General features: G+C 33.5%; 1 protein-coding gene and 2 pseudogenes across 1 annotated transcript; 2 read left to right on the top strand and 1 right to left on the bottom strand.

Annotated features, from left to right (window-relative positions):
- Positions 1-14,062: 14,062 nt before the first annotated feature.
- On the bottom strand, positions 14,063-55,685 carry LOC145260410 (UBX domain-containing protein 1-like). The gene is made up of 11 exons (XM_080118390.1): positions 55,458-55,685; positions 47,435-47,488; positions 42,545-42,639; positions 39,585-39,708; positions 37,920-38,051; positions 36,189-36,308; positions 31,165-31,236; positions 23,962-24,010; positions 19,135-19,275; positions 17,241-17,424; positions 14,063-14,262 (listed from the first exon to the last, which is right to left on the bottom strand). The coding sequence occupies exons 1-11, from the start codon at positions 55,505-55,507 to the stop codon at positions 14,222-14,224; spliced, it is 1,062 nt and encodes a 353-aa protein (XP_079974516.1). The 5' UTR covers positions 55,508-55,685; the 3' UTR covers positions 14,063-14,221.
- LOC145260881 (U2 spliceosomal RNA) lies at positions 28,619-28,792 on the top strand (annotated as a pseudogene).
- On the top strand, positions 29,083-29,191 carry LOC145260798 (U2 spliceosomal RNA; annotated as a pseudogene).
- Positions 55,686-72,089: the final 16,404 nt, after the last annotated feature.

Raw genomic sequence — 72,089 nt, 5'->3', positions numbered from 1 at the left:
CCACCATAGACATTTAGTGACACGTACATTCAGATAAACCCTCCGTCACAAGTACATATCACTGTATGCCATGTTGGTACCTAATTATATAACACTGTCACATCTGAGGTGGAGCCCCCAAAAGCACTCTTTCTTGTCCTGACAGGGCATAGGACCGTCTTCAAAATCTAGTATGCAATGCCTTTTTTTTTTTTTTTTTTTTTTTTTAAACAAGGAAGTTACCACTTATCAAGGCCTGGGGGCCACTCGGGGATAAGGGTTATTGCGTGTACAGTAATCGATGTAATAGAGATCTGATAAAGTGTCTTACTTAAGGGGGCGGTTTATCAGGAACTTGTTTATGTTGGACTTGAAGACATCCAAGTTGTAGTCAGGTGGGAAACAGGCAAATGGAAGAGAGTTCCACAGGCGCGCACTTCTAAGAAAGAGGCTTTGTTCATGGGATCTACGTTTTGATTTAGGCACAGATAAAGAGTGGGGAAAATTACTGACAGTGGTTTCAGCTAGACGGGTAGTTTTTCGGGAAAGATTGGCGAGGGGGGGGGCAGAGATGGGAGCTCAGACGAACACAATAAAACAATGACAGGCTCGCAACATCCCTTCTATGGGAAAGAGGTGGCAGGGGAGAGAAAAGGGCATCTCCCACTAGACTACGAAGTCTATTTTGTACTCTGTCAAGGGAGAATAGGCTGTTCACAATTTTTTAAAACTTTTTATATCACATATAAAGGGTAATATCTCATAGTTAACAACGAAACTCGCCTGTCTATTTAATTTGCTCGATTTCGGGAAGATAAATATTCAATATTTGTCACTCGCCGCGTGTGGGTTAGTCTTTTTCCTATAACATCTTGGGGGGAGGGGAAGCGTTCAGCAGTAAATAAATACTATCCCGCAGTCAAACATGACCTCATTAACTCATTAAAACGGGCACCTGCTAAATCCAAGTAATTAAATAAATTCAAACGTGTTTGTGTTAGCATCTCACGGTGGGGCAATGGTTAACGTCGGACGTTTTTTTTTTCACAACTTTGCCTCAACGGTTCAAGTTCGATCCTCATACTTACTTTTTTTTTTTTACCCCCTCCCCCCCACACACACCTCCAAACACCCGGGCAACGCCGAGTACCCCTCGCTATTATATCTATAAAAGTGAGAATGTGTTTGTGTGTGTGTGAGAATGTGTGTGTGTGTGAAAAGACAATTCTCAACCTATATACTCAACGAATTTTTGATCTACTAACTTGAAGTTTGATATATTGGGGATTCAAACATGTGGAAGACGTTTTAATCGGTTTTCATCTGGAAAAAAAGGGCTGGTAAGGGGTAAAAATTGAAAAATTGGTACGTGGGGGTTCATCAAATTTCTATGTTTGTTAACTATTTCATGAGTGTGCATGCGTGAATTGTTCACATGAGAGATTCCTTATGCTAAAAATAAATAGGTTTGAAAACACTTAGTAAAGGTTGTGTCAAGCTGGCTAATGGTTATCGCACTTGACTCACTGTCTTTAGGTTTTGGTTTCGATCTCAGCTCGAGCATTTTTTTTTTTTATTTACAAGAAGTGAACTGTTTAAGAAAAAATATAATACTCGCATGTATTTTGTATCAGTTTTCTGTATGAATTAAACCGGACAATGCCGGGCAGCCTGCTAGTATATATATATATATATATATATATATATATATATATATATATACACATAAAGTGACCTTGTGTATGTTATGTATTAATATTATATATTAAATTGAAAGCGAAACAAAATGATTTGTTTCTTAGGTATTTCATAATCAGTGCATGTAATCTTCAAAAAGTAAATAAAAGTTATCGCTGGAATCGAAATGCCTGAAAACAAATGAAAATCTGATCATATGGTGTAAACAAACATTTGCATTTCTGAATGAAAGCTATTCTTACCAGTAAAATCGTTTTGTAGTGACTGTAAACGGATTTAAAAAATTTTTAAACTGACGTTTATTATCGATATTGAATAATGACGACTGTATGAAGTTAAAAAAAAACAAAAAAAAACATAATATGTAGAGAAGTAAAAAATTTAGGTGATTAAAATAGGATTTTCCGAAATGTTAAACTGCTTACAATTATCATTAATAAAATGTGTTTAGATAATTATAATCTAATGATAATCTGATATTATCAGAAGTAGCAAAATTTCTTTATTTGTGAATGTATTCCGGAATAGTGGATCTGAAGTGCATATAAATACGAAGCGACATAAGTTAAATAAATTTATGTAAGCGAATGTGTTTACGGAATGCAGCATTGGCTTTGTTATTTGCTTAAAGTATTTGGATGCACAATATTTGATGTTCTAGCTTCTGGTGCTAATATTTGTGGACATTGTGGGGAGCCTACTCTTAAACATCCTACATAAAACTGCCCATGGCTAAAGTGAAGTGAAGCTAAGTTGAGACCAACCATCACAAAGTAATGTCCTTGGGACTTGCTTATTGTCATGGCAAAACATAATTTAATTGTAAACTGAAGCCTTTTAAATTGAATTGCAGAATCTGATGAAATAATGGATATTCTGGGAATGAACGTCAATTCATCCTTAGCCACACAAGTTAACGTGATGGCTTCTATCAGATGAGGTTGCATGCATTTAACACACAATCTTGTTCCGTTGCATAGTCGTGGAGCATCAAGATTCCGGAGTAACATAATTGGGCATTCAGTTTTCAGCTTTAATTTATGTGGTGGCATACAAGGTAATTCTAATGAAGTAAAAAAATTTGTAGGGTATTGTACAGCATGGTTATCATTGTGAGTAAAATCTAGAAAGTTTGTTCTGGATTTGGAATTTTGTTAAGCAGTTGTTGAGTGATTGCATGTACCATGTCATAGAATTGCTCTCTCCCTAGGCCATTGAGGATGCACGTAGTTTTCAGCTATATTTATCTATCTACATCTATAATATAAAGCTGAACGTCTGTGTGTGTGTCTGGTCACGAATAGGCTCCTATATGGTTGACTATTATAGAAAACTGATCACATATAATGATAGAAGATGTATCGAGACACAGGAATGGGTATGTTTGATCTGGCATAATGATGATTCATTAAAATTGTGGGGTCTGCGTAGGCGCCTTGTCCACAAAGTATGGAAATAAAAAATTAAAAAAAAACGTTTACAAGTGTTTTTGATATAGATGTACATAATAATACTTTGATAAGTATGTTTTAACTTAAATAGGGATGGTATAATAAAATTGTGGGGTCTGCATTCGCGCCTGGCCTCCATAGAATGGAAATAGGCACAAATTTTAATAAAGACTTTTCATATCTATCTGCGTAAGTATAATTTGATAATTATGTTTCAGTTTGAAGAAATATGGTATAATAAAATTATGGGGTGTTCATTCGCGCCTGACCTCCATAGAATGGAAATATGTCACAAAATTTAACAAGGTTCTTTAATATAGATCCACAGAATATTGTGATAAGTGTTTCAGTGTGAACAGGTATGGTATAATAAATTATGGGGTTTATCTATTTTATTTTTACTTTCATCATATTTTGCTTTGGTTTTGATACCCCCAAATTCGAAGCTATCTCTTTACAACCCTTCCTTTTCATAACCTATCATACTTTCATAAATCAGAGTCCATTTTCTGTAGGGTGTTTTTGAACCCAGTTAACGACGGGTACTTTTGCTAGTATATATATGTATATCTGGGTAAACTTTTCCACTAAGTTCTGTGAGTGATAAAACAATAGAGCCAACTACCTGGAGTAATAACAATCATGCAATGTTTGGTTGTTGGAATCTTGCCATCACCAATTTTTAGAAGTATAGAGGCAAACTTACCAGGTTTTATTAAGATGGACAAGCATTTTTGTAGATAACGTTAGTGTTGATCTACTTCCACAAATATGACAATTTATTGCAAGCATTGAGTCCATCAGTAGGACTTTCACGTGGAACAATAGAAAGTGTTTGTTGTGTGGCACAATGATATGGCTCCCATTTTGGGGGATCTGGGTTGGTTGGTTGGTTAGTTATTTTTGTTTTACGGCATATCAACCCTTTCCAGGTTATTTAATGCTGAATCCTGTGACTTTGAAGAAATTTTTTTTAATAGAATATATTTGTTTTTTGCAAGTTGGTTTCTATTTAAACCATAGATGGGACCCTAACAGGTACTACCACTCCGGGTCAGAGTGGACCTGGGAGCAATGGCAATTAAAGGGTGGCTCTACACTCCCCAAAGCCCGCAAGCTGGAGCCTAACCATCGGATATAGTTTAAGGTCATATCCAGGACCAGGGGGGAGCTGGGAGCTTCTTCATTAATAAGCCTTATGTCCAATTTGTTCTGTACTTATGATGAAGTGAAAATGTGTGTCATGCAGGTGCTTTGTGATTTTGAAAATGTTAGACCATATCAACCAAGTTTGATTGACAAGTGTTTATGAATATTTGGCAGGGTCAAAATCATTCAAGAAAGGTCATGCTTGCATGCGGGTAGCTGAATTTGAAAAAACAAAGCATAGTGTTGAAATGCATATTTCTCTCTCTCTCTCTCTCTCTATCCCTCTCTTTCTATATTGAAAGAGAGAATTGAAATACAATCATATTTTTTTTTACCAGTTGAGGCTTGGATCCTGCATGCAACAGACATAGATAGCAGTTTTTGGCTGCATGTGTCAGATCTCAACAGGTCTTTATTTAAATATGCTCCGCCAGTGTTAAACGTAAAATAAATTATACATTTTTATAAAAATATATTTGTTCGCTATTTTTGTACAAGCGTTCAATTTTGGCATGTGGTCCCTGCCATTTAATGCCGACTATGGAAATGCTTCCAGTAACAATGCAATGAAGACTCACAAGCGACCCATGCCAGCCAGTTACAGCGGACATCTCAACATGTTGCTGTTTCCATATGCCTATTGTTTCATATCATTTAGCCCCTCCGGGGATCTGGTTGCATTCCCAGGACATCCCCCAACCAAGTAACTCTCCCTGGAAACGATAAAACGTCATAGTTGGAAGTCATCCTATAATAAAACTGTGATGCCACCCGTAACAACATCACGTCTTTTGTGATCATGAAATGTTTTATCTAGAGTTCCAGATGCTTTTTATGTGCCATTGTACATTCGTCTCATACGATGAAGGAACAATTCTGTAAAACTCTAACCGCATCTGATTCTTGTTCTATTTAGAAAACTGGATCAGAATTTTTTGTTACGGATGATGGCAATTTAAATGTCGAGCGATCTGTTCTACCATCAGGAAGAAGAGTGGCTGCAATACCAAATGGCACCACAGCCACAGTCATTTTTTCCTTTTGACCTAACTTTTGCAAGAATCAGCTTAGTTTTTTCTCCTGTACCTCTGAGCGCATCAAGGAATATAAGGGCACCCTCTAGAGTATTAACTACAGTACGAAACACATGAAGTTGTTCATTATTTAGTTGTGCAATACCATCCTGAAGAACTGATTTCGCATGTCCAAGCAATAATGATAGAATGTGAATTCGATCAGATGAGGTAAAACCCAAATCTATCAGTGTTTTACCATTCATCTTATAAGTCATATCTTCAATATGAATCAGAGCCATATTAAAGATTTTGCCTGAAAACGTTACATCAACCTCAACATGTTGATTGCATTCTCTAAGAAGGAAATCTTCACTAAATGCTTCAATGTGTGCACGCCAAAGTCATGTTGGATAAGACACTATAAGACACTATATATGAAACAATCTTTCACTTGGTGATACAAGCACCAAAATTGAAACTTGTCAAGTTTGCTTCTGCCGCCATCTTGAAAATTGGCAGCCATCTTGAATTTTCTGATGGCTAACGTTCTTTTCTTAAAATGTATATTCTGAACGTCATCTGTGCCAATTTTGGTGCTTGTATCACTTTAAGTGAAAGATTCTTATGGAATATTGAGGTAACCTGCCCCATTACTACACATAGTCAACAGGATGGCAATCAAATGTCTCAAATTAGATGTCAATTCAGATATACAGGGTGGAACGATAAAATTGTTGCCCTAGAAAAGACGGCATGATTCCATTTCCGTTTGATGAAAACTGTTTTTCTTCTTTTGTTGCAGTTGGCCAGTTGTGTACAAATCCCAAGAGTGATAGGAGCTTTCTATCATGTCTGAAAGTGACACAATGTTCAACGAGCGAGATCGAAGATGCAACGCTGTACAACACATGCTCTCTACTGACCCAAGTTATGACAACAGGACCATTGCCAGCACCCACAATATGCAAATCCGGACTGTTCAATGCTTGAGGGCACAGCTCAACAAAGTTTCTAGCCATGGTTATGGTCTTTGGTGTGATTTCAAGTGAGGGCCACATCATGCCACCTCACATCAGTGTATCTGGAGGTGTTGAAGAATGTAGTGATCCCCTAGTGCAATTAGGTGGCCGCTGGCAGACCCTGGGTGTGGCAGTAGGACTTGGCAGCAGCCCTCAAGTCCAAAGAGACCCAGGCTTGGCTTCAGAGGGAGTGCTATGAATTTGTACTCTTCCTTCACCCTCCTCCTCGACCTGAACCTACTGGACTACTTCACTTGGTCATATATCGAGAACATCACCAACATGACTTCCCACAACACCAAAGCAAACCTGATCACTGCCATCCACTTAGTATTTGCTGAGCTCCCGTTGGCGCTTGTGAATAAGGCATGCTCCCAGTTCTGGACCCGTATCCAGCTACAGTGAATAGATGTCAGCTCTACTACATAATCAAGTTACCTAAATTGATTTTTACAGTAAAAGTTTTGAAATAAGAGACACTGTGCATACCCTGCCCAAAACTTTTTTTTTTTTTTTTTTTTAACACACAGATAACTTGGAACTGATCTACCCTTTAATCGTTGCTTGGAGATCTTATTTTGTGTGTCCCATGTATAATAACTGGGAACTTAAGCATAGAGAAAATTCTGTTTTACACAAATTGAAAAAAGCTGTCAGGTGGAGTTTCAACTCGATCCGCTGCATTAATTTCAGTTAATTACAAAACATTAAAAAAATTGACGTCTTGTCTATTCGTATATTCGCGAGCAAGATTTTTTAAAAATATATTTAATAAAACTTAGAATAATTATAATGAATAAATTTAAGCCAAACTTAATGGCAGAAACAAATATAAAAAAAGATTTGTAATATATAACATATTCTTTAAATCTCGATTGTTTATAATTGTTGCTTATACCTGTGATTTTATTATGCATAAAAATTGCCTCGGCCTAGAAGGATTTCTCTTTCACTGACTACCAACATACACCGCACTTTAAATAAATATAGAATTGTATTAAAAATGCACACAGAAAGAGAAAAAAAAAACACAAACTGTACCTAAAAATCAATCTTGGTCGCAAAAACCCACGAAACATTTGCAAAAATCTGAACAAGTCAGTTACTTTATATTTGTTTCTGCCATTAAAAAGTTTGGTTTAAATAATTTTATTTTTAAAGGTTTTTAAAATTATGTATTTTTAATAGACAAGACGTTGATTTTTAATGTTTAGTAATTAATATAGCTCATTCTTTTTATTTATTTTTATTATAATAATTACTATTTTAAGTTTTATTAAAAAGTTTTGTAAATATATTAAAAACGCACTCGGAAAGACACCCAGTTATTTAAATGTATTACTTTTGAATTTTTTAATAAAAATTAATAAATTGATTACGTGAGGGTATAGGGTATCATGAGATTAAATCAAAATTTAATATTTAAAAATATATTAATTGTCGCTAAAGTTAATGTTTTAAAGAATAATTAAATTGAATTGTATTAAAAACGCTCACAGAAAAAAAAAAAACATTGTACATAAAAATCAATTGTTTCTGCCATTAATAAGTTTGGTTTAAATTTATTTATTTTATTATAATTATTATTCTAAGTTTTATTAAAGTTTTGTAAACATATTAAAAACGCACTCAGAAAGGCACCCGTTTATTTAAATATCTTTTATATTTAAATACGCTCGTTTTGTTACTTATTTAAAAAAAAAAAAAATGTTTTGTAAATATATATTTTTCTTTTAAATCTTCAAAAGTTTTGTAAATATATTTTTAAAAAATCTTGCTTGCGAATATTCGATCATGTCTTCTATTTGACGTGTTTACAAACAACCAATGGCATGTGCTTGTGCCAATGTCAAGGTCGAATCACCAGTGTCACTTGAAATGTGCACCGGTCGTCATCTTCTGCTACAGGGTATCTATTCTTTACTTGACTCCTTTCTTTTATTTCTGTCACCCTCAAACGCACACCTAAAAACACTTGGGCAACGCCGGGTACCCTTGCCAGTTTTTTATACATATAAAAGGCAAAATGTGTGTGTGTGTGTGTGTATGTCTCGCAAAAACTTTCAACACGCGATGGTACCTCACCAAACCGGTATCGTTTTAAATCTCGATTCTTCGGACAACAAATATCGAAAAATTGGCCCAAAACACTAATTCCTTCACCCTCAACTAGGCAGTTTTCTACAGGGAGGGGTCGTTTTTTTTTTTTGTGTCACCATTTTTGCAAGTCATTATATCGGTTTGATTGACTTTACTTAATTTCAACGTTGCGAACTTCCAGTCGGATGATTGAGCATCAGTAATGCATCAGACTTTCTTTCACTTTTTTTTCTGCCTTCGCGTCATGGGTTTGAGCTTGCCTGCCGACTACCACTTTTTTTTTCTTTTGTTCAACACGCCTCCAAACACACTAGTATGCAATATATATATGATAGATAGAGAGAGAGAGAAAGAGAATTAGATAGACAGAGAGAGATATTATATCTATGTAAGAGTGTGCGTGTACAGTGATGATCATATTTATTGGCACGGTAAAATAAAAGTTAAATTTTGTCTAATAAATTCTAAAAAAGGGATTAAATTAAAGAAAATAACAAAGTATATTATGTATTTATAACTGGCCTTTCCGATGCAGCAATCGGATTTTAGAAAAAATAAATAACAAAGGAACAACAAACATAATTGCAAAAAACCCTTGTTCAAAATTATTGGCACGGCTTTGTTTTTCTTTTAGTATCAGTATGATATCAATCAATTTCCGGTTTACGTGCTTTCTGAACTTTTTTATAGCCATATTATGCTTGTTTAACGCTAATTCAGTGAATAATTTTTTTCAGATAATTTTTAGATAGCGATTTATTTAAACTATTATAAGTGACTAAATTATAATTTTCAATCGCCATGGTTAAAACTAAGGAACACAGCGAAGACGTCAGGAAGCTTGTTGTAGCATGCCATACCAATGGGGAGGGCTATGATAAGATTTCAAAGAAGCTAAACCTTCCCAAATCCACTGTTAGAGCCATAATAAACAAGTTCAAATCGCAAGGCCACGTTATGAGTTTAGAGGGTAGAGGGAGAAAAAGGATTCTTTCCCCAAGAGATGAACGGAAAATTGTTCGACAAGTAAAACAAAACCCAAGGATCTCTGTTGGGGAGATTGTTGATGAACAGAGCACCTCTGGAGTGAATGTATCTCGACATACAGTTGGTAGAGTTTTGAAGAGAGCTGGTTTAAAAGCATGTCGTCCGAGAAAGACTCCCTTATTGAAGCCTATGCACCTGAAAGCAAGGCTAGCCTTTGCAAAACGTCATATTCATAAAGATGTTGCATTCTGGAAATGTGTTCTATGGACTGACGAAACGAAAATAGAGTTATTTGGCCATAATAAAGTGTCTTATATTTACAGAAAATCTGGCGAAGCTTTCCTGCCTAAGAACACCATACCCACAGTGAAGCACGGTGGAGGCAGTTTGATGTTTTGGGGATCCTTTGCTGCCTCTGGACCAGGGCGACTTGTTAAGGTCACAGGTAGCATAAAAAAGGAAGATTATGTTAAAATATTGGATGAAAACCTTAAAGACTCTGCTAAAGAGCTCTCACTTGGTCGTCGTTGGTGGTTCATGCAAGATAATGACCCAAAGCATTCGGCTAAACTGACTAAGAAATGGCTTGAGGACAATCATATTAATGTTTTGGAGTGGCCATCACAAAGCCCAGACCTTAATCCAATTGAAAATTTATGGAGAACATTAAAATTGAGGGTAATGCAAAGGAAGCCTAAGAATCTTATTCAATTGGAGGATTATTGTCAGGAAGAGTGGGCTAAAATTACTACTGAAGAGTGCAACAACTTGGTTGTAAACTATGAAAAGCGACTGAGGAAGGTAATCAAGGCCAAAGGCTATACAATTGATTATTAAATAAATCGTGCCAATAATTTTGAACAAGGGTTTTTTGCAATTATGTTTGTTGTTCCTTTGTTATTTATTTTTTCTAAAATCCGATTGCTGCATCGGAAAGGCCAGTTAAAAATACATAATATACTTTGTTATTTTCTTTAATTTAATCCCTTTTTTAGAATTTATTAGACAAAATTTAACTTTTATTTTACCGTGCCAATAAATATGATCATCACTGTATGTGCGTTTTAAACGGCAGCTCTGAATAAAAAAAACTGAAATAAAACACACTCAAAAAAATTTGTCTTTGAATATTAATGATCTGAAACAAACATTAGTTAAAAAAATTGTTCCAAAATGATCGATCAATTTTAATGAAAAATTTTCATAACATGTACAATCCGGCAAATGGATTTCAAATTCTCTTAAAATCTTTTTACCAGTTGGTAAATAACTCGTCGAAATAAGTATAACTGAACTTTTATTTTAATGTTTTTTTTTTTTTATCTCATTCATTTCAGTATAGGACCATCACCATATTTTTTTTTTTTTTTTTTTTTTTACAAGGGAGTCACCACTTAAAAAAAGGCCTGAAAGCCACTTGAGGATAAGGGTTAATGAATGTAAGGTGATAACAGACAAAATGGAAAACTTGCTGTCTTTTTATTCTTTTTAGAACTTAAAGGAAACTGCAAAATTTCATTATGCCCTAGCAATATCTACCCGGCATCGTCCAGGATTCAAAAATGTAATTTCAGTTAATTTATTTGTAAGGATTTTTAAAGTCATGCACAAAAAAAACAATGAAAATGTTTGTCTTTATTATTTGTTGCAATAAATATTTAATACCTAAATTTAAAGAAATAAGTATTGGCGAGAAACATGCATGCGTGCACGAAATAATGTGTAACTGAAGTATTATTGCATGCGTGCATGAAGTGGTCCCATAAATATACTAATTTTAAGATAACTCTGTTTCTAAAATTCTAGTGAAAAATTATAAGTTATGTCCCTTAAATTATTCGAGTTAAAAATCATGACCCAGCTTCTTAGGTCATTATTTAGAATTGCATACAATCTTCCTAGCCGGAATCAATTTTTTTTTTTTTTTTTTTTTAACAATATAATAAGCTAAATGCTTCATTTTCTTGCAAAGAACATGGTGGACAGATGATAAAGACAAATTGGCTAGTCATAATCAAATACTGATGTAAGATATATTGCTATTTAAATCTGGAAATCTGATCTACTTAGTTTAATATATGAGATTAGAGAGAGAAAAAAAGATTGTTATAGAAATAAGAATTTCTAAAAAATGAATAAAATTTTTTTAAAAAAGTCTACAAATATTTCTCCTTTAGTGATCAAGAACGACAAAACAGATGATTGATGTGTAGTATCAGAACAAGTACTATTAATTCTTTGCACAAAATATAAAGATTTTACACTCCAAGCAAACCAGGCACAAGGCCATCAAAAGTGTGAGGAGAGTGAGGGTTGTTGGTCATCCTTGGTCAAAAATGATAAAAATGTCTAAATTAGTCTCGATTAGAATAATCTGTCACCACATTAAGTAGGATACCCCCCCCCCCCCCGATATCCTTCAAATTTAGCTGAAAATTTATTTTCCATAATTATATTTATAGATACAAAAATCCACTGGAGTAAAATGAATACTACACTTTGATCTTAGCCAAATAAGGCTTTTGAAGATACATAGAAAGGAAAAAAATTGGACCCATTTTTAAAGAATTGGCTCCCAAATTAGCGGGACATAACATAGCCGATAGCAAGTCTTGTGTTGTGTATAAAAATATTCCTTATTCAAATGCATAATGCTCGGTACTATTTTACTTTTTGATGAAGTTCTGAAAAGAAAAAAAATTAATCAAACTAAAGTTTTCCATTTTCTCTCATTTTTATCACTATTTTGTCATATTATATATATAACAGATGACAAAACATCTATATTCCAAATTCCAAGGTTTTATTCATCTTACCATTCATTTCTTTCAACATGTCAAAACGTCCACTTTTTTGACAGCATCTGTTTCATAGCATAGAAACAACCATATAATAATTATGCCAATTTTGTATATTTTCTGCACTTACTCATAATAGGAACTTTTTAACTTAAAAAAAAAAAAAAAAACTTAGTACAATCACATTAATCCGAAAAAAATCCATTTGCATCATGTGTTATATTCGAGCCATGTTTTATTTAATAGGGAAGCTATATATATATATATATATATATATATATATATATATATATAAAATTCTAATAATTGATTAAGTTCAAGTATATTGTTAATATGAACTAAAAAACCAACACTTCTCCAAAAGTGCTTAATACGTGTGTAATAAAATTATATAAACAGCGTAAAGAGTCTAAATGGATCGATCAACATTTCAACATTTCCATGCTGTTGTCAGGACTCAAAATGAATCTCGCAGTCAAAAAAACATTTTTTTTTTAAATATCAAGATTTTTTTCCCCAGGTTTGTAAGATTCATTTGATGTCCTGACTACTTGATTTAAGTAGACTTTTTACAATGTTCATAAAGTAACCCTAAAGAATGTCACCCATGGAATTGTTTAATAAAATTCACAATCCTCTTTGAAATCTAACGACAATTGGTAGAAATAAACTTCAGTCTTGGCTTGACTTGTCCACCAAGTTTCTATTATCAACATCTAGCACACTTCATTTTATTGCTGTTCAATAAGTGAGAATGCTTTGGTAATCATACTGTAAGTAGGCGTGTTTCTGAACAGGCTTCAAACTTACCGCCTCATACCACCCTCTTTATTTTTATCTACGTGTTTATCTCAAAGATTATGTCTATTCAAACAACATGCACACTATTACGAAACAGAAGAGGTTCATTTGCAGCCGCAGTCTCAAGAGACAGGTGTGCCCATTTTTGACAACTTTGCAATGCAGAGGTGCATACTGAACAGTGATCAAACAAAGACTGTTGAATATTCGGGACTGAAACTTGGTGAACAAGTCAGAGACTGAAATTTATTTCTACCAAATATGGCCGGATTGCACAAAAAATTGTGAATTCTATTAATGACTCCTTAGGTTACATTATTTGGGGTGGAGATCATATATATATATATATATATATATATATATATATATATATGTGTGTGTGTGTATATATATATATATATATATATATGTGTATACACGTGTATGTGTGTGTATATATCTGTATGTGTGTGTGTGTGTGCATATATATATATATATATATATATATATATATATATATATCTGCGTGTATGTATATATGTGTGCGTGTATGCATATATATCTCATGTATCCACATAAAATATTAAAAGGAGATATTTTATGTACAGATTTTTAGTATTTACCATAACAGTGCTCAATATACTTGTAGAGCTAGGTAGTAAGTTATATGGCAATCAAGCTATACAGAGTCTTCCAGGTTTCATCTTCGTAGAGAATCACTAAGCATGGAATGCTTTTGGATGTTATATAAACACATAGTGTTTAGTTCAACTAGATAACCAATCTGATTCATTGTTATTTGTGTCCGCGAAACTGTAGCTTAATTGCCATATATATTTTCATAACTTTATATATATATAGTCTGTAGGTAAAACACTTTTCTATACGAATAAAAGCAAGCAAGTAGCGTTTTAATGTCTTTAATCCATTTATATCTTCAGTTACCCCCTTCCCACCGTTATTTTTTTCAGGGTATTTTTTCCTTATTTTTAACTTTTCCTCCCTGCCTCCCCCAGGAAGGGAGTAAAGACTGTAGAATTTGTCTTAGGAACCGTTATCAGAGGCAAAGAACACTGATGCCTTCATCCCAATTTATTGCAATTTATTTATATATTTATTTTTTTAATATATATGGCTACCCACTCCCTTCATCAGCTGAAGGTCAGAGGGTCAACCAGGTTGTATTCGTTCAAATGACCAATAATAATGTATGGCTTGAGACAGACACAGATAAAAAGAGCGATTCATCCGACTGTCACATTAAGGACGGCACTCGGCACAAGACCTGGAAGAAAGAAAAAAAAAAACATTTGTAAAATGTAATATTGGGATAATTAATCAAAATCAGAAAAAATCGGAACTTTTTCGTGTATCGGAATCAAAAATTGTACCTATTTTCTGATGAAAAAAAAAAAAACGATAATGCTATCTTTTTTTTTTTTTAAATTGTTTTTGTTTTACACAAAATCTCTTTCACTGCTTGTCGTAATAACAAAATAATAAAAATTTACTGATCCTGAACTACCAGAAAAACTAGAATCTATAGATCACCTCCACAAGTGTGTTTTTATACGCGAGAAAACATATGCACAATTTAACATGAGTTTTTACAGTAATCAGGGAAAAAGTAACAATTTTGCAGTCAAATATTTTGAGATTTATAAAGAATCAGAATCTGTAATTGCATTTGAATTGAGTACGGAATCAGGAAAGTATTGGAATTGTCTCATCATGAGTAAAATGTGCAGTCAAAGGTCATTTTATTTTTAAATAGTCATTAAATAAAGCTAGGTGTACAAACATGATGTAAGTAGGTTTTGCTTCTGTGTGAACATTCGTCTGTGGATTCACTTGCACAGGCTGTGATTGTCTACTTGCTGTTTTTGTATGAAGTTAGTATTCAATTCTGACATTTGATTGAAAGTGTCCCCCTAAACGAAACTACAATAAAAATTTAATCTTTTTAGCATTCCAGCACATAATTTTTTGTGTCAACACGAAAAGAATCTTATGCTCTTTGCTTACAAAATTTTAAAGTCCACAACCTGCACAGAACAGCTGCCCACTGAAAATTCTTCATGTCCAGGATTTGTATAGAAAAACTACCCATCGGAAACTCTTTGGAAATTAAACATGGACTCCAATTAAAGAAAAATAAATAAAGTTTTGTTTCAAGATATTAGGTTGGTGCAAAAATAATGTCGTTTTTTGACGTTCAACTTCAAAAGATCATAACTCCTTTTATAATAAACTTTTATTTATCGAAATAAGAACCATTAGAATCGACACATTTTTGTCAACGAGAAACAAGTTTATTTATCCAAGCATAGAAATCTGGAGTTCTGGAAGCGATGAAGTCATTGAAGGCTGATTCGGCATCATCTTTGCTTTTGAACCATTTTTTACGCAGGAAGTTGTCGAGATGCTTGAAAAAGTGATAATCGGTGGGTGAGAGGTCCTGTGAATATGGCGGATGAGGCAGAGTCTTGTAGCCCAATTCGTTCAGCTTCTGCAGGGTCAGTTGAGCAACATGCGGGCGAGCATTGTCATGGAGGAGAATTGGTCGCTTCATATTGACCAATCTCAATCACTGGGCAAATACATTGGAGCTTTTGGTGCATTTCGCCAATTTGTTAGCAGTACGTCTCCATCATAATCGTTTCGCCCAGATTCAAGAAGCCATGATGGATGAGACCGGCCGCAGACCATCAAACAGTCACCATAACCTTTTTATGGTGCAATTTCAGCTTCGGGAAGTGTTGTGGAGCTTCTTCAGCATCCAACCATTGTGCTGAATGTCGCCAGTTGTCACAAAGGATCCACTTCTCATCACACGTCAAAATCTGCTCAAGAAATGGGTCGTTTTTGTTGCACGAAAGGAATGTAGAAGACACTTCAAAACGATTTTTTTGATTATCATTCAATTCATGTGACAGCCATTTATCCAACTTTTATGACTTCTTTATTTGCTTTAAATGGCGAATGACTGTTGAGTGGTTGACCTCAAGTTCAACAGCAACTTCGTATGGTTTTGTGAGGATCGGCTTCAATTAAGGCTTTCAAATGCACGTTATCAACTACTGTCGGCTGGCTGTGACTGTCTTCATCTTTGACGCTCTCATCACCATTGCGAAATTTCTTGAACCACCGTTGTGCCACACGTTTGTTAGTGATTCCTAAGCCAAACACATGATTGATATCACAAGCTGTCTTGGCAGCTTTTCAGCCTAGTTTGAACTGGAACATAAAAATTGTGTGGATTTGAATTTTGTCCATGCTGTCGAAAAGCCTGCAAAAAAAAAATGAATGAAAAGATTGAGAATGGTAACAAATAACACGATTCGGTAGAGCGAAAAACACGCTTCAAAATGATATATAACATGGCTCTATATATATATCAATGAATTCATTCAGAAATCTATAATATAAAAGCGAAAATGTGTGTGTGTGTGTGTGTGTGTTTGTGCATTTTTTTTGTATGTTCGCCAAACGCCTTTGGAGGTGGGGGGCTCACTGTTTCTTAGAACTTTTTATATACTTCCTAGATTATAATATTTCCGATTTATGAAACGAGGTCATCTGTATGCTTTATTTCAGCGACTTATGTTACAAAATTTGCGCTGTGATTTCATTTCTCTACTATTACGGCGTGATGTTTGACCTAGAAAACCACAAGTTGACATTCGCTTAACCACTTGCTTCTTTAAACATTTAATTTCAACCATTATCACGTCTCTCTCCTTGTAGCAGGTTTGAAGCTACCTCCCTACCGAAAATTTTTTTTTTCTTTTACACCGACAAACACCCGGGCAACGCTGGCCACCCCCGCTAGTCATATATAAAACTAACATATGTGAGAAAACTATATTGTTTTTGCACCAACCTAATATATTTCCACCTAATGACAGAGTTGCAATCAGAACTTTGAATGCTTGCTGAAAAGATTAATTAAGCCAATCATCTTCGGGATCAAAGGACATTTTGTCTCTAAGAAGCACAGATTGGCCGGATATTTTCAGAAAAAAACTTCTAGAATAAAGTGATATTTCCGTAACTAATCACTGTGTCTCGACCGGATACTATAATACTTTGTTAACTGCACTATCACAGCAGAGGTTCATAAAAAATTTCAGCCAGATAGTCTCAGTAGTTTCCAAGGAAAAGTGAAATGAGCAGACAGACAAATCAAGAGAAATACAATTTTTTTTTTTTTTTTTCATAAATTCGAACATAGAATAGCAGTTCATGTAATGACTAACTTACCAAGTTCACTAAGAGGTAGTTGCATATCTTCTTCAGTGTATTTCTTCTTTGGGTAAGCAGTTGCAAAGCTAAGAGGAGCATCTCCAACCTGTTCGCAGTTGACCATCACATACACCCTAACAGCAGCTAACGTTTCTTTACTGTTAAAAGAAGCTTTCAAGTTGGTACCATTGGAAAGCCGAAGCTACAAAAAATCCAAAGTAAAAAGGTCATCGTCAACAAATATCACAAACAAGATATTTATGTTAGATATACATTAAACAGCGGAGAAATCAAAAAAGTCAATAAAGAATGCAATTTGGGAATTATTGTGATTTACCATAAACTGCTTGAGGTGATACTAAAATCAGAATATGTACGGTTCAGAAGTTCATGTTGTCATATGACAAATCAAGCATTGTTGTGTGATTTTATCCATGTTTTGTGTATGATTGATTTGAAGAGATTTTTACTTTTTCGTTAATGTGTTTTCTGCAGCTAGCGGAGAAAATGTTTACTAATAAATTTGAAAAATAGTAAATTTATACAAGTCAGCATGGTACAACTTGTGTTTGTTGAATGCTGTCATACATTTTTTTTTCTTTTTTTTTTTTTTTTTTTTTTTACACATTATCTGAGTATCTTCTCAATCGTCCCTAAAAGAAGAGAAGAAAAAAGGAAAAAAGGGCAAAGAAAAAATGGAAAATAAAAAAGAAAAAAAAAAAACACAGAAAAAAAAAAGCAGGAAAAGAAAACAGGGAAAGGAAAGAAAAACAGGGAAAGGAAAGAAAAACAGGGAAAGGAAAAGGAAAAACAAGAAAAGGGAAAAAAATAATCTCACAATCTAGAAGAAGGCCTGGTGGTTCTTTATAATTCCCCCTAGATCAAATGATTTAAGAAAAAAAAAAGAAAAAAAAAAAAGAAAAAAAAAAGAGCAACAAACCTGTGTGACGGATTTACTTTTGAGAGAAAATAAATACTGGTCAGAAAAAATTACGGAACTTCAAAGAGTTTTGCTTTAAGAAAATAAATACTGCCACTAAATATCGCCACCATAATTAGCAGAATTATTTAAGTCAAAGGAGATAGGATCGAACACAGAAAAAAAAGGAATTATCTCCCTTAAATATTAAGATCATTGCTGTGTTATAAAAACAAAACTAATAAATGAATGTCAATCTTTTGTGATAAGAATTTTTTTCACCTCAAAAGTAAGTACATCATACAGATTTATTGCTTTTTTTTTTTTTTTTTTTTGAAAAAAACATCAATATTCAATCTATCAATCAATGTTCTTATTCAATGGCGACATGTGGTTCAATGTCGATTTTTTTTTTTTTTAAAGCAGAGTAAAATTACATAGTCCCATCATTGAAAACAGAGCTTCAGAAAACACAAACAACACCTGTCGATTCACCAGCCAAAGAGAAAGATCTTTATCTCTTGTTCACCACATCTGATTTCGGACTTCCTGTCCGTGATTTAATATCACGACACGTAGCCCTAACTTTAACTTCTCATGAAATTTTCCATTTTTCTACTTAATTTAACCTCATGTGGAAAATACTGTTTAAAACACTATTTTTATATACATTGTTGGTTTGATCACATTGAAATAATGGAGGAAAGTGCTCAGGTTAGTAAATGTAGAATAGTTGATGAAGCAGGGTCAGTTGAGAATTGATAAGTATGGATTTGAGATAAATAGGGATAAATAAAGATTTATTCAGAGACAGGTTAGTTTGAAAATTAATTTCTAAAAACCCTCCAACATAATCCAGCATAATATTAAAATCGAATAACTCTAGACTATTGGTACACCATGAAAAATATCAAAATGGAAATACACTTTCCAATCAATAATTAAAGGAAAAAGGGGAGAAGAGGCAAATAGTAGGGGTAGAAAACTGTTTACCATTAATTTGCATTCATCAAGATCTTTTGGAGGTGCAGCCGGTGTTTTTACTGGAGCCGAAGGTTGTACGGGAGTGGCATTGGAAGAATTAATGTTCGCAGGTTCATCCAAAGGCGGAAGTCCCTTCGCTCGTCGATTGGCCTAAAATAAGAGAAATCAATATGTATTAGGTACTTGTATGAATTATATAATAATTAAAGTTATCCATGACCCATTAGATCACAATCATTACCACCATTTAAAAAAATTCATGAACTGTCATTATCAGGCAGTGTTAATCAAATCAAAAGTACTTGTAAAAAAAAAAAATTTTTTTTTAAATGGAACAAGAAATCCACAGAACGTATGTTAGGTATCCTAAACTGAATTTATATATATATATGTATTTTTATTATTTTTAAAACGGTAATCTACATACACGCATGTTTCAAGGTAACTACCTCTCATCAACATAGCTTAACTGTTTCTAGGAATCGAACTCTGGACCATGTGTATCACAGTCCGGTGCGTTAACTGTTTCGCTACGAACTCCTAGTTGACTTTTACTGTTTATTTTTATCGCTTATAAATTAAGATTTGTTGTTGTTTTTTTAACGATAAAACAGTCAAGCTACGCTGATGAGAGGTAGTTACCTTGAAAAACACATGTACATAGATTACTGTTTTAAAATAAAAACAAAAAACTTTGTAATTATTATTAAATTTTATATATTAAACAGTTGATTATTTTATTCAAATATCTATGGGCCCTGTCGGTGGGGCATTAGAATATGCCGACTGCTCCTCTGCAGAGGGTAAAAGTCCCTCAATGGAGGTCCTGGATATGACCTTAAACTATATTCAGTGGTGAGGCCACAGCTTGTGGGCTTTGGGGAGTGTGGAGCCACCCTTTAATTACCATTGCTCCCAGGTCCACTCTGACCCAGAGTGGTAGTACCTGTTAGGGTCCCAACTATGGGTTAAATAGAAACCGACGTGAAAACAACAAATATACTCTATTAAAAAATTTTTCTTCAAAATCTTTGGATTCGGCATTAAATAACCCGAAAAGGGTTGATATGCCGTAAAACAAAAACAACCAACCAATCAAATATCTATGAAATATTTTTATGTGCACAAAAATTATCCATGGACGTGTGTTTCTGGGTATCACCCGTCATCAGCATAACAAGGTTCAAACTCATACCAACTCGATAAGTAGCGCTGTTAATTTTTTTAATTTTTATTTTTATTTCGGACTATTACCACCTGACGAAGGCCAGAGGAAGTTGGCCGAAACGTTGTGAACCAATAAAAAGATCCAAAAACAACAACTAATAAAGATGAGACTAATAGTCCGAAATAAAAATAAAAATTAACATATAATGCTCATCTCAAAAAATTAATTCCAATTAAGGAATAATATATATATAAGTAGTGCTGTGTTTTACTATCAGACCACGGTACCTCGTAAAATTTTATGCACAATTTTTATCACTTTTAAATGTAAGATCTATTGTTAATTTTTTATTAGTAATTCTGTATTATTTAATTGTTACGTTCACCTGAATGTTTTCAGAGTTACCTGCCCTTTGTTTATATTCACGTCGTTCTTCTTTTTTGTTATTAATTTTATTTATTAAACATTTGAATATTTTATTCGGTACTTGTACAGTTTAATCAAGACATTAAAAAATGAAAATATCGAAGAAAATTTAAATCGTACGTATCCGTTATGGAATGAAGTTCTCCGAAAAAATTTTCACTTAATTTCATCAAGTAGTTTTTATTTTACAGCGAAAAAACAATTTGTTACGATATCGAGCAAATGGTTCGGTTTTTAGGGAGAAAAGCTAGTATTAAAGATGGGGAGGGGGTGTCGGCGCTTTAACTGGAGTTATCTCCCCGCAACGTTTCTAAACTCCAAACAAAAATGAAGAAAAAATCCAAGATGTCTGCCTTCGACGTGCTCTCATAAAAACGTGTTTTTCCGCTGTAAAAAAAAAAAAAAAAAAAAAAAATACTTGATCAAATTAAGTGAAATTTTTTTCCGGAGATCTTCAGTTCAAAACTGATATGTACAATATAACTTTATTTTTGATATTTTCTTGATTAAACTGTACAAGTGCCTTTTATTCAAATATCTATGAAATATTTTTACGTGCATAAAAGTTTTCTGGGTTTACCCGTCATCAGCATGGTTAAGCTAAAAAATATTTAATAGATATTTGAATAAAATGTTTAAGAAATAAAATTAATAATAAAAACAAAACATACATCCCTATTAAGGGTGACGTGAATATAAACAAAGGACAGGTAACTCCTTCAAAAGTTTCGGATAAACGTAAGAATTAAACAGAATCGCGAAACAATCAACAACAGATCTTACAAAAAACATTGTAGGTGTACATACATAATGCTGCAAGACGAAAAAAAAAAAAAAAAAAAAAAATGGTTTCTATCTAATAGTGGAAGCTTTTGTGGCATGACCCAACTCTTGACATATAAAAAAAGGATTGACATCAACACCTTGAAATTTGCTTAAGAAAAGAAATCAAGTTTTAAACAAAATCTTATTATAAAGTGTTATTTTAATTTTTAATATTTTTTTATTAATGCTAAATTTCAAATGTGTAAAGATAAAATATTTTTTTAATCTAATGGAAGATCATATTGGCAATTTTACTCAGCTTATATACAAGCTCATAGCTTTAATTTGGTTATACACTTCTGTTATAGTTCCTATTTACTTTGCTTCCCCATGGAACAGAGTTAGACACCAGAACAGATACTACAATTTGAGATATTAAATTCTTTATTCAAGCTAAAATTACAAAGTAAGTTTCAACTGAACAAAAAACTTATACACAAGTTAAATTCAAAAGGGGGGAAAAGGGGGGTCGTTGGTCATCCTTTTCATTTCAGAACTAAAACAAAAGTTTCTCTTAGCTAGTATCTTTCACCATAATACCGTATTCACCCTTTCGCACTGGGGGATGTCCTACTTAGAACCCAATTGTTTAAAACTTTTTATTTCATGTAAAAACAAAAAAGATGATGATACAATAATTCATTTGTGTCAAGGGCGCCGGGGGGGGGGGATCAAAGTGGTTAGTAGGACCCTCCCAACCCCATCTAGTTGATGGACCGCCTGCTCCACTTCGGTTTGTAAAAGAACCTGAGCTCCTGCAGGCCGGTCTCTAAGTGAGGATGCTCTATAGATGGGACGAAATGGAGACACTTTGATCTTGGCCCGAAGGCCAAGAATAACTATATAAAAGATATGCCATATTCTTCCATCATTTGGAAGAGAATACTGGAAAGATCCTTTATGACATCATAATGGATGACGTTGTCCCTTTAAATAAATCATAGACGACCCATGATCCGAAGAATTACAGAAAGAGAGAGGGGCTATATAAAACAAAAAAATTCTAAATGGTTTTATTAGGCTGATGAGAAAGTTCTTCTGGAATTTTTAATTTTGATTTCAAATTATATATTTTCAAATAAGTTTTCATTATAATACCTTTATTTTACATATCATTTTAAAGAGCGTTTTTCACTATCAAAATTACAATCGTTTTAAAGCAATTATGTCTTCTTTTCAGAACACTGAATACAAGATGGAAAAAAATCAAATTTGCATAATTTCAATTCAAGCTAGGCTGAAAAGCTGCTGAAACAGCTTACGATATCAATGAAGCATTTGGCCCAGGAACCAATACTGAATGCACAGGACAATGGTGGCGTAAGAAATTTTGTGGCGGCGACAAGAGTCTTAAAGATGATGAACATACTGGTCAGCCATTGAATGTTGACAAGAATCAATTAAGAGCCTTAATCGGAGCCAAGCCACGCACAACCGTTTGAGAGCTTGCTTCTGAATTCGACATAACATATACAATGAATTCTAAGAACTTGGGACAGATTGGAAAGAAAAAAAAACCTTGATAAATGAGTGCCTCATAAATTGAATGCCAACCAAAAGAAACACTGTTACGAAGTGTCACCTTCCTTTCTTTTACGCAACAAGAAAGACCAGTTTCTCGATTGGGTTATATGACTTGCAACAGATAAAAAGTGGGTTCTTTATGACAACCGGCGACGCTCAGCTCGATGGTTAGACGCCGGCAAAACTCCACAACACTTCCTGAAGCCAGAGTTGCACTAAACTGCTTGGTGGTCTGCGATTGGTCTCAGTCATTAGATTTTTGGAATGCAGGCAAAACTATTACAATAGAGAAGTACTGTCAACAAATGCATCAGAAACATCGACAACAACACCCAGCATTAGTTAACAGAAAAGACTCAATTCTCCTCCACAATCGCACGTTGCTAAACTGCCCATGCAGAAGTTGAACAAATTGGACTATGAGACTGTCTCATCTGCCATACTCTCCAGACCTCTCACCTACTGACTACCCCTTTTTTAAGCATATCAACAACTTCTTGCATGAGAAATGCTAAAAAATCTAAGCATTATCAAAAACGGCTTCAGCGACTTCATTGCCACCAGAATGCAAGATTTTTACATTACTGACATAAATCCACTTGCTTTGCATTGGAAAAAGCGTGAGGATTCGGATGCTGCTTATTTCAATCAATAAATTTTTGTTTGAGCCGAGATATGTTCATGTGAATTTAAGTTAAAAACCGCAAGAACTTTCTTGTCAATCTGATATTAAGATCACATTTTTTTCTTATAAGAGAGTTGATTTTTTTTTTTTTTTTACCAACTCCTTATCTACCTAATATACATCACTAATTTATAACAATCTATAATTAATACAACATATTTGTACATTTAGAGAATGAAATGAAAAGGGAAAAAAATTAGTGTTATACCTCTTCCTTTTCTAATCGGTCCCGTTTAATATTGTCTAAAACTCGTTGCCTGAAAGAAAAAACAAAATTCTTAGATAATTAAAAATAAAAATGCAACTTGAACGATAAGGAAAAATATTTTTTGTTATCAAGCAAGTTCTTAACATACAGCATCGCCTGATTCCTTGATAATTTGAAATCTAAATAAATAATTACAATAAAAAAACAAAGATTTCAGAACTTTTTAGATGTGGATTGATATTTTCAATTATTTGGACTACTCTTCTCGTCTTAATTGTTATTCTAATATTTTTTCCAGCCAATGTAACCTCTGACCTTCAGGTGCCTCTTCTGAAACTCTGGGATCATTGTGTTAATCTAGAGCTTAACACACATAATCTGTCCAAAGTGACATTCTTCTGGAGTTGAAGGTTCAATCCTTAGACAATACTAAAATAATAAACAATCACTTGAGATTTCTACCCAATCATGGCTGATAGAATGAAAACAACCTACCTTCATGGATTGAATAAAGACTTCAATTCATAATTTGACAACAAGACACACTTGAAGAAGGATGACGATTACATCGCCAAAAACGTGAGAATAACAGATGAGAATAGTAGTTTGAATAAAAAAAAAAGAAAAAAAAAAGGGGGTGGGGGTCATATATTTATTTTGGTATTTGTCCAAAATTTCCCCTCTATTAAAAAAAATAATACAAAAAAAAAAAAAAAAATTATGATGTACGTACTTGTGACTGAACAAAAAGATCATATTCAAAAAATCATGTAAATTAATCCAGTAGTTTTTTTTTTTTTTTATATAGAAAATCATTTTTAAAAAAAAATAATTTTAAATGACTAATGGTAAATCATAAGCTGATTTTAATCTCCAGTTTGGATTGAGTTATCTCCCTTTGTTTCTTTGAGCTGTCTGCACACGGCACTGTCCTCGCTTCCTCATAAAATTTGATTTTCGTAGTTAAAAATAAAACTACTTCATCAATTTACGTGATTTTTGGGACATAATTTTTTTGTTCTGTCATCAAAAATTTTCTGCATTTTTGCTTTTTTTTTTATATGAGAGAATTCTGGACAATGCTAAAAACGTTCTCTAATTTTGAATTTTTAATAATTTTCATTTAAACAAATTATGTATGAAGCGGTGGTTATCGTGAGATATGGGACGAATATAAAGAATAAAATCTCTTCTTATATAGATAAGCAATCAATAATTATTCTCTACTCACAATTGAAGAAGAATTACTTAGTATATATCTATATACAATGAAAAATGCTGCGTGACACTTCCAAGCCAGAATATTAGCTATCTGAAAATGTAAGGGACATAACTCTACTCAAAATCTCAAAAAGAAGAGATAAAACAAAGAGTTAGTTCCCGTTTAAGGTGTTCATTATTTTTAGATGAAAATAACTCCATAATATGCCACGACCTTTTGCAAAATGAAAAACACAACAAAAAGCAAAACGTCCTTATTTGCATTTAATTACCTTCTGATTATCAACCTCGTCATAATTATGAACAGTCATTTCTCTGGGTGCACTCTTTATATCATCCATATTAAAATTCCAACATACTTATAATTATTATTATAGTAACCTTTTGAATAGAAATTTGCTTGTTAAGGAAAATAGGGGAGGAGAGAACGGATCATTTTTTTTTTTTTTACAGAAAAATAAAACAAAACAAACAAACAAAAAAAACAAGTGGCGTTTATCCTTTGATTGGTTGTTTTTTTTTACGGCATATCAACCTTTTTCAGGTTATTTAATGCCGAATCTAGTTATTTTGAGGAACGATTTTTAATGGAGTATATATATATATATATATATATATATATATATATATATTTATTTTTTTAAGTCAGATTCTATTTAACCCATAGTTGGGACCCTAACAGGTACTACCACTCCAGGTCAAAGTGGACCTGGGAGCAATGCCACTTAAAGGGTGGCTCCACACTCCCTAAGGCCCGCAAGGTGGGGGCCTCACCATCGGATATAGTTTTAGGTCATATCCAGGACCTTTATTCTTTGATATACTTACATATCAGGCAAAAATAAGTATCCTCATCAAAAATTAGGAAAAAAAATCTCAAGTAGAACATTAACTAAAAATAAAAATCAGTTTGTCAATCTGCCATTTATTATGACTCGGTTAAATGACAAACGGACTTATCTCCCCCTGCTTTACGGGTATTTTCGCTCTTACCAATGATTCTATGAATGGCATTTTATCATTTTGAGAGACGGAGAGGGGAACCATCCTGTACTTGGATGACCATTTGAGAATACAAGGTACTTGGCACTGTTTTACAATTTGTCATTGCTCTGAGGGAGATAACTCACTCTCAAGAGATTCGTTCATTTTTTGGTAACCCAACAAAAGGAGGGTTGACTGTAAATTCCCCCTTGTCTGTTCTTCCGTCTGCACTTTTCTCAATAACTACGCCTTGGAATTTTTTAAAATTTTGCACAAACATTAAACATGATATGAGTAAGAAAGTAACAGAACGGATTTTTCGGGAAAACACCAGTTGCCCCCTCTAGAGGTGCTTTTCGGGTTAAAATGGCTAAAATTAACACTTTTGTGCTTATTAAAAAAAATTGATGCCTTGGATTTTTATAAAACCTTCTGAAAAGTTGTAACTAACTGATTTCTATATAATTTTGTTTGTCTATACTTTGCGATAACTCTTGGGTGTGCCTCAGGGGCTCTTTTAGAGCTAATAAAACACTCAATTTTTGGGACTATTTTACCATATTTGTCCAAAATGTTCTGTGTATGTCTATTTAGCAGTTTTACAGTGTTGAACTCAAATTTAAATATGTTAAGGCCTTGGGGACTTTTTGGGCTAAATGGAAGGGGGGAGGGGACAAATGATGGCCTTGGTCATTTTTTTTTTGCATGGTGCAGAACTCAAATTTACATATGCTAAGGCCTAAAACTGCACCGTTTGTTCATTTTCACAAGGATTTGACGTCCCCTGGGGACTTTTGGGGCTAAATGGGGGAGGGGGGGGGGTGGCAAATCCTGAACTTAGTCATTTTTTTTTATGTCTTGTTCACTGAGCACTCTCAGGGGACCACGCATGCTTCCCTTGTTCATCTCATAATTTAGGACACTAATAATGCTGTCAGTAAGTTTTCACAAGCAGTTTACAAAAGCAGTTTTGTTTTAACTGTTTTTCCGCAAGTAAGCTGCCGACCGGGCCAAGATGTGTAGTATCTGTTCTTCAGATGCTACCCTTTAATTTCTTGTTATCTGTCAGTGGAGGAGAAATCCTTCACGACTGAGGCAATTTTTATTTTTGTTCCTTTTCTCCACGTTAAAAAACGACCCTGGTGTCTAACTGTCCTGTGGGGAGGCATTTTAAATAGGAATGTACGGACATTATGTGAGCAGAAGAACTGCTTAATATTTCATAAAAATTGTGTTTACATGGGGGGGGGCAGAGGATGTTGTGGTGGCCGCTAGGTATATAACACCTGACTTGTGTGTGTGTATATATATATATATATATATATATATATATATATATACCAATTTTATTAGGCATTTAACTAGAAATGAACTAATAGATAAAACAAGCCAAGCATGCGAGATCCCCCTCTATGAGTGAAAAATTTACTTTTGCAATGAGCCTTGTTGATTTACACAACTGGCATTTTCCCATCCCACAGAAGGCGTAAGACTATCAAACAAGTTTTTGATTAACGTTAGTCATTGAGCCCAAACAGGGAATCAAAAAGAAAAAGTACCAACACAGAGTTGATTAATTGATGTATGAAATACCAATACAACTTGTAAAAAAATAAAACTTTTCCAAAAACACTGTCAGCACAATGAAAGTTTCTATCAGGTGTTTAGTCAAAGTTGCCGCTGAAATGCTACAAGTTGTATAGTAATTGGTTCAGATTGAAAATTCTAAGCTCTTTAGTCAGAGTTTCAGTTTTTTGTATGACAAGCTCAGCATAGATTTCAAGTCAAAGGTTCTTATAAAAATAACAAGGGATATTAACTGATGTAAATATTTTTGACTTACATCGAAATCAGATGCAAATAAGCACAATGAGATCAAGGCCACCATTCGCCTATGCATGGAGTATATCTGGGCTGGTGCATGTGCCACTAGTCTCTCCCTCTTAGATAAGGTCCCCCCCCCAAAAAAAAAAGAGTTGTCAATCTAATCGGTCCCACTTTATCAACTAAGCTTCAGCCCCTGTCTCATCGTCGCAATGTTGCATCATTGTGCCGTTTTTTTTTTGTTTTTTTTTTTACTTTTGAAATCACAACTCAATAATATATACAAAATTTGGACAAATGAAAATATCATATTTAAGCGTATTTTATGATCGCTAGTTCATACTATCTAGAGCTTTACACAGCTCTTGTCAAAGATCGATAGAAATCAACTCTCCCTATTTGATTCTCGTTGGTTAACCGATTCTCCACCTTTTCCACTCTACCTCAGACGCTGTTAACTCAATAATTTTAATTCTTTTAAACTGTGTGGTTGACATCTTCATATTTTTAGTCGTGTGCAAGCGACTCTATAAGTCGCTCCGTCGGTCTGTCCGTAATACTTTTGCGCTTGGCCTTTTTGGTTAAGATACAAGGTCTGTTGTTCATAGATGCTGTTCTTAGCTTTTTAAGCTTTTCTTGGCCTTTTGGCCAAGATTAAAGTGTAGTATCTGTTCCGGCAGATACTGCAAGCTATGACTAGCTAGAACTAGCTATGACTAGCAAAGACCAGATGTGGGGGCAACCCCACATGCCTGACCTTTAACCAGCTCCCATTTCCCACCTCTCGGGAGCTGGTCCCCTTTTTCCCTTCCCCCTCCCTTCACTCCTCACATTAAAAATCGGCCTTGTGCCTAATTTGCTCGGTGGGGGAGCAAATAAACACCATCTGTTCCGGCAGACACTGCAAGCAAAGACCATATGTGGGGGCAGTCTCACATATAAGACATTGGTCAATGTAGGGGCAACCCTTCATACCAATTGTCACTATTCAGCTCCCCTACTCCCCGGGGAGTTGGTCCCCATTTCCCTTTCACTCCTCACATTAAAAATCGGCCTTGTGCCTAATTTGCTCGGTGGGGGAGCAAATAAAAGCCCTTTTCTTGGCCTTTTGGCCAAGATCAAAGTGTAGTATCTGTTCTTACTACATATAAAGTGGAGGATCACTTTTCTGTATTAATTTAATGTAAAATGATCACCCACTTTACAACCAGTCAATCACAAAGCCATTCAAGTTGTTTTTGAAGGATTCTAGTTATTTTTTAAGCATTCAAGTCATTCTTAACGTCATTCAATTCATCCTTAAGTTTATTAAAGTCATTCTAAGTCATTTACTTTTTATTTATTTAAGTCATTTCAGCCCATTTTTCGGACATTTTAGTTTATCTTTAAGAATTTCATGTCAATCCTACATTCACGCATTCATTCATTACACAAGAGCACGCGACTAATGGCTATCGGCCTTGTTATTATCAAACCCATTATTATCCTTTCAAATTATGGTTAACAAATAATTTGAGAATCAATTATTTTTTTTTGTATTATTACAGTTTTAATATATATATATATATATATATATATATATATATATATATATATATATATATATAAGAAGTAGTTAATAAAACATGTTAAAAACACTTTGAAAAAGAGTTAAAAAACATATTTAATTTTAAAAAGGAGGCATTAAATAAGTGGATAGTCCTTAATTCGCAGAGTTTCGAAGAAATACATTCCTTCTCATCAGAGGATAGGATTTAGCAAAATGCGGGATCAGATCTATTTCCTATTTGGTTTTATCAAGCTTTTACATCTGGTTGAGATTACTTTTCAATATTTATAATATACTTTAGTTTTGCCATCTTTGATTATTTTGGTAAACTTAACTGTAATTCTTATATATCATTTTACTCTTTTTCACTCAAAACAAGGCATTTTACCACTTGGAGCGTGAGGGGCTACTATTTGGGATCATTTCTAACAGAAGATTGTGGGGGATTTGAGCAGCAAGATGTCTGTTCACTTTACATGTAAACTGTTGCAAGTTAATAAAGTCAGGGAAGAAGGAAACAGGGAGGGAATTCCAAAGTCTAGCAGTCTGTTAGAAGAAACTACTAGAGAAGAAGGCTTTCTAGCAGACAGGGACCTCAACAGTGAAAGAACCAACTTTTGCTGCTTGCCAGGTGAGCCAGGAGTATTTACATAGAGAGGGAACACAAGTGCTATAACTTTGTCAGTATACATTCCATTAAAATATTTGCAAAACAAGGACATACAATATTGAGGCTGGAGCTTGGTTGATTATTATTAGATTTGAGACTCGTTTTTGGTCCCTCAGAGATTAGTAGTAAATGCACCAGTTAAGACATGGTAACAATACTCCATGCATGGGCGAATTGTGGCTAGATAAATAAATTCCTAAAAACCATTTTTTTTTTTCCCAATATTCTTATTATTTTGCTCCACCTGGTGATGCAGCATCCAACTAGATGTTCACCCGTTATCATTTCAACCGAGAGATTGTTTTAAAATTCTAATCGTCCCTTTAAGTGCAATTGTTTGTATCTCTCTTGCACTTGGTTTACTGGGTATATTTGCCAGATACTTTTTGAAATTCTTTTTCATGAGTCCAATTGCTCCTCTAATTACTGGAATGATGAAAATCTTCCCGTGATTCCAGTTTCTTTTCATGTTGTACATAAGACCTTAGTATTTCATTATCTTTTCCCTTTCAGCTCTATTTTAAGCCGGCATCATTGGACTATGAATTTGTATAACGTATTTACCCATGATGCAACGGAAACATCACATCCCAAAAAGCATATTAATTGGTCCAGTAGTTCTATATCTAAAAAAAAATCAAACTTTATGAGTAAGCAAAAATGAGGACTATCTCATGTTGGCATCTTGAAGAAACAAGATAACTTCACAATAATTCCAAATTGTGAAATCAGCCTTGTAATGTCTACGATTTCCCATTAATCACTTAAAATGATTTTCTTTATAAAAATAAAACTACTTAGTCAATTCACGTGATTTTTGGAATATGATCCTGTTTTTTTTTAATATAGATAGGAGAAATTCTGGACAACCATTCCAAAATTAAGTGCAAGCAAAAAAAAAAAAAAAAAAAAAAAAAAAAAAAAAGAAAGAAATAAAAAGAAAAAAACAAACAACCTGGCTAATTTGTCTTCTAATTTATCTTTCCTTCGCTGTTCAGCAAGTTTTATCATTTCTTTCTCTTGAATGCTGGAAAAAAAAAAAAATAAATAAAATAAAATAAATAATTAAATAAAAAATAAATAAATACTAGGTTATTTTCTGTTTGAGGGTCATTTGACAATCATTAAAATAATTGGATTTGTTCAATTCATATGTTAAAATTTAGATGTTTGTTAAGATAGAATTGAAAGATCGATTTTATTTTTAAATATGTTGTTTTTAAGAAAAAACAATATTATGTACTTAATTGTCATGTCAAAAAAGTAGTAATATATCTTAAAATTACGAAAAATCATTGAGTGGAAAGTTATTTTATAGTTAAAAGTAATTTTTACGGAAGACTGGGTAAAATTGCATTTTTCTTAGACATAAAGTAGACAGTGACGAGTTCACACACGGAGGACATAGCTCAGAATGAATATTTTAGATTACTTGTTCATGATATGCAGTATTTGTTGTCTATAGCAAGACACTTTTCTTTTTATTAAAAACACAATAGCAGTTCTACTCACTGAATTTTCGTAATTTTTGGATATATTACTATTTTCGACATGAGAATTAAGTACGTAATGTTGTTTTTGTTTAAAACGACATTTAAAAAAAAAAAAAAAAAAAAAATGATCTGTCTTTTTTGCAAACTGTTATCCTTATCTTCATAGTTGTTTCACCAACTCAACTTCTGGCCTGGTGGTTAACTATGACGGGATAGGAATGCTGAGTCTTGTAACTGTATCCCCAGTAATTACTGCCTTCCATAGTTGTCGTCTCAACATTTTGACCAACTAATCCTTTGGTCTGTTTGGGTAAGATTGGAACTGCTATCTTCAGACAATGCTCGCCTGGAACCTTAGAGACTTAACACCTCTATCCACTGTGCCACGGGCCTTGTCTGAAGAAAGTCAGAGGATGAGTTGGCCGAAACGTGGTGAAACAACAACAATCATGATGAAGATAACAGACTGATAAAAAAAACAAAAAAAACGAATACACAAATTATGAAGCCTCATCTCAAAGAATTCGGAAAAATAGAAATAAAAAAATAATATATAACATTTAGTTAAAGTTAAATTGTTTGAATTAAGAAAAACCGAGTATTATCTGTTTTGATCGAACTATTGTTCTCATCTTGAGTGTTACTTGTGTAATGTTTCGGTTGGTGTAGCCTTCAACCATCGTCAGACATGTTGGTCGCCATCTTGGAAAAGAAAGGAGAAAAGTTACTGGCTGATAACTGAAACGTTGCACAAATAACACTCGATGAGAACAATAGTCTGATTAAAACAATACAATCGGTTCACATCTCAAAAATTCAGAACTGTAATAAGAAAAAGTGAGTTTGCAAAACCAGTTAAGTATCAGAAAATTAAAAGGATAAGATTCAAAATTTTGTCTTTTCTGTTCACTCTCTCTAACTACAGATTAAATACAGGGTGGAACAATAAAATTGTCGTCCTAGAAAAGATGACACGATTCCATTTCCGTTTGATGACAACTTTTTCTTTTGTTGCAGACCATCTATTAGTTGGCCAGTTGTGTACAGATCTCAAGAGCGATAGGAGCCTTCTATCATATCTGAAAGTGACACAATGTTCAACGAGCAAGACCCGAGATGCGCTGCTGTACAACTTGTGCTCTAGCAATCCAAGTTATGACAACAGGGCCATTGCCAGCACACTCAAAATGCATCGCTGGATTGCCACAAATAACAGGGACGTACCTAGGATGATGAAAACAACGTTTCCAGCCACGGTTATGGTCTTTGGTGTGGTTTCAAATGAGAACCACATCATGCCACTTCACATCCTCGAAGTCAGCTTGAAAGCCAACATTAATGTGTATCTAGATGTGCTGAAGAGTGTGCTGATCTCTTAGTGCAATCAGGTGACCGCTGGCAGACCCTGGGTGTGGCAGCAGGACTTTGTGCCGGCTCACAAGTCTAAAAAGACCCAAGCTTAGCTTCAAAAGAAGTGTTATGACTTTATACCTTCCTCTCACTGACTACCCCTCTCGACATGAACCCACTGGACTACTTCGTTTGGTTATATGTTGAGAACATCACCTACATGACCTCCCACAATACCAAAGCCAATCTGATCACTGCCATTTGCAGAGTATTTGCCAAGCTCCCAATGGCAAATGTGGAAAATACATGCTCCCAGTTCCAGACCCGTACCAAGGTGGTGATTGAGGCTGAAGACACCAACCTAGAATAGATGTCAGCTCAACTATATAAAGTTATCTGAATTGATTTTTTCAATAAAAGTCTAAAAATAAAAAAACGACCATCCCTGTACAAAAATGCTCAGTTGAGGGCGAAGGAATTAATGTTTTTGGCCAATTTTTCGATATTTGTCATCCGAAGGGTCGAGCTTCAAAATGATACTGATCTTGTGAAAATTTGCTGCCTCCGTCAAAAGTTTTTGTGAGACATACATACATACATTTAAACAGGCAGGTGAGATTTATATTATAGACTAGTGGAGGGGTACCCAGCGTTGCCCGGGTGTTTAGAGGTGTAAAAGAAAAATAAAAGTTTTAGTAGAAAGGTAGGCTTGAACCCCGAACCTTTGATACGGAGGTAGAAAGAAAATGGAAAAAAAAACCCCTGCAACCTAACCATCTCGACCACAGGAATAGATGAATAGATAAGTGTGTTAAGTTGACGTTTATAAACCAAAATTAGCAGGTGTGAGAACTTGAAGTTGTGTGATTTTTGACCTAGTTTTGCACTGGAAGCCAGTTTCTGTTTTCCCCGTTACGCGGCGATCAAAAATATCTCAAAAATAGCTTGTAAAAGTCGGGTAAATTAAAGATAGCTGCGACCCGAGTTCCTTAGTCGTAGATATTATTATTTAGACAGCATATAAAAAGTTTTAAGAAGAAGCGAGCCAACAGAAAATCACGGCGAAAAAAGCCTTTTGTAGACATACACAAAAAGCGAACATACATACATACATTTTCGCTTTTATATATATAGATGGACTATTATAATCGTTTTATACTTTTTTTATTATCTTTGTTAATAAACAGAGATACTAAAGAAACCTTTTTTTTTCCTTCCATTTCCTATTTAGTGGAAGTCTTAAAAGGCGTATACAGAGAAAAAGTCTTGTTTAATTAATACTTACATAATTCCAGTTTAATTTTAAAACTTTACATAAAAAAAAACTAGTATTTAATTTGAGATGCTTCCCTTTTGGTTGGTTCGTTGGTTGTTTTTGTTTTACGGCATATTAACCCTTGTCGGGTTATTTAATGCCGAATCCAAAGATTTTGAAGAAAAAATTTTTAATAGAATATATTTGTTGTTTTCAGTCGGTTTCTATTTAATCCATAGTTGGAACCCTAACAGGTACGACCACTCCGGGTCAGAGTGGACCTGGGAGCAATGGTAATTAAAGGGTGGCTCCACACTCCCCAAAGCCCACAAGCTGGGGCCTCACCACTGGATATAGTTTAAGGTCATATCCAGGATCCCCATTGAGGGACTTTTACTCTCTGCAGGGGGGCAGTCGGTGTATTCTAATGCCCCACCGACAGGGCCGCTTCCCTTTTGGAATGGTTTTATTTCTTTAATAAAATAGGTTATAATCAAAAAAAATATTTTTTAGTCTTGAAATTTTTTTTTTTTTTAAGAACGGTTTTATAATAAAAACATATTTTAATAATTTATATAAAAAGATAATCTTCACTTTTAAATGTACTTTTTTTTTTTTTAAATATCTTGTAATAAAAACATTTTCTTTGAGATGTTTTTAAATTTACATGAAAAATATTTTTTAAAAATCAAGATTAAAAAATGTATTTTTATTACAAGATAATAAAATAAATAAAATAAATGTATTTATAAAATAAATAAAATAAATGTATTTTTATTACAAGATAATAAAAAAATAGCTTTTCCTTTTGAATGTTTTTAAAACATTCAAAAGGAAAAGCTATTTTTTTTTAAACTTTCAAATATATTTTCAATAATAGTTTTTTTTTTTATGTAGAGTTTTAAAATTTAACTAGAATTATCTAAGTATTAATAAAAAAGGGAACTTTCCTCTATAAACACCTGCAAGACTTCCCCTAAACAGAAAGTGGAAGTCAAAAAGAAACAGGTCTATTTAACATAATCAGAGAGTGACAAAAGCTTGAGTAATAGATACTGTATAGAATAGCAGTGTGAAGGGGTAGGAAGGTAAAAATGCATTGAGAGAGAGTGAAAGTGATAGATAAAAGCTTAGTGAGAGAGGATCAATTTTTTTGTTTGTTGTATGGCATTCACCCTAGGCAGGTTGAACCGGCTTCCTACAGAGGTGGAAGTGTCAAGGGAATATTAAATTCACACACGGTCCTCAGGTACCTGGTAATGTTTGGTGCATTTTTTGGTCGGGAAGCCAGTATCTTAAAACTGGCCTGATCTGGTAGTAATAGATGTCTTAACAGGTATTACCATTTTGGGTCAAAGTGGACCTGGGAGCAATGTTAACTAAGGGGCAACTCCATATTCCCCACATCCCCCAAATTAAATCTCACCACTGGATGCCTTTTAAAGTCACATGCAGGATTGATGGGTTAATTACCATACATTAAGGAACTAACAAGTTTCCACAGCATATCTAAATTAAAAATGAAAAAAAAATTTTTGCGTTAGGGTACAAAAGGTTGCCTGCCTCCCTGGCATGAATTATTAGATAATTTGACCCTACAAATGTTTATTTATTTATTTTTTTTTTTTTTACAAGTGAGTTGCCACTTATCAAGCTCTCAAGGCCATTTGAGGAGAAGAGTTAATGAGTAAACACCATGATAATTGGTAATGGGGGAAATTGGGTCAAAATTGATTATTTATGAGGACGGCTCAACATAAATTTGTTTAGGTTGGACTTGAAAATGACTATGTTATAGCCAGCTGAGAAGTAACCCAGCAGTAGTGTTCCATATATACGTGTTAGCTAAAGTAATTAAAAATGAAAATAAGAAATGCACACCTTTGTTTCATGAGAGCAATATCTTTGCCTTCTGCACGCCGTTTCTTCTCTTTCAGGATTTGTTCTTTCCTTTCCTTCTCTTCTCTCTCAAGTCTTCTTTGTTTCAGCAGAGACTGGACCCTAAAAAAACAAAAAAATTGTTTCAACAAATGTAGGCAAAAGTAATACAGAATTCATAAGTAATTATATACAACAACACAAGAGCAGCTTTTGCTGTTATTAACGGACAGTTGCATTTGCGAGTGATTTTTCCAAGTGGCGATTAGAAATAATCTTTTGCCGATTGTGTTTGTTTCACCGAAAATCTTCCAAGGTTTATTTACTGGATGAAAAATGCCTTTTCAATCTTCACTTTTTAAAAAAGATAAAAAAAATAAATAAATAAAATGAACAAAGTCAAATTATTTAAACAATGAAACTATTTTTTTTAACGAAGACGGTTTAAAAAAAAAAAAACATCTAAGGAAATTCAAATATTTATACCTTCAAGCCTCAGCATAAAATTCAGTGCATATTTAGAATTACATTTATTTAAAAAACAAAAAATACAAAAACATCTTTATGATTTATGTACTCGTCATGGAACAAAGATGTCATGTTCCAATAATCATGTGGGTTTGGCTAGTAACTTTTCTATGAAAATATTTAGTTATCAAAGATCAACTGAAGATTCATTTGTCTGGTTCCTCGGTTTGATTCTCAATAACGAAGCATAAACTTCGATCACTCCATTCTGCCTGCCCACTGAACTCATGCCATTAAAAGACAACCCCCCCTCCCCCCAAAAAACCCCATGAACTTACGGTTGATATCACCAAACCAAAATTGCCCCGAACTTGAAATTCGAGTCAGTCCAAAAACAGTAAAAAATGCATTTAAAAATTTTGTTGTTTTTTATGTACAATCATAACTTTTACTCAGAATAATTATTTTTATACAAAAAAAACAAAACAATTGTTATTTATTTTTTGTGCTTGAAGGTGACCTTTACTCTTCAACAGTACAACTCTAATGACCAATACTGGATGATTGTCCGCTTGATCTTTACAACATGGAGGAAGCAATAATTTGACGGACCTGGACCTCTCTACATCTGTAACCATATCAGAGTGGCAACCTTTTTGTGAGGAGGTACAAAGTGACCAAACGAAACTCAATTTTTGCAATGTGACCAAACCAATTAAGACTCCTATTCTGCACACATCTCGCGATAGTATCTAGATGTAATCTTCCTCAGAGCTTGTCTGTCATTAAGACATATTACATATCCATTGCATCGTATCATTCCTTCCCATGTAGCATATATCCTCAAACATTGCAAATGAAACAATATGAGATTAGAATTTAAAATAAAACATTATATTTACTTAAAATTATAACTAAGCATTCAATTTGTTTTGGTGAATAAATGTTTACAAAAATTTTTTTTTTTCTCTCATATTCACTCTAAGGCAATTGTTACCGAGATATCAGGGATGCCTCCAAGTGCATCTTGTGGAGAGTTGCGCAGCAAAGATGTTTGTTCAGATTACATTTAAACTCCTGCATGATGGTACGGTCAGGGAGATAATTCCAAAAATCATCAGTTTGAGGAAAGAAGCTAATATAATAGAAAACTCTCCAGCATCAGGATACCTCTACAGTGAAGGGGTTGGATTTTGCTTATGACTGAATATTTCATAAGTAAAAAAGAAAATTTGTTTTTTTAATTATTAGCAAATTCTGACACACCTTTCTGCTTGTTCCTTTTTTTCTTCAGGCGTCATTTCCTTTGGAGCATCCAATGTTTTCTCATAATTGACATGATTCGTTCGACTAGCATGGATTGTTAAGTCTTCGTCCGTTTGTAAAAGTTTGCCACAGCTACAAAGAAAATAAAAAAGCGGAAAATTCCTTAAATCACACTTAATACTGTTCTGAGATGGACAGAGTTTCTTCTCTTTCTAAAGTGAAACAGTCTCTCTATGGATAGATATACATACATATATACATATTTATTGGGTGCCGTGAGCTAGAATTGAAACCGAAACCAAAATTTATAGCACTTCAGCGTGAGACGTTATTGAATTAGCTATTGTTAGTTGGATAAGAAATAGCTAAAAATAAACTAAGATTAATGTAAAAATGCATATGTATTTGTGCACGCACAGAAGAGCAGTTCAAGTCAACTTACGTTTGCGAAGTCTTCATTTTTATTTCAATTTTAATCTCTTAGAAACTATTTTAACTGAGTAAACGCCCATAAAAAAAACAATTCACAAAAAATACAATCATTTGACCTTCCTCTTGTCGCTCTGTGACCTTCCATTTTGGAGGAAATACAGTTTGAAAAAAAAAAAAAAAAAAAAAAAAAATGGAAACAGACATAGTAAGTTTTATAAATGAGATTTGATAGAAACTTTTTTCTCGCTTATTTTCACGTTTTTGAGCAGGTAAAGTAAAGTGTACACCATTTAAATGATAAAGTTTAGAAAAAAAAAAAAAAAAAATGTACGCCACTTGTACAGTTTAATCAAGACATTAAAAAATGAAAATATCGAAAAAAAAAGGTTATATTGTACGTATCCATTTTGGACTGAAGATCTCAAAAAAAAAAAAAAAAAAAAAATTTCAATTAATTCGATCAAGTAGTTTTTTTTTTTACAGCAGAAAAACACGTTTTTATGACAGTGCGTTGAAGGCAGACATTTTGGAATTTTTTTTAACACGCCATGGGGAGATAACTCAATTTAAAGCGCCGACCCCCCCCCCCTCTCTCCCCCATCTTTAATACTAGCTTTTCTTCCTAAACATTGAACCTTTTGCTCAGTATCATAATTTTTTTTTTTTTTTGCTGTAAAATAAAACTACTTGATGAAATTAAGTGAAATTTTTTTCCGGAGAACTTCATTCCATAACGGATATGTACAATTTAAACTATTTTTTCGATATTTTCATTTTTTAATGTCTTGATTAAACTGTACAAGTACTAAATGTACGCATGTTATCCATGTTCCTTAGAATATGTATCCTATAATTCATGATAAATTCATTAGTTTAAGAATTTATCTCACACACATATATTATTGATGCTTATGTATGTGTGTGCAATAGTAAAAATTAAATTTTATTATATAACTTTAATCTGATGTAGAGCAATTCGTTTCTCTCTTAATTTTTTGTATCTGGCCCAAATTTTTTTCAGGGGTGTGGTGGGGGTAGGCAACAAGGGGGGGGGGACACAAAAATTTACAAAAACAATAACATGCCCGCATTACTCGCTATGTTGTGGAGAATATATATTCTATAATTCATAATAATCACTTCATTAATTTACGAGTGAACGCTATACATAGAAATGCACACATAAACATACTAAACTTTATATATAGGTAATCCTGAAATTATAGCACTTACTCTAGACATCTGGTAAACTCGACTGTTTGTTGCGAATTTTCTATGTTTGCAGCATTTTCTGGTATAACATCTGGTTCATTTCCAACCGATTGGGCTAAATGATTTTCAGAATCTTGCTCCGTTTCTGCAGAACAAGAAGAAAGATGTGAATTTAATACTTTTGGATTATACATGAAATATTTATATATTTTTTTCAAATCATCAATATATCTAAGATTATTTTGCCCACACCATAATACATCTATGAAACTGGTCTAAATCTCATTTGCATAAATGCGGCGATGGTATAGTATGAAGTGACTCTTCAAAAAATGCTACGGATGGAATCGTTAACAACATTCACAATCCTTTCTGCAATCCAGCCATATTTGATACAAATCCTAAACTCAACTTGTCCACCAAATTTCAGTCATGAATGACCAATTTTTTGTGTTATCACCATTTAGTGAGACCATAAGCAAAATGACTCATGCCATGGCAAACCAAACCAAGCCCGAAGGTCTTTGGGATGACCAGTACTTTACTCTGGTCTCACTATCAAAAATCCACAAATTTCTGTCATTTTTTTTTTTTTTTTTGCTTAGCCATCAGGAGTCTTCAGACCTCAACAAATATGGCCCATTTTGTAGCAGAAACATTGGTCTCAGTGGTCAAGTAAGAGACTACACAAAGGTGTATCTTCCTTTGTAGTTAACTTAAGCTGTAATAGTTGTTGTAGTAGTAGCATTTTTTTTTTTTATTATTATTATTTTTTTTTTAATTACATTTTCACCCCAAACAAGGCACATTGCCACTTTGGAGTAGGGGGCTACTATCAGGGGCAACAACTACTGGGGTACTATGTAGGGATGTGGGCAGCAAGATGTCGGTTCACGTTGCACTTGAACTTCTGCACATCAGTAGAGTTGGGGAAGCAGGGACCTGGAATGGAATTCCAAAGTCTAGCGGTTCTGGGGAAGAAACTATTGGAGTAGAAAGATCTTTTACATCTAGGGATCTCTACAGTGTGGGGGTGGGATTTTGCAGCCTGTCAGGTCTGTCGAGGGTGTTCACGTCGTGGGGGCACAAGTGCTTGCAGTTCATTAGAGCATCCACCATTAAAATACTTGTAGAACAGGCAGAGGGATGCAACGTTTCGTCGATGGGACAGAGGCTGAAGCTTAGATGCCAATTCAGGGCCTATCAGATTTGCGACTCTCTTTTGAACCTTGTCAAGGAGCGAGAGACTAGTAGCCGATGCACCAGCCCAAATATGACAGCAATACTCCATACATGGGCGAATGGTTGCCTTATAGAGGTACAGGATACGTTCGGGTGTTAGTAGTTTTCTAGCACGGTAGAGAGAGCCCACCTTCCTTGCAGCGGCCCTGGTAATGCCTTCAATGTAATTGTTCCAACTTGTGTTTCCTGTGAATTAGAATTGGTTTGTTTCTTTCTCTACTTTTTTCATAGCAATTATATTAGTTGCTGTGCTAACGATATATGCCTGACTTGTCCATCTATTTTTAATCACGCATGTCCAACAGTCTTTGTTTTATTGCTGTTCAATGATAAACAATACGATGCACAAGATTGTTAATAAATCTGACACTCTTTTCTCGACTCTTTCCAGCTATAATGGTCTACTTCAATTCAGGAATAGTCTGAGCATTATTTTGTTTGTTGAGATAATCCATTGGAAGTAGAGGTGAGTACGATTCGGTAAGTTCGAAGCCATTCAGAATCGCACTTTTTACTGATGAGATGATCATTAAAGAGACCCCTCCCCCATATCATTGAATAGCAATAAAAAAACTGTTGGACATTCATAAGTGAAACTTGATGGATAAGTCAGGCACAAACTGGAGTTTATTTCTAAACTAGCATTTCAGCCCGGCGTTGCCCGGGTGTTTGGAGGTGTATGTTGAACAAAAAAAAAAAAAAAAGCGGTCAATTTTTTTTTTAACTTTGAACCCTATTATAACTCCTTAACATTTATTGTTTTGGGCTCAAATCAAGTTATTAAGTTAGATCCATGTCCAAGGAATCTATATCTAAAATTTCAAGTGTTTGGACCCAAAATTGTCAGGAGTTTGGTAGAGTTCTCAAAGGTCAAATCGTTGAACTTTGACCCCTTGACAGCCAAATTTCTGGCCGAAAACAGATGACAAAGATTTTCCCAAATCTCAGTACATCAAATTTCGAGTCTGTAGACTTACAATTGACAGAGTTATTGCGTAGAGAAATGTACACAGACACACACAAGTTCACTTTTATAGATATGGTTAGATTTCAAAAGGGACGGCGAATTTTATTCAGAATTTAATAAGTGGCGCATTTTATGGTCATCTCATAGCTATGGATGTGGACTACCGGCTCAGCGTGCCAGGTTCGAATTCTGTTGAAACTATCACATTATTTTACCTAATAATCTTGGAAAAACATGACAAAATCTTACCGAAAACGCTGTTTTATGATGTTAACATTGTTATCACTTTATTTGTTTAAAATTATTAAAATATATAATGTGTTTATTAATTCATTTGAAAGTATATTCATTTTCGAACAAAATGGTGGTATTTAGTTTTTAAAATATGACGATTTTAACAGACCCCCCCCCCGAAATCCGTAATCATCCAAAGCGTTTTATCATCCGCATGTATTGCTATTATAGGTCTTAAAAATGCTAAGATGTACAGCATTTGTACATGATACCAAAAGCCTAAACCTTATATATCACATACATATATATATGTATATAAAACCAAAATGGGTTTATTGTCTGTCAGTTGAGGTTAATTTGTTCCCAATCCATAACAAGATCCCTGTGCGAATCGGTTAACTAAAATACTCCAGCAAAGAAGTTCCACAGAGCATCTGCACAAGCTAGACTCTTCACATTAAAAAAAAAAACGATTGTATCTTTAACAGTACTCTCAGAAGGGTAGTTAGCATAAAAAAGGATAAAAAGTAATCAATACCCTTAGGTTTATCGGTCGATCCTCCACCAAGGACATGTCCTGCCTCTTCTGTTAACGGCTCATCAATATCCGGATCTTCTGAATGAGCTAAAATCCTGGATTGTTAAAAGAAAAAAAAATTAATTAAAAAATTCTTTGAAATTTGCATGCAGAAGCGGTTTATTTCCACAATTTTCCCAAAACTATTAAGTATATAATCAATGTAGGAATATTAATCTATATAATAAAGTAAAGTTAGTCAACAGCTTTGATTTTAACTGTTATAAGAGATCGTATAGTCTTTCCCTCTGACTACTATGAGAAGAGGAAGGCATATGCAAACGAACAGAGACCATGGCGCGCTTCTTCCTTTCCTCTACTCTTCTTTTTTCTCCCTCCTCCCTTGAGAGAAGAGACAGCAAATTACCAAATGTAGACTTTACAATCATTTCCTTACTTGAATTAAAAGACGTAGCCCAAGAAAGGGATATCCTAAAACAATAGAGAAGGACAAGTGTTATATGGTAGAGCATGTTAATATCTAGAGCAAACTATGTGCAATAATACTTTCAAAGGATTTTTAAAAATAAGCCAGTTGAAAAAAAGGGTTCATGAGTGTTCACCTTGGGTGATTGACCTTTCTTATGAAAATTTGGACTGGCTTGCTAACCAAACTTTTAGACAAAATCATCCTTTTTTATCTACTAATGTGAAGCTAATACAAAGATCACTGGGATATTGAACATATCCTTAAGTTAAATCACCTCCATTATTTCTCTCTATACATATTGAACAAATGACTATTTCCCCAGTCCATGTCAACATAAAGAGAGTGTTTATTTTCGTCAGCCGCGTAACTCACTTCTCTTATTTTGTCCTTTAATGTTCACATTCCATGAGTGAAATTTCTGACAAAGAGGGAAGAATTGCTGTTTTCTGAGTTGGCATCTATCCATCTAATACTTATCGTTGGTTAGTTTTTGCCACCCACTCCCCACCCTTTATTTTTAAGCTCCTTACATCAAGTAGCTCCATGCATTGTCTGGAACGATTTCCATAAAAAAAAAAAAAAAAAAAAACTATATAGCATCACATCTCGTTCAAATAATAACATGCCTATTATTCACTTCTTTGAGGAACGGTTTCTGAAATCTTTCTTTGATTTTATGCATCTTTGTTCGTGTTTCCTTCATTGTTTTTCATGTTATTTTGTTTATCAACTCAAAAATTTATAATGAGGAGGGAAGGATGTTTTGTTAACTATTCTGTACTTTCACCTAACAATTAAATAAAAAAAAGAAAAAAAAAGAAAAAAAAAAGAAAGATATTGTGAAACTTTAAAAATACTATTTGAAAAAAATAGCATGGTAACATAAGTGCATAAGCACTCAAATAAATATCACCAAAGACAAAATAAGTTACTCTTCTACCTAGATGGATAAGTTTTTAGTGTATTTATTTAATGTAAAATGTTTGTTTATTTCGACAATTAGTGTTGAGTGTTGCACAAGAAAAATAGCCACGTGATATCTCATGTCTTTGAAATCTCGACAATGATTTACAAGTATACAAAATACTATTAGAAACCCAACCAATAAATGTCCTTGTGACATTTATTGGGTGGGTTTCTAATAGTATTTTGTATAATTTTTTTATTTTTAACTCATTGTCAAGACCATTTTTTCAAATCTGTAAAACAAACCCGTTTTTTTAACTGAGGATATCTAAATAATAATAATAATAATAATAATAATAATTAGGCAGTTCGATAAAGAATTTCATTGTGACGCATTTTGAAAATTTTTACCTTGTTTCCACCATAACATTTTTCTTTAAAATGACTACCTTTTCAGGTTTTTGGCTATGCTGAAAACGAACATTACATTTAAATTTTCTGCAAATAAGTAGCTTTTCGGATATTAAGCAATATCATTTCTTATGTTATTGCTGGTGGCTATCTTTGTATGTGTGTTTGCACAGTTTCTAGGGGGTGCGTTTGCGCACTCCAAGATGGCCACACGCGATAACATAAGAAATGACATTACTTAATATCCGGTAAACTACTTATTTGCAGAAAATTTAAATGCGATATTCATTTTCAGCAGAGATAGAAGCAATCATTTTAAAGGTTAAGGTGGAAATAAGGTAAAAAATTACCGTTTTATTTCTTTGTTTACATAATTGAATTTTCAGTAATGTAACAGAATAGAAATGACAAAAATTACCATCAACTGGTGAATATATAGTTGTTGCTTATCAGGATTCCTGGTATTTTGGTACTGTGAAAGATTCATCAAGGATTCATGTAGAGTACGATTTATGGTTGCATCTCAGAAAATAGGGGTATATTTTGGGCCAGATAGAGAGGATTTACAAAATTGAAAATTGGACTGGTCCCAAAATGTATAAGTTCTGGTCAACTATGGGAATTTCTATCTTTTACAGAAATCCAAAATCTATGTGAAAAATTTTCTTTGATTTATTTCTGAGATGAATTCATATCTACTCAATTTTTTCTTTTCTTTGTAGTAAATACTGGCCATGAATGCTCTGTTGCGTGACCGCCTCAGGGAATGGTGGAGCGTCCCATTGGGGAAGATTGGGACCCCGAAACACTGAGTAAGAATGGGTAACTATGCTGGTATTGTCTGTTAAGCATTATTGGGTGCCTGGGCAGTGGCGGGTAACCGAGTTGAAAGGATGAATTTATTGGGTTTTTGTAAAACAGACATATTTTTATTGTTTGAAAAAAAATGACAAGAGATGTCTTTTTGAAGCTAGAACGAAATATAATTTTGTTCATGACCTGGCGAAACCCAACTCAAGGATGTCTGGCTTTTTGAGTGTGAGGTTAGCCGGGGTCAAACTGTCAACCCCTGTGAGCGTGTGAATGGAACAGAGTTGTGACTACATGTTCTCAGACCGTGCAAGGCACAGGGATGTCCCTGGAAAGACGTGGATCGATGATTGGTTTAGCAGCGTACCCCAACCAACCCTTCTCTCAAAATATAAGCAAATGCCTGTGCCAAAATTAGCAGATTGGAGCCAAATCTCGAGAGAAGAAACACTAACCCAAGAGAGATGCCACCCCAACCATAAAGAACGAAGAATAAGATTCTGGAGTGTTTTTTTTTGTGTAAGGAGATCGAACTGAACAATTGTACATATGTAACCCACTTGTAAATTTTGTGAATTAACTTTAGTAGACTAGAAACCTCTGTGTTTGTGTTCTTTAGGCTCACATGAGCAGCTAATTATTTTCAGTGAACGCCGGCATATCAACCCTATAACAAGGCCTGCGATGTGGAAAAAACTTGTAAAGAACTCTTGAAAGAAAAACGATCACGACTATTGCAACTTCAACGGGGTCAGAGGTCACACTCTTTAAGCATTCAATGGCTACACCCCAGATTAAGCTCTTCTTTGGTGGGGAGGCAAGTAAATACCAATAAAGTTATCTTTAAATACCACTAAATACTTAATTTTGTTCATAAATAGACACCCACTATATGACACCATACACCAGTTTAAAAAAAAAAAATTGAAATTTGTACATCTGAATTTATAATTCATGGCTTAAGATAAAGAGATACATCAGATTTGACTTCATAATCAGAAAGAGCACACAATTTTACATAAGAGTGTTAAGTTTCATGAGAATAGCTTGAAAAATAAATAGTGGCAAAATTACCGAATTTTTTGAAATGTTGAGGTCCATAATTTAGCCCACTTTTTCTAAAGAAACATGTCCATGGAAATGCCTAAATTTTAGCACTTAAAATTCTCATAACTTTTGAACTACTGATGGCATTTGCATAATTCAAACGATTTTAAGCATCTTTTACATAGCTCTTTTCATGCAAGTTGATAAAATAATTATCTAAAACGAAAAAAAAAAAAAAAAATCAACTTGTAATGCTAGTTGGAGTATGCATACAACATTGTTTGGTGTCCATTTATTATCCAGTTGGGACTTGACAGTTTTTTTTGTCTCTTCCTCATCAAGTAACAGTTTAGACTGACAGTTATAAAATTGGCCAAAAATATAAAATATCTTCAGCTGTGAACCCAGGTGGTGACACTGACAAACATTTGATACTGACTAGCCAAACAGTTATTTTTAGATTATTGCAGCTTGTGGTTAAGAACAATAAAATGCCATTCACATTCTTTCAGAAAATAATCTAACCAGGTTGGAATTATTCTCATGTAACGGCCATTTTTACAAAGGAGAGGTAACGCTGTAAGACTTACTTTTGTTTATTTGGAACAGACAAATATTTTGAAAAATAAACAAATGAATAAAATATAAAAATAACTTTGTTTAACAAACTTACTGGGCATTAAAAAATAAACCCATGCTTAACTTTTTTCTCATCGGGAGGCAAATAAATATAGATACCTTCCAAAGTTTACCAAACAAATTTTGTAAGCCATCTCTGCACGACAGTCTTTTCATATTTTAGCTTTTGAGTTAAAAAATGAGGCTTTACTTTTGGAATGACCCTTATATTAACTTGAAAATTTACAACATAATTTTAAATTATACTTGTATACGCAAAGAGATATTTTTAGAGGTTCTTCCTTTAGATAAAAAAAAGAAAGAAAGAATGGAAGTGATATTACAATGTAGGTTGAGAAACTGGTGCAGTCCATCCTTCTCTTGAGGGCAGATGGAACTTTCTTAAGCCATGGTAGACACCCCATCCAGTGATGGCATCACGATAAAAAATACTCTTGATAGCCCTGGCGAAGCATCAAGTATTCAGCTACCAACAATATTTGAATTACACGGCAAACTCGTGTAGTGAGTTCAATCTCGGCTGCAGCCGCTCTGGATGGTTGGATTACAATGTAAATTAGTAAGTTATAAAATATGTTAAAAGTCAACAACAACAAAAATATACTTACCAATCCATTGCCGATTGAATTCCTCTATAGCCTGTTTTTGCCAAACCTTTTTTTCTGAAAAGATTTAATAAATTTAAAAAATATATTAAAAAGAAGAAAAAAAGAAACAACCCCCCCCCCCCCAGAAAAATTGTTTAACAAGAAAACTATACATAATAATTTCTTTGTGACTGCATGGAACTCTCATGGTGAATCAAAACATGTAATATTTGTAGATGGAAGCTGATTCAGTTTAGAAATGTAAATATTTATTGTTGCATTTTTTTTGCTCTAACTTCATTTTATTCAATTGAAGTGGGTTGCCCGGCTATGGCAAGTTAGGACTTTTCATTCATGTCACAGTTAATCTATTTTCTATTTTAATGGATGACAAAATCCTTGTTACTTTATCATTCATGACATAGTTAAGACTTCACTATTTATGATGTCATTCTTATTACATCATTCTCACGTCATAAAGATGTTCCCAATATTTTCCACATACTTTACTACATGGAGACAAACAAACATACAAAAAATTCACAGTTTTAGTAGGATACCTTTTGTGACATCATCCGATGTGCACAGTGTCAAACAAGAAAAGATCCACAGTTATAATAGTACATGGATATAAGACTTAATTCATTCTTTGACTGCATTGTTGAACCATAATGTTCGTGAGTCAAAACAATTCTTATTCTTGCAAAGTAAATTCAATTAATCCATTTGCCTAATTCCTGGAATTACTTTTTTATTGATCTATCAATCATTATCATATCGTATGAACTCGAAGATACCTTTGTTGCCATTGGCTACTCAGATATTTTTCTGGTCAGAATTCTTTCTAGAAAGTCATCAGGTACTTACGAGAGAGACGACAAGAAGGTTGTCAACATTCTAAATGAAAGTGACCAAACTGAATTCGAACGTGGAATATCCAGGTCGTCAGTCTGTGTCATTAACCACCTGACCACTGTCACCTCCCAATCCATCATTTACGTTCCTTCAAAAAAGGCTAACAGAACAAGAAAAGAACCTATTAGAGAAGAAAGCTCTTTGGCATCTACAGCTGTCAATAGTGAAGGGGTGGGATTTAGCTGATTGTCAGGTTGTTCTGACAACTTAAAGGGGACACCAGAGAAGTTAGTTCATCAGAGAACCTTTCACTGAAGTACTTGTTAAACAAGCACATGGAAGATGCCAATATTGGAGTCAGTTCTGCATTGCAACTGCTTATACCTAGCATTATAAGCGTATGCTGTATTTTCGTGGACATCGGCAATATTACATACCTAATGTGCTTCAACAAGTCATATCTTTTTTATTTGTTGGTCAATTTTTAAAAGAATTACATTGTTGAAAAGAGAATAGAATAAGTATTCCAATGATGTTAATTTATTTTTCTTTTATGCGTTCAATATTTTTATGCTCCAAGTTAAAAATAAAAAAAAAAAATGGTAAAAAATTACAACAGCAAAAAGAAAAAAAATACATTACGTTTGGATACATATACATGGGGTTAAATTTGATTGGATATGGCTGAAATTTTACAGGCTATATAAACATAGAAGTCCATCTCTACTGGACTTTGATTTATACTTTTACGACCACAGGAAGCAAAATTACGACCGAGCAAAGTTGACAAAGAATATTTAAAAACTGATAATTGGCATATATCATTCATTTTCACATAGATAATAGTTTTAGAATTATTTTCATGTATAATATGTAAATATTTGATAATTATTAATTGTGCAGAATTTTATTTAAAATGTTATCTATATATATAAAAGCGAAAATGTGTGTGTGTGTGTGTGTGTGTGTGTGTGTGTGTGTGTGTGTGTGTGCATTTTCGTGTATGTCCAAGAAAGGCTTTTTTCCGAGAAGCTATCGGTCGCCTCACAACTTTTAAAAAATTTTTATACCGCGGCTAAATGATAATATCTACGAGTTAACAACCGGGGTCGCCTGTCTATTTAATTTACCCGACTTTCAAAAGATAAATATTCAACAATTTTCGATCGCCGCATGTGCATTAAGCTTTTTCGTATAAAAAAAAGAAGCGAACAGACTCGCGGTAAATAAAACACTGTTCCGCACTCAAAGTTGATGTCATTAACTCGTCAAAAACGGGCACCTGCCGTTTTTTTTTTTTCACACTTTATTATTTCCCAACCACGCATCAAGGCTTCGTTTTTTTTTTAAAACAAACACCCGGGACACCTGGCCAACGATTTTTCTTTCCATTTACCCAAAAACACACACACCTACAAACACCCGGGCAAGTCTTTTATAGAAATCAAATCCGCTTACAGAAAAACGATCGCTAAGCGCGTCATGCACTGAACTTACTAGAGTTTCTCTTAAAAATAGAAAACTGTCTTACTAGATTAGTCATTTTTTATTCTGAGTTCGTCAATTTAAAAAAATTATTTTCAAGTTTGATTTCCAAACAATACTATTTTGTTGTTTTTAACGCTTTTAGTACACATGCACTAAAAGCGTTAAAAAATAACAAAATGTACTAAGTACATGCGTTTAACTTCTTATTTGTACTTAAGGTAGAATTGTTTTTTGGTGGTCAAAAACAAAGAAACAAAAAAAAAAAAAACACAAAAGAAAGCAAACAAATATATAACAAATAAAAGGTACTTGTGTACTTATGCTACCATGCTGAAATAACATTATTTAGAAACCCATTCTTAACATGGGGAAGGAAGGGTGTTTTTTGTTAACTATTCTGTAATTTCACCTAACAATTAAATAAAAAACATATCATGAAACTTGAATTTATTTTTAACTCCTTGTCAAGACCATTTTTTCAAATCTGTAAAACAAACCAGTTTTTTTTTTAAAACTGAAGCTATCTAAATAATAATAATAATTAGGCGGTTCGATAAAGAATTTAATTGCGATGCATTGTGATAAAAACGAATATTGCATTTAAATTTTCTGCAAATAAGTAGCTTTCCGGATATTAAGCAATGTTTGTTTGTGCATAGTTTCTCGGGGTTGCGCTTGTGCATACACAGATGGCCACACGCGATAACAAGAAATGACATTACTTAATATCCGGTAAACTACTTATTTGCAGAAAATTTAAATGCGATATTTGTTTTCAGCATAGCCTAAAACCTATAAAAGTAATCATTTTAAAGGTTAAGGTGGAAACAAGGTAAAAAATTACCGTTTTATTTCTTTGTTTACATAGTTGAATTTTCAGTAAAACAACAGAATAGAAATGACAAAAATTACCATCAACTGGTGAATATATAGTTGTTGCTTATCAGGATTCCTGGTATCCTGGTACTATGAAAGTTACATCGAGAATTCATGTAGAGCATGATTTATGGTTGCATCTCAGAAAATAGGGGTATATTTTGGGCCAGATAGTGAGGATTTACAAAATTGAAAATTGGACTGGTCCCAAAATGCATAAGTTCTCGTCGACTATGGGAATTCCATCTTTTACAGAAATCCAAAATCTATTTGAAAAATTTTCTTAGATTTATTTCTGAGATTAATTCATATCTACTCAATTTTTTCTTTTCTTTGAGGGGAGTAGTAAATACCGGCCATGAATGCTCTTTAGGCTTTCAATGGCTACAGGAGAGCTTAATCTTCTTTGGTGAAGAGGCAGGAAAATGCCTATTCTCAATAAAGCTACATTTAAATCCCAGTATAATACTTAGTTTTGTTCATAAATAGACACCTACTGTATGATAGCATGTGGCAGTTTTAAAAAAAATTGAGATTTGTACATCTTAATTTATAATTCATGGCTCATGGTAAAGAGATACATCAAATTTGATTGCATAATCAGAAAGAGCACACAATTTTACATAAGAGCGCCAAATTTTATGAGAATAGCTTGAAAAATAAATAAATGGTGGAAAAATTACTGAATCTCTTGAAATGTTGAGGTCTGTAATTTAGCCCACTTTTTCTAAAATGTCCACGGAAAAGCCTAAATTTTGGCAATTAAAACCAACTTTTTAACTACTGATGGTATTTGCATAATTCAAACGGTTTGAAGCATCTTTTACATAGCTCTTTTCATGCAAATTGATAAAATAATTATCTAAAAAGAAAAAACTAACTTGTTATGCTATTATACCAGATTGACAAGAAAGTTCTTGCAGTTTTTAACTTAAATTTACATCAACATATCTCGGCTCAAACAAAATTTATTCATCGAAATAAGCACCATCAAAATCAACACACTTTTGCCAACGCAAAACAAATGTATTTATGCCATTAATATAAAAATCTTGCATTCAAATGGCGATGAAGTCGATAAGTGTGTTTTTGTGAAGCATTAAGGTTTTATGAAGCATTTCTCACGCAGAAAGTTGACAAGATGCTTGAAAAAGTGGTAGTTGGTAGGTGAAAGGTCTGGAGAGAATGGCAGATGAGGCTGAGTTTAATAGGCTAATTTGTTCAACTTCTGCAGAATCAATTTAGCAATGTGTGCTTGAGTATTGTCATTGAGGAGAATTGGGCCTTTTCTGTTGACTGATGCTGAGTGTTGTTGCATTTTCTGATGCATTTCATCCATTTGTTGACAGTACTTTTCCACTGTAATGATTTCATCTGCATTCAAAAACTAATGGATGAGACTGGTCGCAGACCACCAAAATATCAGCATGACCTTTTGGTGCAACTCTGGCTTCAGGAAGTGTCGTGGAGCTTCCTCGGCATCTAACCACTGAGCTGAACGTCACCGGTTGTTGTAAAGAACCCACTTTTCATCACAAGTCATAACCCAGTTAAAAAAACGAGTCATTCTTGTTGCGTCAAAGGATAGATGACACTTCATAACAGCATTTCTTTTGGTTGTTGTTTAATTTGTGAGGTACCATTTATAAAGTTTTTTTGTCTTTCCAATCTTTCAAATGGTTGGAAATCGCTGTATACATTATGTCTAATTCAGAAGCAAGTTCTTGAACAGATGTGCATGAATTAGATTCAACTAAGGCTCTTAATTGATTGTTCCTATTTACAATGCCTCCCCACGGGACAGAGTTAGACACTAGGGTCATTTTTTAACGTGGAGAAAAGGAACAAAAATAAAAATTGTCTCCGTCGTAAAGGATTTCTCCTCCACTGACAGAACAAGAAATCGAAGTATAGTATCTGAAGAACAGATGGTATTTATTTGCTCCCCCACTGAGCAAATTAGGCACAAGGCCGTTTTTAATGTGAGGTAAAAACCAGCTCCCCTAAAAGGGGTCACTCTGGTTACCAAAAATAATAATTGTCCCAGTATAGAGGGTTTCCCCTCCATTGACTGGTACAAATTATCTTAAGTGCAGCATCTGCCGGAACAGATACTACACTTTGATCTTGTCCTGAAGGCCTTAATTGATTGTTGTCAACATCTAATAGCCAAACCCTGTGGTCATCATCTTCAAGACTCTCGTCGCCACAACAAAATTTCTTAAACCATCATTGTGCTGCGCATTCAGTAGTGATTCCTGGGCCAAATGTTTTGCTGATATTGTGAGCCATTTCAGCAGCTTATATATATATATATATATATATATATATATATGGCACACTGGTTCTCACTGGATCACTGAAGTTAAGCAACACTGAACCTGGTCAGTACTAGATGGGTGACCATTTAGAACTTTCAAGTGCTGAATGTACTCTCCACTTATCTCGGTATTGTTTCCAGTTTTCCTGGACTTCTCCTTGCCACTAAACTCAAGCAGTGCCGATTCAGAAGAGGTGTGGTTGGAGATTGCCTTGCCTCACAATTACATGCGCAGCTGCCCCTATAGGGGGGTATCCATTGTCTTTCAAAACTGAACAGAGGCATCAATATATAACAATTTTGCTAGATTATACGTCTAAGATTTTACCAATCATTTTTTCCAAAACAAAAACTTTGGTACATTTTACAGATCTATTTTGCTTATAGAAAAACAGCCGATATCTGTATGCCAATATTAGATATTTTTTCTATGAACGAATCAAAGAAAAAAAAGAAGTTCTCCAAAAGAAAAATGCATCACGATGTAATAGGTAAAATTCACAAATAACCAAAACAATCACATTGGGTTCATTTCCGGTTGAGAGTGTTTTCTTTTTAATGCTCTGTTATTATATTTTAAACATCGAGCTTCCTGATTTAAAAAGGATTTGTATATATAAAAAATAGGAAATAATCGCAAAAGGATTCAGTTTTACAATCATGGCTACGTGATGCCACAATGCTATATACACTTCAAATGCTTAAGGTTTTTTTTTTTGTTCTGAAACAGAACAAAGACATCCTTTACACATTACAACCACAAGAAGCACATTTTCAAATATTGTACTGGTATTTAATTTTCTTTAATTATGCCAGGAAAATCTTAAAATAAAAAGGAAACATTGATGAACATATAATTTGGCTTGTTCTTTTTCCATCTCTCCACATATATATTAGAAAAAAACAAAATGTTTCCCCATTCATTGTTTGAAAAAGCTGAGTGTGCAACTGCAAAGCTAGATAAAAATATGAAAAATAAAAAGACAACATCTAAAACTAACATCTTTTTTCTCATTATATCTACCTCACATCCTCTAATTGTAGGTTAAATAGTATTAATACTTGTGATTATATTCTCTTTTGCTTATAATGAACTATTCCAACCTTTTTTATTTATTCTTTTATTACTTCCGACGTAACGGGACTCTTTGATATCAGCAATCTTCAGAACAATAACTTTTTTCTTTTAAATTTATTTTGGCGAGCAAGTACCAAATGACCACTTAGAATCCAGGAACGGTCAAAGAAAAGGGGTACATTTTATCCTCTTTTGTGGGAGGGGATAATAATGCAGTATTTGTTCTGGTGTTCGATTACCGCGACTTTGTTTGGATTCAAAATAAATTAACATTTTCTAATCGCTAAAAATCGTAACTTTTGATTTTCTTAGTTAAAAAAAAATACTTGATCAATTTAAGTGATGTTTGGAATATGATATCCTTGATTCTGTGAGAAATACGTACATTATGAATATTTTTTTTTTTTTTTTTTTTTTTAGTAGGCGTAATTCAAAATAAACTCTCCAAGAAACTTTTCCAGAACTTATCTTCGGCAACATTCGTTATATATTTATTTGGTACTTATGCACTTTTGTTACCGTGCTGAAATAACATTATTTAGAAAGTTATGGGAACATGGGAAGGGGAGGGTGTTTTCTAAATATTTTTTTTTTTTTTTTACTTTCACTTAATCGTAAAAACTTGAAGCAATATATATATATATATATATATATATATATATATATATATATAAAGAAAGCGCGGTAACAAAAGTGCATAAGTACCATTTATTTTTCACTCATTTGATTTTTTTTTTTTTTTTTTGTCTCTCGTTAAAAATACCAGATTACTTCAAAACAAATTGTTGAAACGGCATAGATTAATTGCCCAGGAATTTCTCTAATGCCGTCCATTAAAAAGAATTTCTTCGGGAATATTCTGCCGCCTACTGGATTACGATGATATTTAGTGAATTTGGAATATGTCTATTTAAATTTTGTTAAATTTACATTTTAAAAACTATCGTTTAACAAAATTTTAAACCCCTAAAATACATTTCTATTAGACCTAAACGGGTAAAATACGGATCGTGTTATTTTTGGGATTTTAAAGTTGAATTCAATATTCACAGTATTTTTTATTATTATTATTAAATTGTTAGATGAAAGTACGCAATAGTTAAAAACGCCCCCCCTCCTCATGTTAAGATTGGCTTTCTAAATAATAACGTTATTATTTCAGTACAATCCGTATTATTTTGCATAAGTATCAAAAAAATTTAATTTGTTAAATATTATCAGTCATTTTTGAAGTTATATAAACAAATTCTTCTGGGGAAAAAATGTAACGAGTTGAAAAGGAAAGTAATTTAAATAGGTCCCATTAATTATTCTAAATAAACAATTTCTGGAAATTTCTATTTAAAGATAAAAAATGTTTAAAAGAAATTGATTTTTTTTTTTTTAAAAGATTGGTCACCAGGAAAATGAAAGAGAAAATTTCTTACGCTCTGGTTTCCGAGAATCCCATTTCCATGAGTAGTCCGACATCGTCCATGATGTTCCGTTTTTCTTTGGAAACTTTTGTAGTGTTGTTGGATTCTGTTGCCAAAAAATAAATAAATAAATAAATGCCAGAGAAGACGACAAATATTTTGTCTCCTTTAAAAATTCTTGGATTCACGGAAAAAAAAATATCAACCAGCGCCACCTGGAAAAACCGGTGAATTTAGAGTGATCTCCCTTGGTAAGTTACTAAAATGCTTTATGTTGCAAAGGGGCATAACTGAAAAAAAAAAAGAAAAAAAAAGAAAAAAAAGACACGTGTTATATCTGATTTCGGTACTTGTACAGTTTAATCAAGACATTAAAAAAAATGAAAACATCGAAAAAAAGTTTAAATTGTACGTATCCGTTATGGAATGAAGTTCTCTGAAAAAAAATGTACTTAATTTCGTCAAGTAGTTTTTGTTTTACAGCGAAAAAACAATTTGTTATGATACCAAGCAAAATGTTCGATTTTTAGCAAGAAAAGCTAGTAATAAAGATGGCGAAGGACTAGGGAGTGTCGGCGCCTTAACTGGAGTTATCTCCCGTTGCTCTTCTAAACTCAAAACAAAAATTAAGAAAAAATCCAAGATGACTGCCTTTAACACGCTCTCATAAAAACGCGTTTTTCCGCTGTAAATAAATAAATAAAATAACTACTCAATCAAATTAAGAGAATTTTTTTTTTTTGAGATCATCATCAGTTCAAAACGGATACGTACAATATAACGTTTTTTCGATATTTCATTTTTTAATGTCTTGATTAAACTGTACAAGTGCCCTGATTTCATATCGATTTTGGTTCCCATGTTTATACTAAAAGAGGTTCGCCTTGGCATCATTTTAGTAATCTAGAATCTGGTACATCAAACCCTTCTTTGACGTAATGAGGCTTTATCTGGCTCAAGGTATTATTGTACCCTTAATTAAATTCTGTCCCCACCCTAATAAAATTCTACTTTTTGGGCGATTACGTGAATATGCTGAATAATTTAGGAAAAGAAAAAAAATTAGAATTTAGAGTGAGGGATCAGTTTTACATATACATTTAAAAACTACTTTCTGACCAAGTAGCGTTTGAAGATGTAACAAATTTAGTTAAACCTTGTAGGGAAGATGGTGTTGCCATCCGGACTTAGCATAAAAGAAGTTTTTTTTTTTTTTGCTTGTTTTTTTCGCCAGGAAAAACATTTTTTTTTTTATGTATACATGCTCTTAAAACGCTATCCAGTCAAGTAATGGTATGGAAATGGGTGATCATTTTATGTCGAATTTATATGCGAAACTAATCCCTCCACTTTAAATTCGACAATAATTTTATTTTCCGCAAGTTTTATAAGATGTTCAGATGTAATCGCCTAAAAATAGTAGAATTTTATTTTGGAGAGGAGGGTCCTCATTTATAAATTCACCCGGTTCTATACTAGGAGTACACCCATCCAGCCAGGCATAAGCTTCTACATTGAAAAGGAGAATTCATTGACAGTTACCTGAGATGCCCCTATCGGCAAATGCAGACTAGTCTTTTCGTAGCTATTTTTGCATCCAAAGTGCTACCACTTTTGTAAGGAGAGTTGGTTTTCCTAACCTTCCAGCCTTTTGTTACATCTGACTGCAGTTGGAAGTAATTAAATAAATCGCTGGTGAGTGTCTGGTGGGCATAGACCACAACAAGTAACTCAGGATTGTCTGATATGTCAGTCATATTTGCAGATTGGTACTTGCAAGATCAGATCATATGAATCCAAAGATTCTGTTGTTGGCATTGGTTTCCCTGATATTTTTTTGAGTTAAAAATTATTTCTAGAAAGATATTGAGTACTTACGGGAGGGACCACGTGAAAGTTGCCAACATCCTAAATGAAAGCGATTTTTTGTGAAATGAACTGGATTCGAACTTGGAGCACCCAGGTTGTCAGTTTGTGTTGTTAACCACTAGACCACTGTTACCTTCCTGCAAGATGAGTGAGGCCAGGTTTTACAGAATGGTTGGACGAAGGAGCATAAATTTCAGTTTCTGAATTTTAGGCCTAATAATATCAAGTAGACAAGAAAGTTTCTGCGGTTTTTAACTTTTAAATTTAGATCACCATATCTCGACTCAAACAAAAATTTATTGATCGAAATAAGCACCGTCAGAATCAACACACTTTTGCCAATGCAAAAACATGTGTATTTATGCGAGTAACGTAAATATCTTACATTCTGGTGGCGTTTTTGATACCGCTTAGTTTTTTAAAGTATTTCTCATGCAGAAAGTTGATGAGATGCTTGAAAAAGTGGTAGTCAGTAGGTGAGAGGTCTGGAGAGTATGGCGGATGAGGCAGAGTTTCATAGCCGAATTCTTTCAACTTCTGCAGGGTCATTTTAGCTATGTGCAGTGCGGCATTGTTAAGAAGAATTGGTCCTTTTCTGTTGACTAACGTTGGGTGTTGTCGAAAAATAAGTCGTTCTTGTGTAAAAGAAGGGAAGATGACACTTCATTACAGCATTTCTTTTGGTTGTTGTTCAATTCGTGAGGCACCTATTTATAAAGTTTTTTTTTTATCTTTCTAATCTCTTAAGTGGTTAGAAATTATTGTATACATGACGCCTAATCCAGAAGCAAGTTCTTGAACAGTTGTGCATAGATTGGTTTCAACTAAGGCTCTTAATTCATTGTTGTCAACATCAGATGGCCGATCACTACACTCATCATCTTCAAGACTCTCATCGCTGTAACGAAATTTCTTAAACCACCATTGTGCTGTGTATTCAATAGTGGTTCCTGGGCCAAACACTTCGTTAATATCTCACAAGCTGTTTCAGCAGATTTTTGGCCTAGATTGAATTGAAATAACAAAATTATGCAAATTTGCTTTTTTTTTTCATCTTGTATTGAACATTCTGAAAAGAAGACATAATCGTTTTAAAACGATTGTTATTTAAACGATTAGATAGAAAAACGCCCTTTAAAATGATATATAAAGTAAAGGTATTATAACGAAAACTTATTTGAAAATACATCATTTGAAATCAAAATAAAAAATTGAACTTTCTTGTCAACCTAATAACATTTAAAAACAACTTTATTGATCTTCTTGTTAACATGTTAATAAAAGAGTAATGAGAAAAAAAGAGTGTTTGTAATAGAATAAGTCCGTATAAATATTGACGAGGCTGGGGATTTTTATCCTGGGCTCGCAAAATCAACAGAGATTAAAGCATTTCTGTAATTATCTAATCCCTGTTGATTTTGTAGTGGGAGCTTAGTTCCGTGTAATTGTAGAAGGTCCACCCTTCCAAGCTTTGCCTTCTCTCTTTGAGAAGGACTTAGTTTATTGCTAATAGCCAGATGCATCCTTACCGGGGGGAATGCTGACGAGGCTGTCTGGGCACTTTTTACAGGTCAGTATGTCCCTTCTCAGAGGCGCTGACTTATTAATCCCACTTTCTGACCCTGGTGTCTAAGTTCTTGCAGTGGGAAAGAACGAAACAAGAATATTGATGAAGACAAAACGATTTTAAGTCCTTTTTGAGGAGAAAAGAGTTAATATATGTATACCGTACGCAGAAGTCAGGGTCTAGTGGTAGCCATGATGGATTATGTATTTTCTTGTCAAAATTGAACGCAGAGCCAAATACCTAGGGTTTCTGTGGCATCTCAAATGAGAAGTTTGGGGAGTTGGTTTGAGCTACCTGGAGTTGTTGTTGGTACCGTGCCCTGACTAAGAAAAGAGGAAGTAACTCGCCTGTGATAGCTTCTGGTTGGGCAAGCCAGAAAGGAAGTTGAATGCTTGTACCAATTAGTGCTGAGCTTATAAACCAAACACAAATTCAAAATTGTAAACCGTGAACAGTCACAACTGCTGCTGTGTGTGTGTGAAGAGGGGGGAGTATCTGGGTCTCAAAAAAAAAACAAAAAAAAACAAAAACAAAAAAAAAACCCAAAGAAACACGGTCAACGGCAATCACCACCACTACTACTACTACAAGTTAGACCTTTCATATTAAAATGATCTGTTTCATATTTTGACTTTGGTAGGATATCAGATCAGTGTTGGCATTTTCTACATCCTTTGGAGCCATTAAGGATTTTTTTTTTTTATTTCTTTTCTTTTATTATTATGGAAAACACTCCAGACAAAGCATGAAGCCACTTGATGTAAGGGACTAAAAAAAAAAAAAATGATTGTAAGATTTATTATCTATTCATTTGTTACTGTCGCTTTTACTTAGCCAAGAACGAGTATTTTCCCTAATGGCCGTCGTTGTTTCTGGGAGTTGGAAATTTCAAGCTTTAAAAGAAGAAGAAGAAGAAGAAGAAGAAGAAGAAGAAGAATTCCCGACTCTGATTGGCAAGTATCCTAGGATTTAGGATTACGGTTTTTACTATCCCCCTTAAGTTGAAATCACGCATGCTTGGAAAAGTTATGTTGTCTATTTGACTTTTGTATTTTTTTTTGTTTTGCTTGTTTATTTTGTTTTTCCTCACAAATTTTTTTTCACTGTTACCTATGACGTATTTTTGCGAAATATTTCTTCGGATTTATCAGTCATGGAAGAACACGGTTTAAAGTGTTTCTAATAAAGGGAAATAACTCAATTGTAAAAATGGGAAGTAACTCTCACTTGTAACAAAGGGAAATAAGTCGCACCTATAACAGTAAAATAACAGAAAAACGCTATCAAACGGAGAGAGAGAGAGAGAGAGAGAGAGAGAGAGAGAGAGAGAGAGAGAGAGAGAGAGAGAGAGAGAGAGAGAATGGATTTTTTCTGCTTATTTTCACTGTCTTAACGTTAGTTTTACGTGCCAGTATACGTTGGTCGGCTTTAAGGTATAGTATAGTCACGTTGAAATAATGGACGAGTTCTTGCAGTAGTAGTCAAAGTTGTATGGGAGAAGAAATTTAAGAGAATTTAAATTTCTTTTTCCCAAACAAAATAATAATAAAAAAGAAATAAAACACAATGACACCTCCTTCTCATTTAAAATGCGCCGCATTTATTTTTCAACAAAATAACAAGATGAACAAGCAAAGTCCAATCGGTAAGGGTTCTTGTGAAATCATTGAGGTTAGAATATTCAAATTAGGTGAAAATCCTTCGTGGAATTACTAATATTAAAAGGCCATGTTAGATGAAATTCCTTCGTTAAAATAATAAGATTGGAAGGTGAAAGTCTTTTGTGAAAATAATGTCCTTATTTCAAGGTTTTTGTTTTAACTGGTGAAGTTCACCTTATTTGAAAATCCCATGAGGAAAGTAGTCCGTTGTTAGTAATTCTTATAGAAAATATACGGAATGGGTGCGTCTGTGCATCAGTGTGTTTTTTTTTTTTATGCCCACGTAGCGTGTGTAATTATGGTTTCAACAGATTTGGAAACAACGATGAGATGAAAACAAGAGACATGTTCTAGTGTCAAGTTGGAGGGAAGAGAGAGAGAGAGAAAGAGAGAGAGAGAATGTTCGTTACGTTTAAATACTTTTTGAATCGGATTCCAGCACAAGATTGCCGCTGCTGATATTTGGTTTGGGAAAGCGTTAAAAAACAATCTTCTAAAATTTCTCATTGGTTGATATTGTCACGTGGTATTCTCTCCACCTATGTCCGCCAGAAATATATCCATTTTGCTTTTGTTGTTGTGAGAAAAGTGCGTGGGCGTATTTGAAATTATGCCGTTGCTAGAAGAACTTATTTTTGTGCAAATGCGCGGGGAAATTAAAATCAATGAACGTTCGTTTATTTGCGCGCGAGCGTGTGTATGTGTGGATGTGTGTGTGTGTGTGTGTGAGTGACAGCACAAAGTAACTGCTTCAGTTCATCGAGGATTGCCAAGAAAAACATAGGAAAAAGTAATAAGGATGGCTTTCAGAGAAAAAGGAATAAATACAGATCTGACCAGAGATAGGTTAGTTTGCAAGTCAATTTCTCACAGCTGTTGCAGAGGGTCGATAGACATGAAGAGGCCAATCGACCGTACAACTCATAAAGTAGACACAAGGCAAAGAACATTGATGGGCACTGGAGCAGATAACTGGACGTCAACGGACACTAGTATGGGTAGCTGGACGTCAGTGGGCACTGGAACGGGTAGTTAGACGTCAGTGGGAGCTGGTATAGTAGCTGGATGCCAGTTGGCACTGGTATGGGTAGCTGGACATCACTGGGCACTGGTACAGATAGCTGGACGTCAGTGGGCACTAGTATTGGTAGCTGGACATCAGTGGGCACTAGTACGGATAGCTTGATGTCAGTGGGCACTGGTACGAATAACTGGACATCAGTGAGCACAGTTAAGGGTGGCTGGACGTCAGTGGGTGCTGAAGTAGGTCGCTGAACATCAATGGACACTGGAACTAGTGACAGGACGTCAGTGTGCACTGGAAACTGGTAATTAGTGGCTTGAGCAGGCTAGGGGCTGCAGGGAGTGAGCTGTAGACTGCAGGAGTAAGCTGGGGAGCTGCTGAAGTGAGCTTGAAGCGCCGGTCACTGCAGGAATGAGCTGGAGTTGCTAAAAGCCACAAAAGTAAGCTGGAGAGCAGCTGGAGTAGCTGGAAGATTTTAATCAAGGGTTGAAATAATAGTCTTTTGATTTTTTTTTTAGTTTGTAAAAATTGAAGTTTTTTTTTTTTTTGAAGAAAAGTTTTTTGCTATTTTTAGTATGTGTGATCGTGGCATGTTTCAACTGATGGAGTGTTTTTGTTTACAAACTTGGGAGTGGCGATCTGGCAAACCACAACACAGTCATACAACACATGCCAGCATGTAAAATGGTGATGATGATGATGACAATGACGACAATGATGACCAAATTAAAATATGAATAGAAATGTGAACTTATTTGACAGAAACCTCAAAGATTAACTGTGAAGATCTTTTTTTTTTGTTTCTGTCTATCATGTTTTCTTGTACTTTTTTATTATTTCTGATATTCATAAACATCCTCTGTGATAAAATTGTGCCCGAGATGGATATATTTACTCATGACGCCACACTCTATCATAAAGATGAGGGAAACACGAATGTGCAATTATCCAAGACAATGGCAGAATCCGTAGAAAAACAACCTTCAGTCTGTCATGGAATGGGGCCGCAAATGGTTGGTAACCATTAATGCTACTAAGACTAAGCTTCTTTCCTTTAACAATTTAAGAAAACATTCTCAACCACCGACTAGCATGACAAGTAACATCCTACCTGAGAGGTCATCCTTCAGCTTAGCATTCACAGGTAACATGAATTGGAACAGATACATTGAGGACGTTGCTAAGGCTGCTGCTAAAAAGGTGAGTTCTCTCCACCGTGCCAGAAGATTACTCACATCTGAGAGCATCCAATATCTCTACAAAGCCATCATTCGTCCATGCATGGAGTATTGTGGCCACATCTGGGCTGGTGCATCTACCACTAGTTTCTCACTCTTATACAGAGTCCCAAAAAAACAGAGTATCAGATCTAATATATCCCCACTATCGGCCAAGCTCTAATTTCTGTATCATTGCCAAAATGTTGCCTCCCTGTGGCTGTTTTACAAGTACTTTAATGGAATGAGCTCTGAAAAACTCGTAATACTCCTGATTAACCCAACAAGCAGCAAAATCCCACTCCTTCACTGTTGATATACCTAGATATTGGAAAGCCTTTTACTATAATAGTTTCTTCCCTTAGAGTGCTAGACTTTGGAATTCCTTGCTTGTTTCCTGCTTCTCTGACTGTACTAATCTGCAGAAGTTTAAATGTAATGTGAACAAACATCTCGCTGCTCAACGCTACCCCACAGTTCCCTGTTACACACGATTTCAAATAGTGGCCTAAATAGTCGGCTAAATACCAATATGCCTTGTTTGGGGTGAAAAGGAGTAAAAAAAAAAAAAAAATTTTTTTTTTTAATGGGAATAGGAAATAATTTTTAATGGAAATAGGAAATAATTCCCCTAAACAAAATAAAATTTAAATACATCATTTCATGTAAAGCCTCTGACATTTGAAGACAAAACAAGAAACAAAATAAATAATAAAAATAAAAAATAATATAGAAAGAAAACGGTTATGTAAGTGTAGATTTTCATGAAAAAAAAAACGAATGAAACAAAAAAGCTCTGTAAAGGTATTTAATGTGCAGTTCTTTACAAAAGTCGTCTATTTACTTATTTATTTTTTATCAGAAAAAAAAAACAAAACATTTTTTAATAAAGTACAGAGGACTGTCCGAAATATGAAAATTATAATATTAGCTAAATTTTACAGGCTTTTCTTTTGTCCAAATGGGTATATTAAAAAATTATAAAAGTGTGAAGATATTCATCATTTTCAGAAAAAAAAAAACAAAAAAAAAAAAACAAAACAAAAAACTTCCATATTATATATATGTATACAAGTTAGAAAAGCATTCATCCAAGGCATGAAAATTGTTAAACAAAATGTTTTTACTATAGGCTTTAAAAATAAAGGTACAAGATTCAATTCGAAATTTATTTATCTTCAAAGTGCACTTTTATAAATTTTACAAAGTAAGGTATAAAAATTTAATTTAAATTGAATTAAAAAATGACCTTAGATTTATTTCATGTAATGTACATTCTGTTGCACTTTTTAAAAAAAATCATTGAAAATTTTATATCTATATCATTAATTGCTAGTATAAAAAGCAATGCTCTTTGTGTAAAAAAAACTGGAGCTTAGGTCGTTTGGACAGTGTTTAAATATTGTAAGTGCAGCTAACTACAATCTGATTGTCTTCAAGTCCAACATAAACAAGTTCTTGATTAACCGTCCCCTTAAGTAATCCAATTTACAAAATTCCCACTACTTGTGTTTACTACGCTATAATGAAATTGACTAATGTATACCCATTAACCCTTATCCTCGAATGGTCCCCAGGCCTTAATAAGTGGTGATTCCTGTTTAAAAAAAAAAAAAAAAGTTTGCATACCTATCTCAGCAAATAAAACAGCCAAATAGCGTAATGGTGAGAAGCACTGACTGTCGCCTGGGCAGTCGAGCTGGCTTGAAGTAGTTGCTGGTTTAGCTGCACTAATGAGCTGTAATACAGCGAAACAGTTCTGCATATGGATGACTAATATATATATATATATATATATATATATATATATATAATCTTTTTATCCTTTTTTCCTCATAATAATAATTATTTCTGTAAAGTCTGACAAAATTGTCAGATCGTTAATAAGATTCGGTAATCAAAACATGTGTAACTAAGCAGATATAGCGTAATAAAAATATATCTTTGCTCTACTGATCATTATTTCAGGTTTTTACTAATTACCATTTATTGCTAAATATACATATATATATATATATATATATATATATACATACACACACACATATATTCAGGTTTGAAAGATTCTTACAATGGAGACATTTTTCAATAATGAGCTCATCAAAAGTGTAAGCTTACATATAAAGATTTTATTGAACGGCTGAACTACCTGCCCAACATAATAATAGGTGTCAGGATTTTGTTATCAAAAATGTGGAAAAGCTCTCTAGAGTATGCACATAAATGTTATTGGATGCAAGTTATTTTATCTTTAGCTGATGAAGTGTGTGTGTAAAAATTGTTAATGTGTATTCATGTGTAAATTATTGCAATATATTTTTCTGATAACCGATTACATAGTCTGAAAATGTATCCGTTAACTCCATCATCTCCTCCCCTATAACCAATCTATGTTTATTAAATGGGTTCATTTAGTGCAAAGACAGTGAAATTAAAATGCAAAATTTATATTAAAAATAGAACATCTTTCTAATAAACTTACCATGCATATTCCAACAACGTCCTAAGAATAACTAATTTGCATATTACTTTGCTAAACATCTCATTAATACACAATTCATTCTTATTGTTTTCTAAGTAAATATAATTTTAATTTTAATATATCATTTCTATTTACAAATATTTTTTTCTATTGTGGATGAAGGTTTAGCATTTGGGGTCAAGAAGGTCTTTCTGATACGTTTTCTTTTCTTTTACAAAATACCTGGGTTGCTGGTGAAGTGAACTTGATTTAAAATCCGAAACCTGTAATGAAATCAGTTCAACAATTACGACCATCCTATCTACAAGATGTATTTTATGAGTGAGATTGAATACAATAGATCCAAACGATTTAAATCTACGTAGCGATTTTCAGAGTTTTCGCTGTCATCCATTGCACCTGATCCTGGTGTGGCATTCACCCTGGGCGAGTTCAGCTGGAGAAGTTTCTAGGGGAATATAAAATGCACAAGCACTCTCCAGTTGCATGCATATCCTAATGAAAAGGATATGATTTTGACAACATTAGTTTTGGGATAGGGAAGTGCTGCACCTTCCGAATACAGCACCTGGTATTCCAAAATGGTCACCCATTTTAGTACTGCCCAGATTCAACATTGCTCAACTATGATTTAATGAGATATATGTACATAAAATAAAAATATTTCTTTGATTTGAATATTTTTTACTAAAAAAATGTACATACTTATTAGCAACTAATTATAAATAATATAGATCCCTTATCTAAATAATAATGAAGATGCTATGAAACCTGAATGAAACCTGTAGTCAGTCAGTTTTACTAAATAGTAATCTGTTTTCTTAAAATAAAAAAAAAACAAAAATCATTTAGAATCGATTTGATATTTAATCCAATCGACAGTTTTTTTTTTTTTTTGTTACTAATATCATAGAAGAAATCGGAGGAGCTAACCTTCTCACAGTTCAAATCCTTTTTCTGCCACCGATACTATTTGACCAACTAACACAATAACATTTCCATAGCAAACTTTATAATCCGTGTATTAATAATACTAACAGTGACCGTATTAATAAAACACCAACCTGTTAAGATGAAATTTACAGTTCAATTCCTGTCCAAGGATGCCAACTCTTTTGAGGTTCATTTTTATTCTTCAACTGCAATTTAATTTATTACTTTGACAGAGTGGGAGGAAAAAATAGAAATATTTTTTTTACTATTTTTTTCAATGTAGATGACAAAAACATCTCCATTACATTTCTTTATTATACAAATAACATTTTTGGTTCTTATCCAGAATTCAACCTGATTAAAAAAACAAAAATACAGAAAAATCTTTATGATGTACATACCTGTCATGGAACAAAAATGTCAAATTCCAAAAATCACATAAATAGTTCAAGTAATTTTATTTTTATATAGAAAATCATTTTTTTATGAGTTTTAGCAATTAATAGTATATTGTAGCCATTACAAGATTGATTTTAAAATCTCGGTAGTTCAAACTGAGTTGTCTCCCTTTATCAAATATGGCAAATTCAAGACCCACCATTCCCGCTTAGTCATAAAATTTTATTTTCTAAGTTAAAAAAACCCCCCAAAACTTCTTGATCAAGGTACATAATTTTTGGAATAAGGCATCTTTATTCTGTGACAAAGATTTTTTTGTAGTTTTCTCTTATAATTAGGTTGAATTCTAGACTTGAACCCATTTTTTTTTGTGAGTGAAAAATATCCTATTTCCGTTACATAATTATTGAAAGTAAAAAAAAAAAACCCAAACAAACAAAAAATAACTCCTGGATAACGCCGGGTAGAGATAAATAGTTGTAAATATAAATCCTGAATTTAAATAAGCACCAAGATGATCTAGAACCCAAAAACCTGTAGTAAAACAAGTTTATCGCTGGTGACCATCTTCAAAGCATCTACAAGAAGTATTTTCCGATTAACAAGGAAAATGAATAAAACAGATCCAACTAATTTTGATGTCATCTCATTTCTTACCGCAATCATTAGGATACCAGTAAATAAAATTTGTTATTAATAGTTTTCAATGTAAAAAAAAACAATAAATAAATTAAAAAAAATAAAAATAAAAATCGATATTTGATTCTGACTAGCCAAATTTTTCTCTCACTCTTACATCATAGTACAACACAAAAAAATGTATTTTGATTTAATTTCTTTTATTCCGGCTTGGAAGATTCTTACAAATGGAGATATTTACCAATAATGAGCTTAACAGAATTGTCAGCTTACATTAATTAAAAAAAAAAAAAATTCTCATCCGAACAGCCAGGATGTGGACATCAGTCTGAATCTAAATAACATACAATTTCACGGTTTAAAAAATTCAAAGATTGCAATTTTTTTTTTTAAGTGATTCTTCATGCTGACATTCAAACAAACAAAAAAATCATTAAAATAAAATCTTTTGCTACCCTTGATAACCTCGACAATGCATTTCATTCCACACACCTAACAAGTATTAATATAAGAAACAATAGTGAACCCCTTTTGATAGTCAAGCAAATAAATAAAAAAAAAAAAAAAAAAAAATTTTTAAATAAACAAAATAATTTTGTGTCTGCATTTTAGTTTTTTATTATTTTTTTTTTTTTTTACGCCACTGGAAGAAGTACAATACTGAAGCAACAAAGTGTAGCATGAAAAGATAATTCTATTTTAACATTCTGTGGTAATTCATAAAATTAGTTTGCTAAACTAGAGATACCAGTTATAATATATAAAACTTAACTGAAATTTTGAAATACTAAAATTAGTTTGCTGAACAAGAAATACCAGTTATAAGATAAGCTACAGCAATATATATATATATATATATATATATATATATATATATATATATATATATATATACATATATATATATATACATACATATATATATATATATATACATATATATATATATGAGTAAGATGATTGATAATTTATAATTAAAATTAAAAGTCGGTTTCACAAGGAAGAACAAACAATCCCCTTAAAATATATATATATATATATATATATATAAATATATATATATATATATATATATATATATATAAATAGCTTAGCTGAAATTTTGAAATACTTTCAGATTACAGCTTGTATAATGATGTAAAATTAAAGTACATATAAATATTAGTATAAATATTTATAAGACAATCTAAAATTTAATTCAAAATTTTCTCATATTAAATTTATTTACACAAACAACCGACTACATATGTGCATACATGTTTCTGTAATTTCCGGTTTCAGAGAAATCACGTTGTCAGGCCAAAGATATCGCTTGTATATATACACTTTTTATTTATTTTTACATAAATATTTAAATATCGCTACACATTCATGAGTAGGTTTCAGTCAACTAGTTATAAACAACTAGAGACATCATCAGACGATGTTGATTTTACAAAAGTCCAGTCCGGATTATGTCTAGTTGGTTATAACAAGTTGACTGAAACATACTCATGAATGTGTAGTGATACCTCAATGTTTATGTAAAAATAAATAAGTATATCTTGTTCTAGCTTGGTATTGAGCACTCTTGTATAAACCTTGTTAAATTCATTGGATGTTTTACCTCTGAATTATATTAACCTGGAATATGTGTGTGTGTGTGTGTGTGTGTGTGTGTGTGCATAAGGCAATCCCTCTTCTAAAAATAAACGACACTCATAGAATTGTTAAAATTCCACAATCCTTTCTGCAATACAAAACGTATTTGTTACAAATGAACTTCAATCTATACCACACTTATTCACAAAGTTTCATTCATAAATGTCCAAGTCTTTGCTTTAGCAATGTTCACTACTATGGGGGACACTTTGGTACTCATCTCATTCGTGTGGATGGGGTGGTGGTGTCCAGAATAAGTTTCACACTTACCGTAATATCCCATATTTGTGTATTTGTCTCAAAGTTAATGTCTATCAAAACAATCTCTAGGCTATTTCTGCAACGAAGAGGATAATCACAGCCAAAATCAAGGCAGTTCCAAGAGAGGAATGTGTCTGAGTCATTGATAATTTTGCATTTCATATCCACTTGTGTTTATCATTTAATAGCAATGAAACTAAGACAGTTGGACATTCATGATTGGAACTTGGTGGACAAGTCAAGCATAAATTGAAGGTTATTTGGATGTTAATATGGTTGTATTGAAGAAAGGATTATGAATTTTATTAACGATTCCATGGGTAGGTGGGTGACATTTAATTTTGGTCACCTGTAAAAATAATTAATAAAAGTAGGTTAAGTTCTAGTAAATTGTTCTACAAATCTTTGAAACATTTTATGGCTAGAATGATTTCAGAAGAAATGAACATAACAGCGAAATTATAACAAAGAAATCCGTATATTTGTCATAAGAATTTGAAAATTACCTTAAATTAATTTGAAATTAAATTTCAATGGAAAAAAAAAAAAAATGGTGATTACTTATGAGCTAAAATTTTTTAAAAATGTATTTATGTAAGGATTTCATCATCTATATCTAATATATAAAAAGGCAAAATGTGTGTGTGTGTGTGTTTGTATGTCTCGCAAAAACTTTCCACAGAGGCGACGGATTTTCACCAGATAGGTATCATTTTGAAGCTCAAAACTTCGGGCGACAAATATCGAAAAATTGGCTAAAAAACATTAATTGAAGGAATTAATGTTTTTAGCCAATTTTTCGATATGCTTTTCTACAGGGAGGGGTAGCAAAAAAATCGTTTTATCATTTTCCTTTTTACTACTACAATTATAGCGTGATGCTTGACCTAGAAAACGTTGACGTTCGTTTAACAATCTGTTTTTTTTAAACATTTAATTTCATCAGTTCTCAGTCTCTTTAGCGTCTGGTAATGTGTCAGACTGTTTTTTCTGCCTTAGCCTCAAGGCTTCGGGTTCGAGCCTACCTCCCTACCAAAACTTTTCTTTTTCACTTCCAAACACCCGGGCAATACTTTTTAAAATTTTATATTCAAACAGGGTTATTACTTCGCCCATTTTGTTTTGATCTACTTCCCCTCCCCACACACACATCTCCAAACATATTGCAGTCAAATTTTTTTTTGTTTTTGTAGGGCTCTGTTGCTCAATACCCTTACCATAAAACCTCTTCACATCCGGGCAACGCCGGGTATCCCTGCTAATCTATTATATGAATCTCAAATGTTGGTTCGTTTGTATGTGTGTGTGTGTGTGTGTGTGCGTGCATTTATTTGTATGTTTGTATGTTCACTAAAACCTTTCATCAGCTGCATCGGACAGGATGAAAACCGGTATTACCTTAAAGAGCGATCCCTTGGACACATGTGAAAATTAAAAAAAAAAAAGATTAATTCTGTAGGTAGTCAACTGGACCATTTCTTGCAAGGGGTGTCACTTTTCGCAATGCCATTTTCGCAAATCACACACGCATATCAAACTGCAAATGTTTAAAAACATTATTTTGCAGGGTTATGACATCATAAGTCGCCATGGTCTGATGGGCAAAAGCGTTTGCCAATAACATTTTCTTCCCTCTTGTGTTTCAGGTTCAAGCCTGCCTATGGCGGCTATTTTTTTTTTTTTTGTGGTCGCATGGGCACTCGCTATTTCGATTAAAAGAAAGATTGTTTTGATTCATTTATTATTATTATTTTTTTTATTTAGGGTGGGGTTCCAGTGCATGGGCAAAAGAAAAATGGAGGGGGGGTTGTCACATACTTTTCTGGGGATTGCTCAATATCCTTAATACAGCAGCTTCACCGAACTTCATGTCCACCTAGGCAATGGCGGGTATCCATACTAGTTTTATATACAGGAAAGCTGTTTTTCCTGCCTGTCTGCTCCAAACTCAGAAACAAAGAAAAATACACTTATAAACTTTGAATATTCTAATTTAGTGTGACCTCAAGCAAGTTATGGTAAAAAAGATTATTGAAATATTCATTTATTTGAGGATCAGCTGAGAATAAAGCAGTAACTGAACCCTACAAAAAAAATCTTTCATTCAAGAAATCAAGGGAAATAACTATAAATAAATTTACGTTATTTCCCTGGACAAAAATAATCAAAAAAAATTTATAAAAATGGGAGCAGAGGATAAGGAGGTGGAAACAAGAATACACAGATGATTGAGTATAAGCAAAGATTTGAATGCATGTTTAAAAGAATTTTATCATTTATATAAAAGTTGTTTTTTTCCTGTCGGTCTAGTTGGCGAAAACTAAGAAACTACGAAAGATACATTTACAAACATTCTGATTTAGCATGACCTGACCAAGTTATGATAAAAGAAATTACTGCAATATTCATTTATATGTGATCACAAAAGACCAAATTAGTGATTGAAGCCAGAAAAAAACCCCCCAAAAAAACCGTTCTTTCATTAAAACAATTCAAGAACTCAGGGGAAATAACTATAAATTTGTAAAAATTATTTCCCTGAACCAATTAAACAAATAATAAAAAATGGTAATATAGGAGAATAAAGGGGGCGAAAACAAGGATAAACAGGTGATTGAGTATAAGGCAAGATTTTTGTAATGATTTCATATATTATATACGTCTGTGCGTACGTTTTTATGTCCAGAAAAAAAACAACAAAAAAAACAAACTACAAAACAAATACCTACAAAATTGGTATATTCTTTATCAGCCTTGTCCTGGATGAATAATATGTAAAAATTTAGAATAAATTATTTATTCTTCAAGTTCAGGTCTCATCAGGAGGATCAGTTTTTCAATGTCATGTATTTATTTGGAAAGTAAATGCTTACTCATGCCTCAGGAAATCTATTATACAAAGGGGTGTGTGTGCTCATTTGAGCTAAAGCAGAATTGGCTGAGCAAAGGAG

This window comes from Euprymna scolopes, chromosome 36 (genome assembly GCF_053919585.1).
Source record: "Euprymna scolopes isolate OS-2025 chromosome 36, ASM5391958v1, whole genome shotgun sequence".
In the NCBI taxonomy this organism is placed as follows: domain Eukaryota; kingdom Metazoa; phylum Mollusca; class Cephalopoda; order Sepiida; family Sepiolidae; genus Euprymna; species Euprymna scolopes.
The sequence above is the reverse complement of the archived record's forward strand: the minus strand, read 5'-3'. Positions and strand labels throughout refer to the sequence as shown.

Coding starts and splice junctions, on each gene's coding strand:
- LOC145260410 (XM_080118390.1), bottom strand. CDS start 55,507: ATGGACGATGTCGGACTACTCATGGAAATGGGATTCTCGGAAACCAGA. Junction 36,309..37,919: donor AAAAAGGAACAAGCAGAAAG/GTGTGTCAGAAT, acceptor TTGTTTTTTTAG/GGTCCAGTCTCTGCTGAAAC. Junction 19,276..23,961: donor ACCGATTAGAAAAGGAAGAG/GTATAACACTAA, acceptor CTCTTATTTTAG/GCCAATCGACGAGCGAAGGG.